General features: G+C 40.9%; 4 protein-coding genes across 8 annotated transcripts; 3 read left to right on the top strand and 1 right to left on the bottom strand.

The window, feature by feature from the left end:
• Window positions 1-2,380: 2,380 nt before the first annotated feature.
• On the top strand, window positions 2,381-13,207 carry ttll9 (tubulin tyrosine ligase-like family, member 9). Its single transcript, XM_035740688.2, has 14 exons — window positions 2,381-2,629; window positions 2,988-3,034; window positions 3,531-3,623; window positions 3,840-3,951; window positions 4,678-4,863; window positions 5,242-5,310; window positions 5,508-5,598; window positions 5,723-5,763; window positions 5,959-6,046; window positions 6,611-6,669; window positions 6,808-7,004; window positions 10,552-10,665; window positions 12,080-12,204; window positions 12,398-13,207. The coding sequence occupies exons 1-14, from the start codon at window positions 2,615-2,617 to the stop codon at window positions 12,466-12,468; spliced, it is 1,308 nt and encodes a 435-aa protein (XP_035596581.1). The 5' UTR covers window positions 2,381-2,614; the 3' UTR covers window positions 12,469-13,207.
• fam217ba (family with sequence similarity 217 member Ba) lies at window positions 12,614-21,121 on the bottom strand. Its single transcript, XM_035740689.2, has 4 exons — window positions 20,560-21,121; window positions 17,110-17,203; window positions 16,927-16,991; window positions 12,614-16,852 (listed from the first exon to the last, which is right to left on the bottom strand). The coding sequence occupies exons 1-4, from the start codon at window positions 20,664-20,666 to the stop codon at window positions 15,460-15,462; spliced, it is 1,659 nt and encodes a 552-aa protein (XP_035596582.1). The 5' UTR covers window positions 20,667-21,121; the 3' UTR covers window positions 12,614-15,459.
• A 557-nt stretch (window positions 21,122-21,678) lies between these two features.
• Window positions 21,679-44,648, top strand: LOC118361008 (calcium/calmodulin-dependent protein kinase type 1B-like). 5 transcript variants are annotated; one of them, XM_052482730.1, is made up of 15 exons: window positions 21,702-21,800; window positions 23,242-23,415; window positions 35,291-35,425; window positions 35,742-35,889; window positions 36,561-36,647; window positions 36,964-37,095; window positions 37,180-37,254; window positions 37,366-37,504; window positions 37,768-37,891; window positions 37,994-38,069; window positions 38,166-38,278; window positions 38,496-38,574; window positions 39,276-39,363; window positions 40,859-40,961; window positions 44,271-44,648. In XM_052482730.1, exons 5-14 carry the CDS (start codon window positions 36,571-36,573, stop codon window positions 40,958-40,960), a joined length of 1,005 nt encoding a protein of 334 aa, XP_052338690.1. In that variant the 5' UTR covers window positions 21,702-21,800; window positions 23,242-23,415; window positions 35,291-35,425; window positions 35,742-35,889; window positions 36,561-36,570; the 3' UTR covers window position 40,961; window positions 44,271-44,648. The 5 variants fall into 5 exon arrangements, with proteins under 5 accessions (XP_035596585.1, XP_035596583.1, XP_052338690.1 ...); XM_035740690.2 differs by lacking the exon at window positions 23,242-23,415 and having other exon boundaries at window positions 21,687-21,800; XM_035740692.2 differs by lacking the exons at window positions 23,242-23,415; window positions 35,291-35,425 and having other exon boundaries at window positions 21,679-21,800.
• ppp1r3da (protein phosphatase 1, regulatory subunit 3Da) lies at window positions 21,680-30,211 on the top strand. Its single transcript, XM_035740694.2, has 2 exons — window positions 21,680-21,800; window positions 27,496-30,211. Exon 2 carries the CDS (start codon window positions 27,524-27,526, stop codon window positions 28,430-28,432), a length of 909 nt encoding a protein of 302 aa, XP_035596587.1. The 5' UTR covers window positions 21,680-21,800; window positions 27,496-27,523; the 3' UTR covers window positions 28,433-30,211.
• Window positions 44,649-66,142: the final 21,494 nt, after the last annotated feature.

The raw sequence follows: 66,142 nt of genomic DNA on the forward strand, positions 1-66,142 counted from the left end.
GGATGTGGTGATTGACAGAGTCGAAAGCCTTGGCCAGATCAATGAATACGGCTGCACAGTAATGTTTCTTATCGATGGCGGTTAAGATATTGTTTAGGACCTTGAGCGTGGCTGAGGTGCACCCATGACCAGCTCTGAAACCAGATTGCATAGCGGAGAAGGTATGGTGAAATTCGAAATGGTCGGTAATCTGTTTGTCGACTTGGCTTTCGAAGACCTTAGAAAGGCATGGTAGGATAGATATAGGTCTGTAGCAGTTTGGGTCGAGAGTGTCCCCCCCCCCCTTTGAAGAGGGGGATGACCGCAGCTGCTTTCCAATCTTTGGGAATCTCAGACGACACGAAAGAGAGGTTGAACAGGCTAGTAATAGGGGTGGCAACAATTTCGGCAGATCATTTTAGAAAGAAAGGGTCCAGATTGTCTAGCTCGGCTGATTTGTAGGGGTCCAGATTTTGCAGCTCTTTCAGAACATCAGCTGAAAGGATTTGGGAGAAGGAGAAATGGGGAAGGCTTGCTGTTGGGGGTGCAGTGCTGTTGACCGGGGTAGGAGTAGCCAGGTGGAAAGCATGGCCAGCCGTAGAAAAATGCTTATTGAAATTCTCAATTATGGTGGATTTATCAGTGGTGACAGTGTTTCCTATCTTCAGTGCAGTGGGCAGCTGGGAGGAGGTGTTCTTATTCTCCATGGACTTTACAGTGTCCCAGAACTTTTTTGAGTTAGTGTTGCAGGAAGCAAATTTCTGCTTGAAAAAGCTAGCCTTGGCTTTTCTAACTGCCTGTGTATAATGGTTTCTAGCTTCCCTGAACAGCTGCATATCACGGGGGCTGTTCGATGAACATAGCACACTGCACTTTATTACTGGCGACAGTTTTAGTACTCATCCCTGCATTCTCTACCAGAAAGTTAGTTGGCCCTCTTTGATGTCACATAGGGTGATACAGTGCTATGTTTTCATGTATAAAGCTATTTTACAAATACTCCCACTTTACCTAGCATCATTACTAAACATTAGTCTTATGAGTGACCACACTCGGTCTCGGGGATGGCTATCTCTGAAAATTCCTTTTGTCTTTACCGAGTTAGGTAAATCAGGTTGAACTTTTCTTGCAACTTATTTGTGGAACAATCTTAAAAATGTTCTTAAATGTGATGTTTTGGTTCCTGTAGTTCTATTCAGAAATCGAATTGAGGACATTATACTGATGAATGTATTTCTTTTTTATGACAGAGTTTTTCTACCTGCTTGTATTTTCTGTAATTACACCTTTTTTTTAAACACTTCAATGTCAACCAGTGCAATCTAATATTTTTATTAATAAACCAAGATAGACCAGAACACGTCGTTTCCAATGGAAGCAAATGAATCATAGTGTGCAGAAAACTCGGTGGGCAGAGCCAAGCACGAGCTAGTGAGATCCTATTGGCTCGTTATAGCATTTATTTTAAAATGTTCGTTAGCGAACCCTAGTTCTGTGACGTGCGCACTCCTTCTAAACAACGCAATTTTTAGAAACTCCGTCCACTCTGTTTGTTACAGGTTGTAGTTTTGGAAGCAGAAAACTGTATGGATATCAAATGTTTCATAGATAAGAAAATGAGCAGACTGTCGCCGAAAATCCATCTCTCACATCCGGACCCTGAGCTTTCTCTCATCACCATATATGGTACTGTGTGGAAACGCCAAGCGGATGCTTCACATTTATACATCAGGTGAAATATCTGTCTCGTTGTTCTAGCTGTAGTAAATTGGCTCTTTGGCTAGCTTTTGCTACAGCCCATGTCAATGAGCGTTAGCATTCTAGCTAACAAATGCTGCATCCAAAATAGTTATTTAAGCAAAGATCACAACCAAATATAGTCTTAGAGACTGTTATTAAAGCAATAATCAAAACGTAATTAAATGCGTATGAGAACATTAAAAAGTGTGTTTGTTTATAAGTAATAAAAACGTACATCTAGGCTATGTTGAATAGGCGCAGATGATGATGATGGCTTTCTTATGGTGCGTTCAAGACAACTGAGAACTTGGGGAAAAACTAGGTAAACTGACGTCAGTAATCTTAAAGTCGTAAAATCGGAGTTCTAGAAAGAGGCCCAAGTTCTCTACTTGGATACCCGAGGTAAAGGACCGTTGAAAACGAATTTTCCCTGTCGGAGCTTGTTTTCTCCTAGCTCCCAATTGTCTTGAACGCACTGAATATGGAGGTTTCCGAGCTTCCAGTTGGTTTGAAGGCTGCATTATAGTAGCGCATCCAAAAGACAAGCGCGTCTGTGCGTGACGTCAGTGTGTCTTGTACTGACTTAAAAGGGGGTCTACCAGTGCTGTATGCTTTTTCTCTCTTCCTATGATTTGGGAAATATGTAAATAAATGTTCAAAGATTGTGTGTAATTCATTGGAATTCATGATTATAAATACAGCTTTTTCCTTCATGAGGTTGCCATGACAACATATGTTGTCAAACCAGGTAGATACGAACTAGCTACTCCTTTCTCGTATCTCTGGTCAAACTACTCGACATCTAGCTAACGGTAATGCTGCTAGCTAAACATTTAGCTAATTAACCTTTTAGCTGACCCCGGTAAACAGATGTGGTGAATGCTATCACGAAAACATGTCAAGGAATAAGGTGGGAAAGCCCTTCAAATGAAAATGTATGCATGCTCTGTGTAGCCAACTTTAGCAACGTTAACGTTACTGTTAGCGCATTTTGACCTGTGGTTCTGATACTTGTGAAGCTGAAGGCTCTGGTTCTTCTAGGCAGCCGATAGTGGGCTCTAGAGCAGATCTAGCGCAGATTATCAGCTGCCTAGGCTGATCTGGTCACGACTTCATTGTGTCCGACTCAGAGGCAGATATATTTAGCTTTGTCTCTGTTGTGAACTTTAGCGAAGATGATCAACTAACGTTCAATGTCTAGCTAGCTAACTTATGAGCTTGTTCAGGCAATTGTGAATGGCTAGCTATATCATTCACTGTTTCACCAGACTGCTGGATACAAGGGTCCTTATGGTTATCAAAAAAGAAGAGAGGGGTGAGTTGTTCTGCAAATATGGTTGTTATTAACCCGCTAACGTTAGCTACTTAACGTTACTCACTAGCATGATTGGAAACATCTGACAGTACATAGACAATTTTACATTAATTTTGACACCCAGCTAGTTAATTGATGATAGCCACTGTAGGCTAATGCTATTAGCTGTGTGTGTGTTTTGTATATTTGCATTTTACTAGCTATATTGTGTGTACACACTTTAAGAAGAAAATGTTTTACATGGAACCAAAAGAGGGTTCTTCAAAGTGTTCTCCTATGGGGACAGCCGAAGAACCCATTTAGGTTCTAGATATAACTTTTTGTTCTTAGTGTAGACGGACTTACTTACATGACAAGAAATAAAATGCATATGATTTGTGATATGTGATCACAGTAATGGCAAATGTGATTTTATCTGGTGTGATGTTGGATGGCTGATGTTTGTGACATAGCCTGGCAATGGAAGATACTAACAAACCACTTGTTGACTCCATAGGGATGGAAGAAGTTGTGTACGTTACAAATGTGGCCTAACAAACACCATTCAGGATGTCTTGCGACAAAGACCAGGCTGGATGGAGGTCAAAGAGTGAGTTGTGTAGGCTAGACCTAATGATGTAACCACAATGTGTGTGTGTGCGTGCGTGCATCCACAACATTGAATTGTGATTAGGCTTTGTAGCACATTGTATCCAGAGTGTGTGTGAGCATTTTAAATAGCGTATTATATCCTGAATGACTTAGCCTACATTACAAGACGTCAAATGCCCATGTTTTTTTTTTGTGTATATATCTGTGAGCGCAGTGATGGAGAATGGGATTTTAACTGGTGTGATGTTGGGTGGCTGAGGGAGAATTTCGACCACTCCTACATGGAAGAACACGTGAGGATATGCCATTTCCGCAATCATTATGAGGTCAGTCAGTACCATTTATATATTAGTCAGTAACACTTAATGTGGGGCCCCCTTATCTATGTATTCATAAAGCCTTTACAACACTAGCCTACAAAAGACATTAGGCTATAACAGCCATCATATGTATGCTTGTCAGATGACAGGCAAATCTGTTGTCATGTGCAGAAGTTGTGCCTGACTAGCCTCATTAACTAGCCTCATAGAATATTTTGCCGGTGTCCATAAGGTTCATGTTTATCACTGCCTTTGGGGGGACATTATGTCTAAGCTGTTATGAAGGCTTTTATGATGCACGAGGATCATACAGTAGTATTACCATGTATTGTAAAAATAGCTGTTAGCATATATGGACAGCAGGTGTGATTTGAACATATTTTCCCATGTGGCGCTCTTATTTATAGTCATGTATTATAAGGGCAATCTGCAGTTCAAACAACAGTTCACCCCACACTGTTTTGGTAAACAGCTGAGGAATGGGGCTGGAGAAAGGCAACCACTCTCAAATGCATAGTCAGATAGACTTATGGATGAAGGGACTGACCATCCATCTCTGAGATCAAAAATATTATTAGTTTAAGTAAGATCATAAGGCATTTCTTAAAGAGTCAATGTGTACATAGGCTATCATTAAAGTGATAAAATGGATGTACCTATCGCAGATTGCCCCTCATAACGTATCACTTATGTTTGTACTGTATCATAATCTTAATTTGTTTTATCATGCAGCTGACGCGCAAGAACCTAATGGTGAAAAACCTGAAGAGGTACCGCAAAACCCTTGAGAGGGAAGCTGGCCGCATTGAAGCGTCCAAATGTGACTTTTTCCCCCGGACCTTTGAACTACCCAGTGAATACCACCTCTTTGTGGAAGAGTTCAAACGGAGCCCGGGCAGCACCTGGATCATGAAACCGGTGAGAGGACCTGCAGATTTGTTTTTTTGTTTAATATAGGCCTGTCTAACCTTTATTTAATCCATTCCCATCAGAGATACAAAAACATATATTTTCCAAGGGAGATGTGGCAAACAAGGCAGCTCCAGTTTAAAAAAACACAAAACAATCATACAACCAGAACATACCTGTGCACTAAATCTATAAGTCTACAAATACATTATTTTCAACGGTGAACGTGACAATTCACACAAGCTTAGTGTAGCATTAGGTTGCCATCAGTAATAAGAAGAGTAGACAAAACAAAACTGTTGCTTTTACATTATGCACTAACATAATACATTTGTATCTTTATACTATAGTTATAAAGTTCAACTCCCTCTATCAATCTTTGTTCAGGTTGCAAGATCTCAGGGGAAGGGCATTTTCCTATTTCAAAAACTGAAAGACATCATGGACTGGAAAAAGGTAACACCATGCGGTAATATAATAAATTGAAACATGACATTATATGATTGTTGTGCACTGCAGATGTCTTATAGGTTGTTTCCCTTAACTTTTACATGGTTTATGTTCATGTTTGTAAAAAATAAAAATAAATAAAACATTTTATTTTAAAGACAAACAGACAAACAAACACACACTGACACTATGTGTTTGTACAGGATGGGAGTCGCTCAGAGGAGCAGAGAGATGAGACTCAAGTGGAGAGCTACGTTGCACAGCGCTACATAGAAAATCCCTACCTTATCAGTGGTGCATTAAACTTAAGTTTGATAATAGGTCTAAGTTTGGAATAAATTATTACACAATGGATTATTTTGATATTTCTGCATTGCTCTTCTCTAATGTTCTCTTTTTATGACCTTTCCTTAAACAGGGAGAAAATTTGACTTGAGGGTTTATGTATTGGTTACATCAGTAAGTTTCGGTCTTCTCAATCACTAAATGAATCAAAATCAAAGTAATCAAATCTAAAACCATTTTGGTAGATCATTGGATTAAAGCACTTCACTCATATGGGCTTGACACACGTCAACTGATGAAGTAAGCAACACATGCTGTAAAATATGTCAATTAACACTGTTAACTAGAATTAATTTGTGTGCGTCTTAGTATATCCCACTGAAGGCATGGTTATATCGAGATGGTTTTGCCCGATTCTCCAGCACCCGATTCTCTCTCACCAGCATTGATGACCAGTGTATCCTTCTCCTTACCTCATTACAGCCTTGTATGTGAGCTGAGTTATTGTCTAAGAACAGTTATCTGCACACAGTAGTCGACTGTTCTGCAGCCAAATAATAAAAATGTATTCTCCTTAGAAACAAACTCCCAATGGTCGGCTCTAATCCGGAATCCTAATAATAAATTGTCTGTAACAATTTGAGTCTTTTGAATTGCCTGGAATTTAAATACATTTGACCCAAATTCTGTCCTACTATTTCTCCATCATCTCTTTCTCCAGTGCCAGTCTGTTTGTGCCATCATGCCAACACCTTGTCACTCGTTATCCCGTCATATAGTGCATTCCAAAAGTATTCAGACCCCTTGACCCTTTCCACATTTTGTTACGTAACAGCCTTATTCTAAAATGGATTAAATCATTTTTCCCCTCATCAATCTACACACAATACCCCATAATGACAAAGCAAAAACAGTTTTTTAAGAAATTGTTTGGCTTGGCAATGACAGCAATGGAGTTGGCAGGAGTACAAGCAGATCTGGGACTAGGCAAATAGAACGTCTCCTTAATGCTTCTTCTAAGATGTCCATCTCACCAATGTGGCAGTGCAAAAAACAGCGCCAGATTATGATCCTGAAAAGGTGTGTAGAATTCCTTCAAAAGTCACAATGTTGTGGGGTAATCTAATCCGAATGTTTAGTAAGACCACTGCTAAACACAATTTAAGAATAAATTACTTTGCTATGAATCTCTCTCTCTTCTCCCTTCCATGTGTGTAGGGCTGTAAGTGGCAGATGCAGCAGCTTCGGCGATACCTGACTGCGAGGCATGGCACAGAGACCATAGAGGCTCTGTTTAAGGACGTTGACAACATATTTGTCCGTAGCCTGCAGAGTGTGCAGAAAGTAATCATCAACGACAAACACTGCTTTGAGCTCTATGGCTATGACATCCTACTGGATCAGGACCTCAAACCGTGAGACACACGCACACCTCCGTCCTCATTCACCACCGACTGACTGCATTTCTAATGCAAAACCTTAGCCAGTCTGAGCCCAGTATGTAACCACTGAATTGCTTTATAAATCTGACGTTTATGTCGGAAGGAACCTCATGAAGCTGGTTGAGGGAATGCAAAGAGTGTGCAAAGCTGTCATCAAGGCAAAGGGTGGCTCCATTGAAGAATCTCAAATATAAATATATTTTCTTTTGTTCAACACTTTTTTGGTTACTATATGATTCCATATGTGTTATTTCACAGTTTTGATGTCTTCACTATTATTGTACAATGTAGAAAATAGTAAAAATAAAGAACCCCTTGAATGAAAGGGAGAGGGGGATACCTAGTCAGTTGTACAACTAAATGCCTTCAACTGAAATGTGTCTTCCGCATTTAACCCAACCCCTCTGAATCAGAGAGGTACGGTGGGCTGCCTTAATCAACATCCATGTTTTGAGTAGATGTATCCAAACTTTTGATTGGTACTGTATATATACACCGTATATATACAGTGCATTTGGAAAGTTTTCAGGCCCCTTAACTTTTTCCACATTTTGTTACATTACAGCCTTATTCTAAAATGGATTAAATTGTTTGTTTTTCTAATCAATCTACACACAATACCCCATAATGACAAAACAAAAACATTTTCAGATGTATTAAAAATAAAAACTGATGTAACATTTACATAAGTATTCAGACCCTTTACTCAGTACTTTGGCAGCGATTACAGCCTTGAGTCTTCTTGGGTATGTATGACGCTATAAGCTTGGCACATCTGTATTTCAGTTTTTCCCATTGTTCTTTGGAGATCCTCAAGCTCTGTCAGGTTGGATGGGGAGCGTCGCAGCATAGTTATTTTCAGGTCTCTCCAGAGATGTTCGATTGGGTTCAAGTCCGGGCTCTGGCTGGGCCACTCAAGGACATTGAGACTTGTTCCAAAGCCACTCCTGCGTTGTCTTGGCTGTGTGCTTAGGGTCGATGTCCTGTTGGAAGGTGAACCTTCACCCCAGTCGGAGGTCCTGAGCGCTCTGGAGCAGGTTTTCATCAAGGATCTCTCTGTACTTTGCTCCGTTCATCTTTCCCTCAGTCCTGACTAGTCTCCCAGTCCCTGCCACTGAAAAACATCCTCAGAGCATGATGCTGCTACCACCATGCTTTCCCATAGGTACCAGGTTTCCTCCAAGACGTGACGCTTGACATTCAGGCCAAAGAGTTCAATCTTTGTATCATCAGATCAGAGAATCCTGTAGGTGCCTTTTGACGAACTTCAAGTGGGCTGTCATGTGCCTTTTACTGATGAGTGGCTTTTGTTTGGCCATCCTACCATAAAGGCCTGATTGGTGGAGTGCTGAAGAGATGGTTGTCCTTCTGGAAGATTCTCCCATCTCTACAGAGGAACTCTGGAGCTCTGTCACAGTAACGATTGGGTTCTTGGTCACCTCTCTGACCAAGTCCCTTCTCGCCCGATTGCTCAGTTTGGCCGGGCGGCCAGCTCTCGGTCGAGTCCTGGTGGTTCCAAACTTTTTCAGTTTAATAATGATGGAGGCCACTGTGTTCTTGGGGACCTTCAATGCTGCAAACATTTTTTGGTACCCTTCCCTCTGTACCTCTGTATCTGTACCTCGATACAATCCTGTCTCGGAGCTCTACAGACAATTCCTTCGACCTCGTGGCTTAGTTTTTGTTCTGACTTTCAACTGTGGGGCCTTAAATAGACAGGTGTGTGCCTTTCCAAATCATGTCCAATCAATTGAATTTACCATAGGTGGACTCCAATCCAGTTGTAGAAACATCTCAAGGATGATCAATTGAAATTGTTTGCATATGAGCTCAATTTCGAGTCTCATAGTAAAGGGTCTGACTGCCTATGTAAATAAGGTATATCTGTTTTTTGAATTTAATAAATGTGCAACATTTTCTAGAAATCTGTTTTCCCTTTGTCATTATAGAATGTTGTGTGTAGATTGATGAGAGAAAACAAATATTTAATACATTTTAGAATACAACTGTAATGTGGAAAAAGTCAAGGGGTGAGAATTATTTCTGAAGGCACTGTAGATGAGCAAACAAATAGATGAGTGATGCCCCCTCCACTTATTTGCCCATCCAGAGAATTAACCAAATATACAGATGGAGATTCAGTGAAACGAATCACATTGATTTGTTAAGACTTGTCACAGTCTTTTGGTCGGGAGTAGGCCTAGGCTACTAATTGACATAGAGTGAAGAGCAAAATAGCAAAAAAAAAGCAGTGCATGTGGTGAGCTATGCGAAGAGATGGGTGAGACATGCATCGCAAAGTTTAGAACTGCCGGGATGATAGTAGTAACGGGCGCTGCCTAGCAACCATCAAGAGTTTAAGAGCGTAGGCAGAACTTTACTGCAATCATGACTAGGTCGGTTGGAAGAAATATAAGTATAGGCTTTGTCACCGACAATACCTTTCATATTTAAAGAAAAGTTGTCGGGATGCTAAAGTTGGCAGGAAAATGTCATGGTTTGAAAGGTGTATAGTGTATAAGGTTCAGGGCAGGGTACTGGGCGGAGGCCAGCTAGTGGCGACTGTTTAACAGTCTAATGGCCTGGAGATACAATAGAAGCTGTTTATCAGTCTCTTGGTCCCAGCTTCAATGGTGCATCTGTATAAGTCTGTGAGGGTCTTAGGGGCCAAGCCACATTTCTTCAGCCTCCTGAGGTTGAAGAAGCACTGTTGTGCCTTCTTTACCATGCTGTCTGTGTGAAGGGACCATTTCAGGTTGTCAGTGATGTGCACGCTGAGGAACTTGAAGCTTTTGACCCTCTCCACTGTGGCCCCGTCGATGTGGATAGGGGCGTGCTCTCTCTGCTTTCTCCTGTAGTCCACGATCAGCTCCTTTGTTTTGTTGAGGGAGAGGTTATTTTCTTGGCACCACTCCGCCAGAGCTCCAACGTCCTCCCTGTAGACCGACTCGTCATTGTTGGTAATCAGGTCTACCACTGTTGCCGTTAGCAAACTTGATGATTCAGTTGGAGACATGCATGGCCAAGCAGTCATGGATGAACAGGGAGTACAGGAGGGGGCTGAGCATGCACTTCTGTGGGGAGGTGTTGCCTAACTTACCTACCTTCACCACTTGAGGTCGACCTATCAAGAAGTCCAGGACCCAGTTGCACAGGGAGGGGTTCAGACCCAGGGCCCTGAGCTTAGTGATGCGCTTGGAGGGCGCTATGGTGTTGAAGGCTGAGCTGTAGTCAATGAACAGCATTCTGACATAGGTATTTAGGGGCAGTCTGCAGTACAATGGCGATTGCGTCATCCGTGGATCTGTTGGTGTGTCCACAATGTAAAGTGGTAGCTAGGTATGTCACAATTCTTGGATCATCTTAATGTTAGATCATTGCCGTCATCCTTAATCTCTTTTAGGCCAATTCAGAATTATAAGCGGACGCAACTCTTCACTTAATCTTTCATTGATGTCAATGGGAGACTGGTGCGAACATTCAAGTCGGATTGCAATTCCTAATTTGTGTCTCTCCACAGGTGGCTGATAGAGGTGAACGCCTCTCCCTCTCTCACTGCCAGCAGCCAAGAGGACTACGAGATGAAGTGTTGTCTGCTGGAGGACACCTTACACATTGTGGATATAGAGGGCAGGTAGGGAGTGGGGAAAGGATACTCAACCCAGGGCCAATATGCCTACTGGGTTCCTTCTTTGCTTTTGATTTAGCCACTGATTTAGACCTCGGAAATCAAGATTCTCAGGCCAATTGGTGACATTATTTTGGTTTTAAAGTAACTCTCCAAGGAAAATATAGTTTTTAAAAGCTAATTCTGTGAACTCATAGCCAAATAATGTTTTTGACTCACAAGTCCTTTATTTGTATTTGTGGCCAAAGCATAAATTAGAGAATAACCACTGTAATATCCCTCCTCAAACCTGTATCTGAAACAGACTGTTTCAAAAAGTTGACCTCTCACACTTTGGCCGATATGTCTCATTGGCTGAACTGGCAAATCAACTGTTCAGACAGGGGTTCACAGAAGGGGGGGAGAGAGAGAATCTATTTCACTCATTTTGTATAGGTCATATTTCCTAGAAGATATGGACAGCTAAAATACTGAACAGCTACTGAAAAATCCACAGACAAAATGGCCCCCTAGTGATAGGGCTGAATATCTCTGGATTAGGGTAGACGTCATTTGGGAAACCAGTAGGCATGAATTTGAGTTTTCCCTTTTAAAAGGGAAACCACACTTTAGGTTCAACTCAGAATGTTTACTCTGTATTAACATAAACCACGTTACACCTGACATTGACCTAGCCTCAAAATATACAGTATCAACATTCTGAGTGACCCGCAGTGTGGTTGCCTTTAGTGATGGAATTGGATCCAAATATTGACTTGCTCCTTTCCTATCTTCGTTACTTTCCACTAATGAGAAGACTTGATTGGTAGTCTCCCTGTGCAGATGGATTACCTCCCGCATGAACAATGTTCCAACATACATGTCTGCACCGATACAAACGTCCAGTTGGTATAGTCGGAAATGGACAGGAAAGCAGGAAATCCAGCTTTCTTACTTCACCGCCTTTTCCAATTGTACACTGGTATAAATATCCCCACCGGACAGCTAGCTAGATGGAGCTGGCAGAGAATATTTTCAATGTGTATTTTCCAAGTTAGTGGTTTGCATGAGCCATGACAGCGAACGTTAGTGTTACAAGCTTTCCACCACTGACTGGCTGTGGCTATAATTAGCCTAGCTATCTGCATTCACGTTGGGTCCACCTCTTTCATGTTTCCGGGGTGATAGTATATCAAGGGCACAATTCCCGCCTGCATTTTAAGCTGAGCCTACCCAAATGTATGATTTGTTGGGAGAGTTGTCTGTCTGAAGAGCACCCTCCCTGAAAGATTTTATTTCTCCCCTTTCGAAGTTGCCAAGAAAATCCCCTATTGTTCCCAGACCTAAGGTAACAGCACTTCCCGAGACGACTTAATAGGGGAAAGTGATTTGGTGTTATTTGTCCTATCATCTATATTCTCTCATTGGTTGTTCTCCTTAGATTGACTGGCAGAGAGAAGAGGGTTGGTGGCTATGACCTTATGTGGAACGATGGACCCGTCTACAGAGAAGATGTCAACCTAGAGACACTGGGCAGTGCCTGTTTCACTGCAAACACACACCTCGGTAAGTCTGGCTTAAACTGTTACTCTCAGTCACCACACTTGGGTTCAAGTTCATCTCATGTCAGTCAAACAAAAAAGCCTCATAGAAAATGATTATCTTAAACATGAATTGTTATACTTCAATACATTTGCTTCTCACCTTAGAGAGAGCATAATATCAGGTTGTGTTTTGACAACTGTTTTCTCCACAACAGGCTGTGTAAACGACAGAAAGAAGCAACTCCGTCAGCTTCTAAAACCATTTCCAGGCAAGAAGAGGATATGACACACTACCCCAAAAGATTTTCCAATTGAAATCAACAAGCCTACATATCACCCCAGTTTCCATCAATATTTCATAAATATGTATTTTCTTACAACCTCACTCATAGATGGTGAGGTCACACTCACACAATGACATCACTCGATGATTCAGTGCAAAGCATATTTATTTCTATGCCTTACAAACAACTGCATTCAACATTGAGAAAATATGCACCACTTTCTGTGTGCGTGTGAATGTTTATGACAACTCTACTCCCTGATCTATGGCTTAGATACTTTACATTAATATTGAATAAATAAAGTGCGATTTAACACAGTACGACTATTACATGTATGTAGCGTTTCAATTAATAAATTCCACATAAAGTACAATACATTGATAGACGTTCTAATGTAAACAAATGGAATAACTGTTAAATTATGCAAAACAATATACATTCAGCTTTTTTGCTTAACATTTTTCCTACCTAAAACTGTAAACATAAATGTCAATGACAAATGCGAATCAAAATGTGATTAACACAATATCTATCATAAATAGAACTATGGTGTACAAAATTTGGAAAAATATGCATTTACATTCGTAGCAAACATTAGACTGTCTCTCTGGAACAAAAAAAAGAGCTTATCCCTATGCAAATTATACTTGTATATTCAAACAAGAGAAAGCCCTTACACAAGTATACCTTGAATAGAGTATATCATTCATATTGAACCAATAAACCATCATTCCAACAACATCTCAAAGTGTGTCTCTCCCCTTATTCAACCATAAACTCTTAGACACAGAAACAAATGAGGCACCAAAGAAAGATACACGATGGTCAAGCAACAAAGAAAAAAACATACAGTGAGAGAATAAAGGAACAAATACATTCCAACACCAGAAACAGCTCCACTAGACCGGTGATGATGGCTATTTTGAGTGAACCTCAGACTCTGTGGATCAGCCTATTTGCTGACTAAATAATTAATGGTTGACTAATAATAGGCCTATATGTTGTCTACTTTTCAACATCAATAACCTGTACTGACAAAACTGGCTGTACAGTGCAAAGTGCCTTGAGCCCAAAGTCTTCAGTTTGCCTAAAAGCCTGACTTGATTACAGTCTGAAATAAACATGTCTGGAGAAAAAAGATTTACTCCACACATTAGATCATAATATCAGATATCATGGTCCAAGCTCCATGTAAAGGCTTGCGTGTATTGGCCAAACCAAGATTGTTACAGTACAACATGTTGCCAATGTTTTTATTCTTTGACCTATTAAAGTATCACTTAAAATCAAGTCTACATGAAATAGATGATTATATATTTTTTATTTGACCTTTTGAAAGTTGCAAACAGCTAGCGTAGTGATTTAAACAGCAGTAAAACAGTTACAGAGCCTTCAGAAAGTATTCACACCCCTTGACATTTTCACATTTTGTTGTGATAGAGCCTGAATTTCAAATAGATTAAATTAAAAATTTGTATCACTGGCAGAGCCTGTTTCACTGTGGAATTGTGTTTTTAGAACATTTTTACAAATTAATTACGGTTGAAAAGCTTGAGTTAATAAGTATTCAACCCTTGTGTTATGGCAAGCCTAAATAAGTTCAGGAATCTCAAACAAAGATTCAACCACAGGGATGTTTTCCAATGCCTTGCTAAGGGCACCTATTGGTAGATACAAATCAAATAAAAAACAGACATTGAATATCCTTTTGAGCATGGTGAAGTTATTAATTACAATTTGGATGGTGTATCAATACAGTGTAGTCACAATGTAGTCACTTCAAAGATACAGGGGTCCTTCCTAACTCAGTTGCCAGAGAGAAAGGAAGCCGCTCAGGGATTTTACCATGAGGCCAATGGTGACTTTAAAACAGTTAGAGTTTAATGGCTGTGACAGGAGAAAACTGAGGATGGATCAACGACATTGTAGTTACTTCACAATATTAACCTTAATTAACAGAGTGAAAAGACGGAAACCTGAACAGAATACAAATATTGCAAAACATGCATTCTGTTTGCAACAAGGCACTAAAGTACTATTGCAAAAAAAAATGTGGCAAAGAAATTAACTTTATATCCTTAATACAAAGCGTTATGTTTGGGGCAAATCCAACACATCACTGAATACCACTCTATATTTTCAAGCATGATGGTGGTGGTTTCGTCATGTTATGGGTATGCTTGTCATCAACAAGGACAATGGAGTTCTTTTTAGGATAAAAAGAAACAGAATATAGATAAGCACAGGCAAAAGGAAAACCTGGTTCAGTCTGCTTTCCAACAGACACCGGGAGACAAATTCACCTTTCAGCATGACAATAACCTAAAAGTTGCTTACCAAGACGACATTGAATGTTCCCAAGTGGCCTAGTTACAGTTTTTACTTATTATCGGCTTGAAAATCTAGGGCAAGACTTGAAAATGGCTGTCTAGCACTGATCAACAATGAACTTCACAGAGATAAAACATTTTTTTTTAAAGAATTATAATAATAATGCGCAAATATTGTACAGTCCAGATGTGCAAAGCTCTTAGAGACTTACCCAGAAAGACTCAAAGCTGTAAATTGCTGCCAAAGGTGATTCTAACATGTATTTTTATTTATTTAACTAGGCAAGTCAGTTAAGAACAAATTCTTATTTACAATGATGGGGGACTCCAGTGACGCCCCTTGCACTGAGATGCAGTGCCTTAGACCGCTGCGCCACTTGGGAGCCCCATTGACTCAAGAGTGTGAATACTTACATAAATGAGATGTTTCTGTATTTAACTTTCAATACATTTGCAAACATTTCGAAAAACACGTTTCCACTTTGTCATTATGGGGCATTTTATGTAGATGGGTGAGAGAAAAAATATATTTAATCCATTTTGAATTCAGGCTGTAACACGACAAAAAGTAAAAGGATATGAATACTTTCTGAAGGCACTGTATATTATATAGAACTTTATCAAGCATAACTTTAAGATCCTGTACTGAGCCAGGTAATGTGGTTACTTTGCAATAAAGTGAACATTCTTTGCTTTTCCATTCGCTTTGGCAGACAACGGTGCCTTGAAGAGAGAGAGTGGCTCTTTTACTGTTCTTTTAACCCCACTTTTAGATGCCTGACTTCCTGTTTCTGTCCTCTGACAGTCTTTCTCGACCCTCTTGATCGTGTTAGCCTCTCGTTTACTTCCAGAGTGTGTGTGTTTCTCCACACCCGCCTTAGCCATACTGGACTCCTTCCTCACCTCGGCTTCCGAATTGGCTCTGGCGCGGCCTTTCTTCACACTGGCCTGACCTTTACCGTTAGTGCCTGGCTCCTGGGCGGGTTTACGGATGTTGCCAACCGCCTGCATGTGTCTGACATGGCTTCTTCCTGCCGAGGGGCTACCTGGAGTCTGTCCTCCTCCACTGCAGCCTGTAGCCCTACTCTCAGAGGAAGTGACCCGGCTCTCACTGCTGCTCCTCTTCGGGGGAACCCCGGGCCTGGCTCGGCGCTCCAGCAGGGGACTGAGGCGCGAGTGGCGCTGGTAGGCATAGGAGGAGCAGCTCCCGTTGCACAGAGGGTAGCGGATGTGACAATGGGGGCAGACTGGGAGACAGGAGAGCTGCTGTGCTGCCAGCGAGGGGGGGTTGTGAGGGGCAAGCGGGAAGGTGCGCTGACACTGCCGCAGGCCTTTGGGGGAGCTGAGGCGGCTGGGTGGCGCCGTGTGGGGCCGAGGTGCGTTCGTGGTGGTGGCAGAGGGGAAGCCCAGGGCCCTAGGACGGCCCCCCGCAGGTCGGCAGGCCTCCGCCTGCACAGTCTGGATCTGGAGCCACTCCAACTGCAGCAGCCTCTCCAGATACTTCTCCAGGGGCCCCACAGGTTTGGGGCGAGGTGCGCCTCGGCCCTCCGTGTGGAGGAACACAGCCAGCTGGCGTAGGCTCCAGGTGTTGAAGGGAGGAGGCAGGAAGTCAGGGTAGTTGTAGCTGACGCTGTCGTTGTCGCTCGTGGCCCCGTGTGGTCCTGGGAAGGCTGGGGGGAAGTCGCTGGAGTTGATCACTTCAGCGCGGAGGTTGAGATGGGGTGGGGTGCAGGGGGTACAGGGGGAGGGGAGTACAGGCAGTCTCTCTGAGTCTGACAGGTCACTGGCGCTGTCCGAGTCGACTTCCTTCTGCTCAAACTGCCTGAGGGACTCCAGGGTGGGGACTTGAGTGTGTGTGTGAAGCCGCATTGGCCCCTGGCGCAGCCCAGGTATAGGGGAGAGGGGCAGAGAGAGAGCTTTCCGACTTCGGCCCAGTACCCCATGGTTCTGATCTAACTCACCGCAACATGGGGACGTTCGCTGAACCTCTCGCTTCTCTTGCCTCTGTGTGGAGGAGTGTGTGTGTGGTTTAGACTTCAAGCCTCCTTCTTGAGGGCTGTGGAGAGTTAGTGTTATTAACGATTTGACTGGACTGAGTCATTTTAAGAAAGGGTTCCCCTATAAACTTACCTTGCCAGTTTGCTAGTGTTTCGAGTAGTGCCAGATTTGACTCTGCTTCCCTTTGAATGAATGCCCTGAGGAGAAAATGTACCATATAAGTTATTTGCCAAACACTAGTCTGGTTATTAATGGTAATTGTGCACATGACAAGACCTCATGATCTGCAAGAGGATTTCACCACCAGTCACTCACCCTCTGGATTGTCGACACAGTGTCCTTATCCTGACCTGGAAGGGCATTCTTGAGCTGAGCTCCTGCCTTCTTCACCTTGTTAGCTTTCTTTGAACTGTTGAAACAAGAGAGTGGAGTGAGGAGACAGGAGAGAGCTTGTAATTATCTCTTTGCACTATACACAATTTGGAGTGTTCCTGCATGTGGGCATTCCTGAATTTGCAGAAACCCCTCTTTATACTTCTATTGGTCACTTTTTAAGCTACGACTCCGGTATACAGGCAGGAGGCGGTGGCACGCCAGTACAGTAGGTGGTAGTAATACACCATAACGTTGGATGCCAACCGCCAATAAACCCCACAGAAGAAGAAGTGCCTGTCGGCCATTGCTATCCTGCAGTTATGTTAACAATGGCTAGGGCAGGTGTTCGACAAATGTTAGCGAAGGAAACTGGATGCTAGGTAGCTAACTAGGACACAGGCGGTACATAGGAAGCAGGATGCGGGATATGTAGGTAGCTAGGACACTGTTTTCCACAGTTCTATTAACCACGGTGAGGGCAGGTGTTCAGCAGGCGTTAGAGAAGGAGTTAATCCATTTGAATTCAACCACTTTTTGACCCCCCCCCCACACTTTTGATTTGAACAAAACCTTCCATACATATTTGTCCATTGCAGAAGTGCTCAGAAAGTTACTTTTTTGGCCTGAATGCTAAAACATTCAAGACATAAAAGGTGCTCAAAGATGACCTATTTTGCATACCATACCATCACTGATAAAGATAAACAGTTGAGATTGATATCATTTAAAAACTTGCAAAACAGGGCTGTCAAACTGTTTTATAATTATTTTTGATTAAAAAAGTGTTTTTTTCCTTCATTGTCAATGATCTAAAACTCTGATTTTTTTCATATTCGTATATGTTGAAACGAGACCCTATTTTACTTAATCTGAGGTTTTCGGTTGTGCCTGCCATCGATTAAGGTACAACATGCTCTTGAATAAAGGTTGGGTGTCGTGTTTTGGCTGATAAATGTAGTAAAATAGAATCAAATTGAAATGTTGACTTTCAAATAGTATGACAAAGATAGTTATAAGTCCACACATAGAAGAATGTTGATTTGAATGGGAATATCTTGTTTTAAATTATACTCAAATCTCCATAAGAAACTATTGAAATCATAGAAATATAGATAATAGAAAATACATGACCGCTGGATCCTTGTGGTAGTAGTTAGAAGTTACAATTTCAATTCAATTTAAATGGTGTACCAGCTAAATTGCAGTGGTCTGAAAGGAACAGGTCCATTATATGAATTATAATTCTATGATTTAAATGACACCCACCCTGTATTCAAGAGCATGTTGTGTCTCAACCGATTGGGGACACAACAGAAAAATCTAAGAGGAAGACTACAACATATGCGGTTCTGAAAAACTTGGCATTTACGAGATTTTAGATAATTAAAAGGTTCAGGTCCTTTGATGTGGATTCAGTGTATACAAACAGTGTAATTCCTTGCTCTGCTGAATTGCTGATTACTGCCACGGTGTACTTCCTGTGTTTTTATACAATGTATTTTACGCACCAGTGCATAATCTGTCTTTTTATGCCTCGATCACACCAACAGTGTTTGCATTTTGGTACACCAGAAGTGCATTTATTTCCAATGGAACGATGTGTTTGCCTTGCAGCGTTACGTTGCAGTGCGTTCTGTGTGGTGAATGCGTCAAACAGTGTGCGTAGCTGGCTTGACAGAAATGGTAGCAGAAGGTGAATGTTTAACTTTTGTTGCACACATCCACATTATGCTGCATATTATTTTGCGCAACAACAGTATCTGTGTGATCAAGGCGTTCCGCACTCAACTCTGACGCTTCGATTTCGCAAAATAGTACGCAGCATCATCTGGATATGTATGCAACAAAAGTTCAACATTCACCTTCTGTTACCATTTCTGTCAAGCCGTCTACACATACAGTTTGACGCATACGTTCGATAAATCCAACATATGCACCACACCGAACGCACTGCAACTGCCTCTGCAATGCTGCAAACGCAACGTTTCATTGGAAATGAATGTAATTATGGTGTACCAAAATGCAATGATGTTGTCGGTGTGTTCAACGCGTTAATTCTTTGCAGTTGTGCATCCTGATGTACTATGCTGACTGCTCCCTTATGTACTCTTTTGTACATACATTCTGTTTAAAGTTCAATAAAGTTTATTGCAACGTGCTGGCCACCTACTTCTCTTCTATCTTTCACATTTAAAGGTACATTTTTTAAAAATGTTTATTGAATTTATTTATGAAATTATAACATTTTGATCATCCTGTTTGTAAGCTCTTAATTAAATGATATCAACCATTTACTGTATATTTTCCAGTGATGAAGACATGGATGTCTCTTGGTATGGTGGGGTATGGAAAATGGGTCAACTTCGAGCATCTCCTGAATGATTTGGCACTGAGGTCCAAAAAGTAACTTACTGACCATTTCTTCCATGGGCAAACATGTATACAAAGTTTTGTTTAAATCAAAAGTAAAGCTGTCAAAGTGATTGAATTCATATGGATTTACCCGAAGGACAAGTGGTGATAGCTAGGACACAGGTACACAGCAGGTAGGATAGGTAGCTAGCTAGAACACCAGTAGACAGTGTCCTTTGCCCCGGAAAAACTCAAATAATACTTTTATTTCCCATTTGACCCAGATTTTAATAATGTAGATAATCAGGGGAAATCCAGAATATCAAAAGTGTCACACAAGCATGAAGATATCCTGCTCTTTGGGAGGGGGCATGCCTGCACAAGCAGAAACAATTGCAGGCCGCAATCACACACTATTGGGAAATTGTGGGGAATGCATGAATTATCAACCCAAGAAGTGCTAGCCAGCTCTTTTACTCCTGAGGTGCTGACCTGTTGCACCCTCTATACCCCCTTATTTCTATTTCTATGGGCACAAGCACTGTTCATGACACAAACTGTTCACACCCCTCTTGTTGGCATAGATAACTTTGCAGGTTTAAAGCTTATGTCCTGCAATTCTACACATTTTGTCATGAAGTGCAGATAAATAAAAATAAATAAAACCAATTTTCTTGCAATTCTATACATTATACCACGCCATATGAAATTTGAGTGGCTCGAACATTACTACAGTTTTGGAAACCACTGCTCTATATAACCACTGTGATTATTATTTGACCCTGCTGGTCATCTATGGACGTTTGAATATCTTAAACGATCTGGCCTTAATGGCCATGTACCCTTATAATATTAACCCGTACAGACAGAAGAGGAATTGCCACCTCTCAGAGCCTGGTTCCTCTCTAGGTTTCTTCCTAGCCAGTGCTTCTACATCTGCATTGCTTGCTCTTTGGGGTTGTAGGATGGGTTTCTGTATAAACAGTTTGTGACAACTACTGATGTAAAAAGGGCTTTATAATACATTTGATTGATTACCTCGTAATCGGTTCGTTATTTTCAGAATTCTTCGTACGTATCTTCTCTTTGGAAACAACGCGTTTCAATGCCGTGGAGGCAGTGCGTTCCTGCATAATGGGGCCCATGATCCTGGAGCTCAAGGACAGCTGCTTTCAGTCCAATGCAACGGAATAACGTCCTACTGTAGCTATAGATGCCAACCTAAATCCCATATGAGGTACTCCATGTTGAGGGTAAAATCGTCCATATTATCGAAAGTGATGCAGTGCATAATGCGCATATCAGGAGTCTATTCCCGTGCGAAAACAAATACTGTAATAATATTCCAGTTTTCTCAAGGGTTTACTGCCGTGTCGTGTACGGCAGCTAACGTGAGCCTCCGATCAATAAAACAACTGTATCCTTAATTCGTTTCCGCTATCACTGTGTCGAATAGGCTTGTTTACTTGCTGCGGTCCCTGTCTGGCACAGTTCCGTAGCCCACTTCTGGGATGCGTTCAGTTCGTTAAACGATTTGCTACGTTGCATGACGCACACGTTTCCCTAAAACGGTGCGCACCGTTCTTCAACATTATTTGAAGTGTGTTTGCTCCCGTTTGACAGGTGTGATCAATATGTATCTGCCCATTTCAAATCGCAAAATTCGTGCAGCACACAATCGTCCCCTATGCCACCATAGCCTATTCACAACATTCAACTGGTCGTTCGGAACAGGACCGTTTCTAACACAACGCTTAATTCTGCTGAATGCGGCCCTGTTGTGTTAGCAGAGAAGAGCATTATGGGAATTGATGTCATTTACAACTGACGCTTTATGGACACACATGCTGTATTGTTTTCTCTATTTAATCCTTAACCATACATACGTTTAAATATGTTTCAGGTTCAGTAGGTACATTTATGTTAACTTAAATTCACACTAAAACGGTGACAAATATTACTATCATGTGCTCAACCACTGCATTTCCCATAAGACAACCTGATAAAATCAGGTATGTCGTTGGCATGGCAAAATTGAAGTATGTGGGCGCATCTTCGATGATCTACACATTGTGAGCTCCGCATCCGGGATAGGCCTAACTGTGTGTTGGTATACATGAGTATTTACCCACATGTTGTGCGAATCAGTTCCCGTAATCACACGCACGCGAATGGCCAACGACGAAATATGTAGGCTGCTAGTAAATGGAGGATCAGTCTTCGGGTTCAACCTACAAAATATAGCTTACTTGACAATCATCACATACTTCGTACAAATGGTGAGCTGTTGTGATTTGTTCATTCGTTTTTATTGAATAAGCCAACCATTTCAAGGGATCAACATAATAATATAATATTTATTTCCTGACTCGAGAGGATACGCCATAGACTGTACAAAGATACGCCAAGTCTTCCTTCCTTTCTGTCTGAAAGTGAAGTCGCACTACAAAGATCGAGGTTGTGTTCGAGAGCAACAAAACCGTGATGTATCATGGGTAGAGTGTGACTGACTGACTGATCTACAAATAATAATGAGTCGTTATGGTGTAAGGTGATTTGTAGATTATGTTAATTAAGTCTGATTTAATAAACAAATACGATAGCAAAGATTTTTATAACGAAACCAAGACAGACCACAGCCTCTCGTTTCCAATAGAAACAAATGAGTCATAATGGGCAGAACAAGCAAGGAGGTGTGCAGAGTCAGCGAGATCCTATTTGCCTGTTCTAGCATACGTCTGCAGCAGACGTCTGCATATTTCCGTTAGGGAACGCACAATCTGTAAAGCGCGCGTGTGCAATAACGCAATTCGCCTTTTCACACCCACTAAGCAACGCGATTTAAAACATTTTTTGCAAATGTTAAAATCTAAAATACTTCATCCACTCTGTTTCAAACAGATTCTAGTTTTGGGAACTGAAAGCTGTATTGTTTCATCGATCTTCTCCCACTGCTGGCGACTAGGCTTCCTCTCACTTCCATATTTGGTAGTGAGTGGAAATTCCAAGCGCATCCGGTGAAATATCTTTCTCATTGTTCTATCTATGACAATAGTCAGTTTAAAAGGGGTATTTACATTTCCAAAACATCAGACTCTTACCATTGTTAACCCAGGGATATGCAGTCTGAAAGAAGTCTGCCTAAAAAATATGCAAGACTCTACAAGCCAGAATGATACAGAATGTAGGATAAAATTATATTTACTGTTGTCAGTGCTGTTGGTTCTTTTGACTGTAGGAGAAGGAGAAAGTGTTATTTACCTGACTTTTTGCTGCGGTGGTAGGTTCTGTCACTTGTATTTTCAATCTCCTGATGCAATGCGCGTGATGAACAATATGTAAACAATAGCCTAATGTACCCGAATGTAGTCAACCGAAGCACGTTTCCTTGCAATAAGCTGGAAGTGTTTGTCAATTTTGCCAGCTGATTGCATGGGACAATGTTCAGTCTGTGGTTTAGTTAGGCTCGGCCATATTGTAGTAAGTGTTTGTCTCATGCGAAAAAACGATATACAGGATAGCATACTGAAGGTTTGGTTGATAAGGCTTCCCTGTGGATATTTTGTCTCAGATTAACCAAGCGGGGAGAGGCTGCCCGTTGTCACAGTTCCAAGGTCAGTCAGAAGTGTCCAGTTAACTTTACGCCAATGAATCTTAAAACTGAACTTTGATCCGCATTAAGTAGTATTGATATCCTTTGCCACTGTCGTCTTACAACAGATATTTAGATCCAGTCATGACCAGGGGTGTAGTGCTGCCGGACAACACTGGGCCAATTGTGAGCTACCCCATGGGACTCACGGTCATGGCGGGTTGTGACACAGTCTGGGATCGAACTGGGATCTGTAGTGACGCCTTGCCTAAGACCGCTGCACTACTTGGGAGGCCCCTGTAGTAAGGATTTATGTTTACTACTTGGTCAATTGATTTACTACTTGGTCAATTGATTATGATACCGTGTAGCTACACAAAATGCTTACTCTCAATAAAGCTATCCTCATAAACAGTGCCATGATAGTAAGCTATTTGTATTTACATTAGGCTATAGTCTACAAATAGCTGTACCATGTAGTCGTAGGACTATTAGGCTATAAGCCTACTGCAAATTATTGTTGTTTGTTCCTGAACTGGGCGAATGGCAGAGCTATCCTTCAGCACCACAAGTTGGTTCAACTTCTTTAACGTCATTGTGCGATTCTGGCGCTGTCCTTTCAGGACCACAAAGGATGCTACAATCGCTTAAAATGACATCTCATCAAGATCTGTTGCCTACTCAATAGTCATACTCATCACTTCTTATTATTACAAATAGAAAAGTATCACTTCTCACAATGGTGCTTGTTTTGTAAAGTTAGATCAAAGCTGAATCAATCTCTTGCAAGATCACAATGATTAATTTGCATTTTACAGAACCAAATATAATAGCATAATAGCACAGTGACACCCCAAAAATTATTTCTAATTATATTTTAGGATGGTTAGCTGAAGTTGACCATACAGTGCATTTGGAAAGTATTTAAACCCCTTGACTTTTTCCACATTTTGTTACATTACAGCCTAAAATTGATTTTAAAATGGATTACTTTTATCTTTTATCCTCATCAATCTGCACACAATAATACCCCATAAGGACGAAGCAAAAACAGGATAATTATTTTGTGTGCCAAATGTATTCAAAATAAATACGTTGTTTACATAAGTATTCAGACCCTTTGCTACGAGACTCGAAATTGAGCTCAGGTGCATCCTCTATTCATTGATCCTCCTTGAGATGTTTCAACAACTTGATTGGAGTCCACCTGTTGTAAATTCAATTGATTGGACATGATTTGGAAAGGCACACACCTGTCTATATAAGGTCCCACAGTTGAAAATGCATGTCAGAGCAAAAACCAAGCCATGAGGTCGAAGGAATTGTCCGTAGAGTGCTGAGACAGGATTGTGTCGGGGGCGTTGGTCAGGGAGATGACCAAGAACTCGATGGTCACTCTGACAGAGCTCCAGAGTTCCTCTATGGAGATGGGAGAACCTTCCAGAAGGACAACCATCTCTGCAGCACTCCGCCAATCAGGCCTTTATGGTAGAGGGGCCAGACGGAATCCCCTCTTCAGTAAATGTCACATGACAGCCCACTTGGAGTTTGCCAAAAATAAGATTCTTTGGTCTAATGAAACCAAGATTGAACTCTTTGGTCTGAATGCCAAGCATCACGTCTGGAGGAAACCTGGCACCATCACTACGGTGAAGCGTGATGGCAGCATCAGGACCTCAGACTGGGGCGAAGGTTCACCTTCCAACAGGAAAACGACCCTAACCACACAGCCAAAACAACGCAGGAGTGGCTTTGGGACAAGTCTCTGAATGTCCTTGAGTGGCCCAGCCAGAGCCCGGACTTAAACCCAGTCGAGCATTTTTTTAGAGACCTGGAAATAGCTGCACTATTAGGCAGTATATATGCTTTGATTGAAACAAAGTACAAGAAAGGCTAATAGTTTGTTAACACCATCTGCTCTAATTCGCTCACGAAACAGTAATTGAAGAGGATCTAAATGCATATTCCCATTTAAACTGATTGAGATCAATCAAATTAATGGCATGGAGATGCAGTTAGGACATTCCACCTTTAAAACGTGAAGAATTAGAATTCATGAGTAAGAGTGATGAAATTTGGTAGCCTATGCCTAACTTGGTGTTTGAGGGTATTCAAAATAGAAACATTTATTGAGACAATATGTGTGGGCATAGGCAGATGTTGCATTTGGAGGATGCATTTTATGCATATTCTTAAATGGTGGACTATTCAATTGACGACATCTGCTGTACAAACTTTGAGGAAATTATGACATCATTGCACACAAGACCATTGGCAATGACTATTCAACTAAACAATAGATAATCCATCCACCTGACAGGTGTGGTGTATCAAGAAGCTGATTAAACAGTATAATCATTACACAGGTGTACCTTGTGCCGGGGACAATATGCCACATTTCTCAAATTTTGAGGAAGCTTGCAATTGGCATGCTGACTGCAGGAATGTCCACGAGAGCTGTTGCTAGATAACTGAATCATACTTTCTCTATGATAAGCCGGCTCCAACATTGTTTTAGAGAATTTGGCAGTACGTCCAAACGGCCTCACGACCGTAGACTACGTGTAACCTCACCAGCCCAGGACCTCCACATCCGGCTTCTTCACCTGTGGGATTGCCTGAGCAGGGTGGAGGGGAGGGGAGGGGTGCTGAGGAGTATTTCTGTCTGATATAAAGCCCTTTTTTGTGTGGAAAAACTCATTCTGATTGTTGCTTTTATATTTTTGTTCAGTGTAGTTTAGCTGGGGAAAACGGTCAAAACTACTCGGGCCTAGTGCGCATGTGTGCCCAGTAGGCTAATTCAGGGGACAGATTGTAGTTTTTATGCTCTGATATCAGGAGCTGGCAGTGAAAAGTTTGATTAAACAATTCAGAGACTGAAGCTACTAAATCAGATGACTTACATTTTAAGGAGAGTGAATCGATATACAATCACCTAAACAGCTGTAACTGTCAATAGTAAAACAAAGCTTAAAACTTTGAGTGAACCCAGAATATAGAAAATGAATAGGGAAGTTGCTTTCCTCCTCCTCCACACTCTATGGCTGCCAGTCCACCCATTATGACATCATTGACTTGACTGGGGAAGTCCATTCTGTTCATTCTATTTCAGTGCTGAATCACCCTCCCCCACACAGGAATTTTGGGGACTGTATGTATGCTATATAAAGTCACATGTTTTGTAGCCCAGACTAGTCACACCATGAATTGTTTGTTTTACACTGGCTCTTTTTTTGTGCATGTTATACAATATGTATTTGGACAGTGAAGCTAATATTTTGTCTGGATGGGTCGATGCTACCATTTTGGATTTGAGATCAAATGATGAAAATGAGGCGGCAGTGCATAATGTCACCTTCTCTTTCAGCGTATTTTCAAGCATCTGTTTTGCCATTTAGAAATAAAAGCACTTTAGGTAGGCCCATCTAGTCCACCCATTTTAATAGTTAAAGGGATAGTGTGAAATGTTGGCAATTAGGCCCTTTTTTCTACTTACCTATAGTCAGATGAACTCATTGATAGGTCTACCATTTTAATGTCTGCATGCAGTTTGAGGGAAGTTGAAGGTAGTTTTGCGAGCCATTGCTAACTAGCGTTAGCGCAATGACTGGAAGTCTCTGGAAGCATATAGCCAAAGATGTTTACAGCTAACCTTTCTAGAATATAATTGCGGATTTCTGTTAGGGAACACCTATTCTGTGAAGTGCCTGTGTGCAATAACTCAATTCGCCCTTGCACTCCTAAACAACATTTTTCCAAACGTTGGCAAAGGGTAAAGTCTACAAAACATAGTCCACTCTGGTTATTACAGGTTTTAGTTTTGGAAACAGAACTGTGTTGAGATGAAATGTTTAATCTAGGAGAAAATGTGCAAATGATAGACAAATGATAAATCAATATCATGTTTGCAATTTCTTTAGTTAAATGGGTATATAATTGCTTTATAATTTTCATGATTGAGAATGCATAATGTCTGCCAATTTGAAAAATAAAAAGCTAGCAAAGTGTGTGATATTTGTGCCGCGTTCACGTGCTCGTCGGAATAAGAAACTCAGACATTTCCAACTTGATAAATGGTTATACACGTGTCGCATTCAACCAGTTAGCAAGTTGGATATTTCCGAGTTTCCTATTTCTGACTAGCACGTTGACGCGACACCAGATTCCCATGGTACTATCCAGTACAATACTGACATATAGAGCCAAAATGTTTCACTGTTCAAAAGCATATGGTGAAGAATGTAGATAAAACAGGATACATTTTTATTTATTAAATTATTTATTAAAAAAATATTTATGAAATGAAATGTGTTTTTACATTACAAAAATCACCAGATTTGAGATTATGCACCCATAACTTTTTCCTTCACTTTTTTTATAAGGTGTGAAGGACCTCTTTAATTTAACATCATGGATTGGACTATTGGGAAGGAGAGAATTCCCTCATGTAATAGTGAACTGCCTAAGGCCTCAAAGAATGCCTCCGGAACCAACCTCACTATCAATCTGAATGAAATGCTCAGATCAAAAGCTGCCGTGGAAAGGAAGCATGTTCCAATCCGCCCACCCAACCCAAGAGCCCCTGCACCCAGGGAACTGGAGTTTAGTCGAGGACTTTCCTGTGAGCCCATGCCCAAACCCATTATCCGAAGACGTGCACGATCTCTGTCCTCCTCCACAGAGTGGAAGAGGCACACTCGTAATGTTGGGGTGCGTTTTGTAGACTGTCTGGGCCTGGACCTAGAGGACGTTAAGGTTTTCAAAACCGGAGAGGATCCCTTTGTGCCACAACATGTCTCCTTCAGGCTTTTGATGGGTGCAGAGCTGGCTGGGGGGAAGAACTTGGAAATCTCGCTGCCGTATCTGAAGCCGGTGTTCCCTCAGCAACCCGGTGATCGACCTGAATTCTTCAGCCGCCTGCGCCAGCAGAGGGTCTGTCTGGAGAGGGTTTTGTGCTTTGACCTGGGCATCATCGGGATCACTCAGGTCCTCAACCTCCATTTTGAGAAAGAGGTGAGCGTGCGCTATTCATTCACAGGATGGAGGTGCAGCTCAGAAACCAAGGCCTCCTGGGTATCCACCACCTGCAAGTCCTGGGATGGAACGCAGGAGCAGCTCAATTGTGACACCTTTCGTTTCCACCTGCCTGTTCCTCCCTTCCTGCTACCTGGAGCTGCTTTGGAATTTGCTGTCCGATACAAAGTGTCCGGGAAAGAGCACTGGGACAACAACGAGGGGCAAAACTACAAGTTGGTCTGCCATAGCTACAAGCTGACTGTGCCCAAGGAGTGTGAGCATAGCATGGTGCACTTTATTTGAGCTCATTCAACAAGGAGCATTTACTGGTTGCTCTCATAAGTTCCAATGAATAATTTGGCCATAAGGTCAAAACCATCAGACCTGAGAGACAGCAGTAGTGTTCAGAAAAAGGCAGATCTGGTATATATGAATAACATGTTATTGGAGCACTCAGCAAATAGAGAACCACGTCATGGTTGTCTGTGACTGGTGGAAGCCATGTTTATTATTCATTCATACACATTTATTTTAACAGAGCACACCTATTAGTATTGGAGTGCATGTTTTCAAATGCAAATGCACTTTATTATATACAGTGCCTTTCGGAAAGTATTCAGACACCGTGACTTTTTCCACATTTTGTTACATTACAGCCTTATTCTAAAATGGACATAAATCTGCACTCAATGCCCCATAATGACAAAGCAAAAACAGGTTTTTATCAATTTGAGCTGGCCTCCCGGCCAAACTGAGAAAACGTGGGAGAAGGGCCTTGGTCAGGGAGGTGTCCAAGAACCCAATGGTCACTCTGATAGAGCTCCGGAGTTCCTCTCTGTGGCACTCTACCAAGCAGGCCTTTATGGTAGAGTGGTCAGACGGAAGCTACTCCTTAGTAAAGACGCGTGACAGCCCACTTGGAGTTTGCCAAAAGGCACCTAAAGACTCTCAGACCACTAGAAGCAAGATTCTCTGGTCTGATGAAACCAAGATTTAACTCTTTGGCCTGAATGCCAAGCGTCACGTTTGGAGGAAACCTGGCACCATCCCTACTGTTAAGCGTGGTGGTGGCGGCATCATGCTGTGGCAAAGTTTTTCAGACGCAGGGACTGGGAGACTAGTCAGGATTTAGGCAAAGATGAACGAAGCAAAGTACAGAGAGATCCTTGATGAAAACCTGCTCCAGAGCACACAGAACCTCAGACTGGGGCGAAGGTTCACCTTCCAACAGGACAATGACCCTAAGCACACAGCCAAGACAACGCAGGAGTGGCTTTGGAACAAGTCTCAATGTCCTTGAGTGGCCCAGCCAGAGCCCGGACTTGAACCAGATCTAACATCTCTGGAGAGACCTCAAAATAGCTGTGCAGGGACACTCCCCATCCAACCTGACAGAGCTTGAGAGGATCTGCAGAGAAGAATAGGAGAAACTCCCCAAATACAGGTGTGCCAATCACTGCCAAACATGCTTCAAAAAAGGACTGAGTAAATAGTCTGAATACTTATGTAAATGTGATATTTCAGTTCTTCAAACCAGTTTTTGCCGGGTCATTATGGGGTATTGTGTGTAGATTGATGAGGGGGAAAAAACAATTGAATATATTTTAGAATAAGGCTGTAACAAAATGTGGAAAAGTCAAGGGGTCTGAATACTTTCCGAAGGCACTGTATACAGCACTTGTTCAGATTAGACTGACACAGAGTACACATTTCACTGTGGCAATGTGCCTCTGGATAATGCACTTACTTTATGGTTTCTACTTGTCGGATGTTCTAAAATCATTTGGACTTTGACTCTGGTCCTCGGAACTAGCCATGCTTGCCAGGTAACTGGTAGAGATTAATTCATAAAACGAAATAAAGAGTTTTCATCTTCAAGAGAAGATCAGCCAAGCATTTAAACTATGCAACCAAGCAGCTTTTAGTTCAAATATTACTCATGATATAAATTGAAAATATTTAGCTACTAACAAAATAAATACACTGTTTAACTGGTAGTACTTAGAAAAATGAATACTATTGTTTCTTGTTCTTTTTACATTAAAGCACAGTTGATGATACAAACCTCTGTTGTGAATTATTTGCCTTTGTTGCTTACAATACAACACTAAAGCTGTCTTTACACTGCAGCCAAAATGGACCCAATTCAACAACAAAGTAATTCTCCTGTGACACAGTTCAATCTTCTTCAGAATGGTGTAAACAGCTAAAAACCACATGGAATCACATCTTTTCCGTTCTGATTTGGACCACATTCATATGTGCTACTATATCCAATACCTAGCCACGTGACCTATATCTGGACACTCCAATCAGATTCTTTCAGTGCCCAAGTGATTTTTACTACACTCTCCATGCAACAGGTAAATTTTGTCACATCTGCATTGGTGGTAACCGTTGGTTGAAATGGACAGTGACAGCACGTACCAGCATAGCCTCTTCGCTCGGACGACCAATACATATTGGTCTCCCATCACTGAACACTATATCCTGGTACCCCGCAAAATATTTACCAGCTCTATGATTTACATGTTTCCAGGAAGAAAATAAAATCCCATCACTGAATGCATATCTAGCATTAATCCGGAATGCCTTACCAGTCAGCATGGGTTATCCTTTTTACTTTACACCAGGGGTAAGCAACTAGATTCCACTGACAATCCATTTTTGTCGGAATGGATGGTCAGGGGGCCGAAACGTGATTTATAATCATTTGTCGAATTCAAATTGACAACAAGTAAGCCCATTTGTATTTGAAAATAACAATCATTTTATACCTTCATTACATTGAGACACGATTACATATGTCTCTTTATTTGTGGGGATACTTGGGAACATATTTCTTAGTTTAAATACATTTTCCCGCTGAATTCCTGGTAGGTTAGTCTCATTGAGATTACAAACCTATTTTGCAAGAGAGACCTGGACAAAAAAATCAGCAAGCAAAGTTTCAAACATTTACAACATAAAACACAAGCACTACAGTTTAAAAACATCAGTTTACACATTGAACAGGCACATTAGTTTTGGCAGAAGTGGTTTATCTAGTTGTAAAACATTGACAGGCCCCTAAACCATTTTCCGCTATAGATTTGACCCTAATATCAGTTAAGGAGCTCCTGTCATTTCAAGTCCTTTTGTTGCTCGTTCAAAGTAGAGGGCAGGGTACTGTAACGCTTTGTTTTTTTTTTTACCTTGGTCTGTCCCGGCCTTAGGCACCGTCAAAGAGATGTAGTCCTGTGAGCATACAGTGCTTTCATAAAGTATTCACCCCTTGACTTTTTTCTAATTTTGTTGTGTTACAGCCTGAATTTAGAATGGATTGAATAGAGATTTGTTTTGTCACTGGCCTACATACAGTACAATACCTCATAATGTCAAAGTGGAATTATGTTTTTCTGAATTTTTACTCATTCATAAAAAATGAAAAGATAATGTCTTGAGTCAATAAGCATTCAATCCCTTTGTTATGGCAAGCCTAAATAAGTTCAGGAGTAAACATTTGCTTAACGAGTCACATAATAAGTTGCATGGACTCACTCTATGTGCAATAATAGTGTTTAACATGATTTTTGAATGACTGCCTCATCTCTGTGCCCCACACATACAATTATCTGTAAGATCGGTCAGTCGAGCAGTGAATATCAAAAGTCGATTCAACCATGGCGAAGTTCTAAATTACACTTTGGATGGTGTATCAATACAAGTCACTACATAAATACAGTTGCCAGAGAGGAAGGAAACCGCTCAGGGATTTCACAATGAGGCCAACGGTGATTTTAAAACAATAATGGCTGTGATAGAGAAATGAGGCTGAATCAACATTGTAGTTACTCCACAATACTAACTTAATTGACAGAATGAAAAGGAAGCCTGTACAGAGTAAACATATTCCTAAACATGCATCCTGTTTGCAACAGGGCACTAAAGTAATACTGCAAAACAATTGGCAAAGCAATTCATTTTTGGTCCTGAATACAAAGTGTTATGTTTGGGGCAAATCCAATACAACACATTACTGAGTACCGCTGTCCATATTTTCAAGCATATAGTGGTAGCTGCATCGTGTTATGGTTATACTTGTAATCGTTAAAGGACTGTGGAGTTTTTCAGGATAAAAAAAGAAATGTAATGGAGCTAACCACAGGCAAAATCCTAGAGGATCCTAAAACACAAGGCCAAATCTACACTGTAGTTGCTTTCCAAGAAGTCAGTGAATGTTACTGAGTGGCTGAGCTACAGTTTTGACTAAAATCTATGTGAAAATCTATGGTAAGATTTGAAAATGGCTGTCTAACAATGATCACCAACCAATTTGACAGAGCTGGAAGACTTTTTCAAAGAATAATGTACAATCCAGGTGTGCAAAGCTCTTAGATATTTACCCAGAAAAGCTGACAGCTGTAATTGCTGCCAAATGTGATTCTAACATGTATTGACTCAGGGTTGTGAATACTACTTCAATTAAATTTGCTAAACATTCCAAAAACATGTTTTCACTGTCCTTATGGGGTATTGTGCGTAAATGGGTGACAAGATAATATATTGAATCAATTTTGAATTCAGGCTTTAACATAACAAAATGTGGAGGAAGAAGACACTTTAGTTGATCATTGGCGTTAGTCTGCTGAACAATATAAGTACGCAAATGAGATCTGTCTCAGTATGGCCTTATAAATAAAAATGTACCAATGACTTAGTCTCCGAAGAGCTATGGAAGGCCAGTTAACTAGTGTGATTACAAGTCCACTTGCTGAAGGGTATTCCACATGTGTAATTACTCAGGATCTACTTCATGTTTTTGCAAACTTATGTTTTGTAATTACACATTTCAAAGTCACCTGTGAATTACCATGTTAATAACTCCAAACAAAGTGTGACATTGTTACATGTAACTACAAGGGAAAGTATAACAAAAAACTCAGCTAGCTATGTTGTTGATATGTGTATCCTAATAGACTAGGGTAACAACCCTTAAACAAGGCACACCTTGCCATGTTATAACCTGTCCCAAAGGATACATTGAATCAAATGTTATGTTACTACGATGCTGTTGCAAAGGATACACTTGTAATTATAATGTCAAATCAAATTGTATTTGTCACATACACATGGTTAGCAGATGTTAATGCGAGTGTAGCGAAATGCTTGTGCTTGTAGTTCCGACAATGCAGTAATAACCAACGAGTAATCTAACCTAACAATTCCACAACAACTACAAGTGTAAAGGGATGAAGAATATGTACATAAAAATATATGATGCGTGATGGTACAGAACGCCTTAGGCAAGATGCAGTAGATGGTATAGAGTACAGTATATACATATGAGATGAGTAATGTAGGGTATGTAAACATATAAAAGTGGCATTATTTAAAGTGGCTAGTGAAACATGTATTTTTAATTGCTATGTATTTACAATGTAACAGCATTTGCAGACTGTAGGCTAACCAAGATAAATAAGGACACAGGAGAACGTTAGTAACTAACCATGTGTATGTGACAAATAACATTTGATTTGATTTGTATAACCATGGAAAGAAGGTGGACCCAAACGTACAATTCCCCATTTCAGACTCATATCCCGGGTTGGGTAGTAACGGATTGCATGTAACAGGGATACCTATGGACAGGGTGGTGGGTGATGCCCAGGGAGAGGCGTGATGGCGTGGCACGGTGTGGAGGTCTGGACTTGGGCTGTGGAGGAAAAGTGGAGGTCAGGTGGAAGTAACCTGGACTCCCAGGCCAAGGGAGAGGGCATGTTCCCTGAGCAGGGAGTATCGGCCAGGAGGTCTGGACTTAGGCTGTGGAGCAACAGTGGGACAGTGGACTCTCTTAAGGGTCGGCACGCCATTAAATCTAAAGAGGAAATCGATACCTTTGCATCCTGAATGAAGGATCTATGAAGTGGTGTGGGGGGACACAAATGTATTAAGGGTGGCGTCAATTCGGAATTTCTGAAATTAATCCATGAATTGAATTTGAATTGGCCACACCCCAAAGGAAACATAATTTTAATGTAAGGAAGTAGAATTGAATTAAAAGCAATTCAAACCAATTCAACTGAGACATTAAAGTCTCATTAATATTGACATTGCATTGGATTGTTCCATTTCATACTGCAGCGTTTGAGCTAATGCATTCTGAGAAATGTATTTATGTTTCTGATATTTAAACATTAAAGGAAGGATCAATTATTATAGACAACACACATGTAATTATTTAAAATTGTTTTAGGAGAATGAGTTTTAAAAATGACATGTTTCAACCATATGCTACATGGCATTGGTAGCCATACATGATGTCAAAATAAACATTTGTATAGTGATGTGTAGAATAAATAAACCATTTGAATTTCATTAAATTATACTTCCTTTAATTCAAATTCAATTCAAATTCTGCTTTCTGTTGGGTGTGGCCAATTCAAATTCAATTCAAATTCAATAATTGAATTGCATTTAAAGAGCAATTCAGAACTGACCCCAACCATGGAGTGTATCAGCAGCTGGGCAGATTATGTTTGGACGTCAGAGGACAAACGTCATCAGGAACAATAGCGCCCTCTGGCGGAATTTGGCCTGAGTCCAATGTGTAATGAGAGGGTTTTCTGCTTTGCAATAAATTAAGGCCTATTTTTATATATATATATACTAGGGAATTTGGGGAATCTTGGGGGAACCTGTCTGTAAATCAAGGTGTCTTTTAGTACCAGTTTAACTGATTGTGCTACAGTGAAGAGTTTACAGATACTTTCTCAAAAGTCCAACTGGAAACATTAAGACATCATGTGTATTCAGACAATGTTTCCCTCTAATTGCTAAAATGTCCAAACATCACAGAAAGATGATTTTGTAATAGTATTCACATTTACATCGGCAGTATTGGATGGCACAATAACAACAATATCAACATGCCTAAAATGTGGACAGTTATCACTCAGGACAGTTTGAATTCTACACTGCAGTTAAAAGTTTGAAATTACTGTGTTTAACAGCAGATTATAGATCACAATAGAGAGTGTAATAATATTCATATTAGTAATGAGTATATATTTTGATTTCAGATGGAATAGGCACAGTAATTAAGCCCAATTATTTGTTTTTAATTTTGTTCCGAAGCATGATTTTGTCCTCAGAGTAAATGCATCTTCCTCTGTTTTGCAGCTCTGCTATGAAAGGCATGCAGAATGTGGGATAGACTGTTCTCCTGGCCGAGAGGATTGTTTGAGTTCTTTTGCCAGATGGATTGGATAGATGAGATTCACTGGATAACCCTGTGCCCATAGAAGGATAGTGCAGGTTGGTGTTGCAGAGACAAAAGCCAGGTTACATAATGTAAATATGGGGCCTGTGGTGTTCCTTTCACAGGCTTAGACAACCTGCAAGTCAACCGGTGCACATGGCTTTCTCCTTGATCAAATTGTAAACAGTGCTACCAAACGCAATGTACCAGATGCAGAGAAATGTACTATTCACTGTATGTTCTACTGAGTAGTTCCTCTTGACAGTAAGCTGTTACACATGGCTTGTTTTCTTGAAGCTGATGTGTTGAGTAACTGTGAGAGGCAGTTTTCATCTTTGCTTTCTCCATCTGCTTTTCTCTTTGTACTGTTAGTGTGTGGGTGGAGTGGACAAGGTTGCTTCGGGAAAAAAGTGTGATTTTCAATGAATGCTCATAGAGGACAGTGGTGACGAAGGTACAGAGAGAAGAACTGTGAAGAACGCTAACAGTCAGGATTATTCTCTGCCACTGCAATCAACAGGTAAACTGGCATCCTATTATTTTTCGCCACATATAACCAAACAGCACACTTGTTTTATGTTATATATACTTTACAGGTGGATTAAAGTTGATTTGAATAGTCATGTCCTATTTAGGCTAGGAGGTTAGATTTGACCAAGTCATTCTGCCGTGCTATTTGGAGTTAATACAATAGGTTATAAACACATGTATGTTATAGGCTTGAAAGCTATCAAAATATATATTTAAAATGAGCCTGAGGCTGTAAAGTTGAATTCTGCATTTAACATTTTGGTCACACTGTTGGAAAAATATAATAGTTAAGTCCTTGTACAGACATATTTGGCATGGAACATGACCATTCGATGGAAAGTGACGGAAACTTCAGAAACCTTCAAAGCAGTATAAAGATTATTCAGATGACTTCCAGACCAATCTTATGGTGGCTATTTAATTTGAACACTGTTTAAAAGTCAAATTTGGCAAGTTACACACATTAGAATAGAAATAAAGGCTACTCTTAACCTAATACTAAAGATGTGCAGACCCTAGACTTATTCTTTTGCCAAATAACTAACCAGTGTAATTGGATTGGGTGAATAACCTTATTGCTTTTCCTTTGAATGGTGAATTAGTTATTTCTGCTCAAATAAAGGATACATTACGTTTTTCTATTTTCCCCATTGCATAAAGCCTATTGAAGATGCCCCTGGGGAAGGAATTCAGGAAGAAAGCAGAGGACATCACAGCAGTATATGATCTGAGAGAGAAGCTAGGAGAGTGAGTGTCTGTTATATTTTTGCCACATAGGATTAGATCTACATGCCGTTTCCACACAGATATAAGGCTCTTTACTTGGTGTGTGAGCCATACAATTCTGTGAGAGCCATTACCTTGATTCCTTGATGCTTACTGAAATCCTGGCACATTCTTCCCATTATGAAGTATTGCAATTCTCTAGCAGAGGCCCCCGGAGTTGTCAGAGGGGGAAGCCATCCCAATTCATCGGGTGACTGAATAATTATCATCCCAAAATAAAGCAATGAGAACGAAAGCCTATATGAATGGTTACTAATATGATGTGGGTGTGTTTCAGGGGATCATTCTCTGAGGTGCGCGTGGCTCAGCACCGCCGCACCCTGAAACTTGTAGCAGTCAAGTGTATCCGCAAGAGGGCGCTAAAGGGCAAAGAAGCCATGTTGGAGAATGAGATAGCCGTGCTACGCAGGTTAGTGTCACATCTGCACTTTTAGCTAACACAAAATAGACAAGAAATCAATGGTTCAGAGTGTATCCATTGTTTCCCCTTCAGAATCAACCATCCCAACATTGTGGCATTGGAGGAGACCTTCGAGACATCTACAAAGCTTTATCTGGTTATGACTCTGTGGGTGGTGGGATTTTAATTTAGATACCCTGAAATGATCTAATCCAAGATGAATTGTTGATTATTTCGTTGCTTATATTTTACAATGCAATTGATGGCTTGTTACCACAGTGTTACAGGAGGCGAGTTGCTGGACCGTATTCTGGAGAAGGGGAGTTACACTGAGAGGGATGCCAGCCGTGTCATACAACAGCTTCTGGAGGCAGTCCAATACCTTCACCAGCTGGGCATCGTGCACAGGGACCTGAAGGTACAACTGTCCACTAGCTGTTAGAAAAACACTTAACCTCACTATAAACAGCATCGTAGGATTACAGTTTTATGTCCCCCAGGTATATCAAAATAAAAGAGAATAGAATGTATCTGAGAGTTCACAGGTTAAGGTAGATGGTCAATGTGCTGAATGATCAACACTCTCATGTGATTTTCTTATTGTTTGAGTGATTGTTCAAGTGATTGATAGATGCAGCTTAATTGTCAATTATTTTAGGCCTTCTATTATTATCATTCCAGCCTGAGAACCTACTGTACCAGACTCCTTCGGAAGATTCCAAGATTGTCATCAGTGACTTTGGCCTGTCCAAGATGGAGGAGCAGGGGATGCTCACCACAGCATGTGGAACCCCTGCGTATGTGGGTGAGGATCCCCAAATACATACATCACTTCTGAACCCTCATCATGTAGAATTAAAGCAGTTCGAGCCTCATGCATGAACCTTCTCTTTCATTTTGTGTGCAGCACCAGAGCTTCTGCAGCAGAAATCATATGGCAAAGAAGTGGACCTATGGGCTCTGGGGGTGATCACCTATATACTGTGAGTGTATGGTAATGGTTCATTCCTCACAGTTGACTTAATACAGGCAAGTGAAAAGTTATGTTGTGCTAAAAGGATTTATTTTTGACGTTCCAGACTCTGTGGCTACCCTCCGTTTTATGACGAGAGCGAGTCACATATGTACAGGCAGATCATGAAGGCTGAATATGAGTTTGACTCCCCGTATTGGGATGAAGTCTCTAATTCAGGTAAAGTATGACCTTGGTCTATGAGAGATCCTTTTAGCTAGCCTGTATTAGTTCATCACATCACATCTCACACCTATTTGTCACGCAACGTTATCACTGTCTCGGCAATAAAGACTTGTTGTTCTTTCTTTCAACGTGCTTTTAATTGAACTTTCTTTTGTCTTGAAATTGTATGTCCTCCTGAATGCTGCTTCTCTCTCCACATTTTTCCGTTCAGCAAAAGATTTCATTCCGCACATGTTGCAGAAAGAACCAGAGGAGAGGTACAATTGTGAGCAGGCCTTGAAGCATCTTTGGTGAGTTTAAAAAAAGATTAGTAGCTTTGTGTGTATTCTTTTCTATAACATGTTTAGTAAACATTCTCAGTACTATCAGTGTGCATGTATTTGGTCAGTTGAAGTAAAGAATGAGATGTTCTATACAACACAATGAATGGGTACTTTGATATTTAGGGATATTTTCAAGTTTTTCTATACTTCTATAGCCTATCGTAATGTCCATGGCAGTTGAGTTTTAAACATAGATCACTTTAATCCATACATACAATAGATTCTTTCTGCTCAAAATATAATAATTTTCTTGATCTATATTGATTGCATATCACTTTATGTTCCCTCTAGAATTTCGATGAAAAGCCTCCGTAGGTCTGTCACTATATCACATGTAGTATACGGTACACATAGCATCCCACTGGGTACAGATGTCAGTTCAATGTCTAGTTTTGATTTACATTTGGTTGAGGTGTGGTTGTCAGCTAACGTGAAATCAACAAAACATCACCATGTCATTGGATTTAGGTTAAAAGTTGGTTACTTTTTTCAAATCCAATCAGTTTTCCATGCTGATTCAATGTCATAACACAGCATTTTGGTTGTTGAAATGATGTGGAAACAACTTTGATTCAACCAGTTTTTGCATAGCGGGCTAATGACTCCAAAGTTATATGATGATGGTATTGATGGCTTGTTGATTGGTGCTGTGTGTGTTGTTGAATCAGGATATCAGGAGGAGCCGCTCTGGAGAAGAACATTCATGGATCAGTCAGTAAGCAGATCCAGAAGAACTTTGCTAAGAGCCAGTGGAAGGTAAGATGAGTCCTGCCTGGGCACTGTTTAAAATGTCCAAATCATCTTCCACAATACAATATCTCCCATAAAACTAGAATCTAAATATATGCCCAGTTACATTGACTATGTAAATCAATTATTCTGTGTGCAGGAATGCACTACACTCTTAGAAACAAGGGTGCGGTTAGGGTACAATATTGTTCCTTAGGGAACAAAAATATCAAAATACACAATGTGCCTTCAGAGGTACACATAATGATCTCACATGGTACCTCTTAGTACATTTTAGGGTACATATGTGGATAAAGAGCCTGGTGGTACATTTTTGTACCCAATATTCTGAATATAAATCTACACTAATTATACTCTCGTTCTCCAAAAAAGGGGTATGATGTGAAGATACATTTCTGTTTCCCAGGATACCAACAGCTTTGTCACTGGGTTGGAACCCTAAAAGGCCACATTTGTACCATAATCATTATCATATTTGCCAGCATAGTCTACTGCAGGTAGATTCTTTTTGAATAGTTTGTAATATCTTTGTTTTTGCGTATACATTCATTGATTGATTAATCTTATGCTACATAAAGATAAATAACATACATTTTTCAAAACGTATCCAATCAGTTAGTTTGATTTTTTTGCACCTGTTATTGAAATGTTTGTTCCAGTTTAAATGCCGTCATGTTTTTGATTTGATTTCACCTTCATTTAACAAGTTCTCATTTACAACTGCGACCTGGCCAAGATAAAGCAAAGCAGTGTGACAAAATCAACAACACAGGGTTACACATGGGATAAACAAACAGCCAATAATACAAGAGAAAAATGTTCCTAACTCTGGCAGTCATAAAGAAACATTCCAGCTGTTGGATATCCAAAATCTGTCTGGATTCTAATCGGAATTCTATATCACTTTGCAAGCCAGCATAATGTGACTTGTAGGTACGATTGCAAAATTCTGATAACGTTCCCAAATTTCGCAGGTTTTCCAGAAATCACAGTTGGAAAATTCTTGGCAAACAGAGGGAATAAGCAAGAATTATTCAACCAGGATTTCTAGTTAGCGGAATATTGCAACCCTACTTGCAGGCTTGGTGTGGCCTGTAAACCATGAGTTTTCTAATTAGATATGTAACGTATTGTCATAAAGAGATTAATTTTAATGGCAACATACACCTAGGAACTCACTTGGTGAAAGCCATGGGACTGAAAATGAACAAATTCAACAACCATTTCACTAACAAATACAGTCATGGGTGGTAACGCTACAATTTCCTCAACAAAGCAAGCCACACTGGGAAATTATATTGGATACGTGGCTCTGCCTGTTCTTTCAGTTAGTTCTTTTTGAGTGGAAGTGTTGTACCATTTTAAGTAGTCTATGGTAGAGGTATGTTTTTGTCAATCACTAGGAACATATGACTATGTCACTGTGGTACACAGTGGTATAATGGAAAAATGTACCTTTTCTAAAAGCACACTTTTGTACCTGTGGACTATATGTTTTCAGAGGGCGTTCAATGCCACAATGGTGGTGCGGCACCTCAGTAAGAAGAATCTAGTAGTAGAGGAGGAGTCTAAGGATAAGGCAGAGACCAAGGCTACACTGTAAGGTGAGGGATGAAATAATAATGGCACCGGAGAAGAAGGCCAACGTTTTACATGTCCCCAACCGATTGTGTTTTTTGGTTGGTTTATTTGCGTTTTTTGTAATTTATGTTTTTACTTATTTTGTACATAATGTTGCCGCTACCGCCTCTTATGACCGAAACTAACTTCTGGACATCAGGACTGCGATTACTCACCACGGACTGGCAGAATCCTTTTTTTCCTTTAAAGAGTCTGATGTGCCTGATGAGAACGATATACTGCTTTCTCGGGAACAGGCCCAGATACCTGTGATTTGTGTGAAGAGGAGGTGGAGAAAAAGGGGCCAGAGGTCGAGATGCCTTCTGATAATTTGTAGCGTGCAATTCAAAACGTGCAATCTTTGGAGAATAAAACAGATGACCTACGCGCAAGATTAAACTACCAACGGGACATTAAAAACTGTAATATCTTATGCTTCACGGAGTCGTGGCTGAACAACGACACTATCAACACGCAGCTGGCTGGTTATACAATGTACCGGCAGGACAGAACAGCAGTGTCTGGTAAGATAAGGAGCGGTGGACTATGTATTTTTGTATAACAGTTGGTTCACGATATCTAAGGAAGTCTCGAACTATTGCTCGCTTGAGGTAGAGTATCTCATGATAAGCTGTAGACCACACTATCTACCTAGACAGTTTTCATCAGTATTTTCCGTAGCTGTTTACATACCACCACAGTCAGTCTGGCACTAAGACAACATTGAATGAGCTGTTTTCCGCCATAAGCAAACAAGAAAACGCTCACCCAGAGGCAGCGCTCCTAGTAGCCGGAGACTTTAATGCAGGGAAACTTAAATCCGCTTTACCAAATTTCTATCAGCATGTTAAATGTGCAACCAGAGGAGAAAAAAACTCTGGACCACCTTTACTCCACACACAGAGACACATACAAAGCTCTTCATTTGGCAAATCTGACCATAATTCTATCCTCCTGATTCCTGCTTACAAGCAAACATTAAAGCAGGAAGCACCAGTAACTAGATCAATAATGCTTTAGATGCTGCTACAGGACTGTTTTGCTAGCACAGACTGGAATATGTTCAGGGATTCCTCCGATGGCATTGAGGAGTACACCACATCAGTAATTGGCTTAATCAATAAGCGCATTGATGACGTCGTCCCCACAGTGACTGTACGTACATACCCCAACCAGAAGCCATGGATTACAGGCAACATCCGCACTGAGCTAAAGGCTAGAGCTGCCGCTTTCAAGGAGCGGGACTTTAACCCGGAAGCTTATAAGAACTCCCGCTATGCCCTCCGACGAACCATCAAACAGGTAAAGCGTCAATACAGGACTAAGATTGAGTCGTACTACACTGGCTCTGATGCTCGTTGGATGTGGCAGGGCTTGCAAACCATTACAGACTACAAAGGGAAGCACAGCCGAGAACTGCCCAGTGACACGAGCCTACCAGACAAGCTAAACTACTTCTATGCTCGCTTCGAGGCAAATGGCACTAAAACATGCATGAGAGCACCAGCTGTTCCCGGAAGACTGTGTGATCACGCTTTCCGGAGTTTAAACAGGTCAACATTCACAGGGCCAGATGGATTACCAGGACGTGTACTGCGAGCATGCGCTGACCAACTGGCAAGTGTCTTCACTGATATTTTTAACCTCTCCCTGTCCGAGTCTGTAATGCCAACATGTTTTAAGCAGACCACCATAGTGTCTGGTCCAAGAACACTAAGGACATCTGCCTAAATGACTAACCCACAGCACACTAGTTTGTAGCCATGAAGTGCTTTGAAAGGCTGGTCATGGCTCACATCAACACCATTCCAGAAACCCTAGACCCACTCCAATTTGCATACAGCCCCAACAGATCCACAGATGATGCAATCTCTATTGCACTCCACACTGCCCTTTCCCAACTGAACAAAAGGAACACCTATGTGAGAATGCTATTCATTGACTACAGCTCAGCGTTCAACACCAAAGTGCCCTCAAAGCTCATCAATAAGCTAAGGACCCTGGAACTAAACACCTCCCTCTGCAACTGGATGCTGGACTTCCTGATGGGCCGCCACCAGGTGGTAAGGGTAGGTAACAACACATCTGCCACGCTGATACTCAACACAGGGGCCCCTCAGGGGTGTATGCTCGGTCCCCTCCTGTACTCCCTGTTCACTCATGACTGCACAGCCAGGCATGACTCCAACACCATCATTAAATTTGCCGATGACACAACAGTGGTACAGTAGGCCTGATCACCAAAAATGATGAGAAAGTCTATAGGGAGGAGGTCAGAGACCTGGCCGTGTGGTGCCAGGACAACAACCTCTCCCTCAACGTGATCAAGACAAAGGAGATTATTGTGGAGTACAGGAAAAAGTGGACTGAGCCGCCTCCATTCTCATCGACGAGGCTGCAGTGGAGCAGGTTGAGAGTTTCAAGTTCCTTGGTGTCCACATCACCAACAAACTAACAAGGTCCAAGCACACCAAGACAGTCGTGAAGAGGGCACGACAAAACCTATCCCCCTCAGGAGACTGAACAGATTTGGCATGGGTCTTCAGATCCTCAAAAGGTTCTACAGCTGCACCATCTGTTGACTGGTTGCATCGCTGCCTGGTATGACAACTGCTCGGCCTCCGACCGCAAGGCCCTACAGAGGGTAGTGCGAACGGCCAAGTACATCACTGGGGCCAAGCTCCCTGTCATCCAGGACCTCTATACAAGGCGGTGTCAGAGGAAGACCCTAAAAATTGACAAAGACTCCAGCCACCCTAGTCATAGAATGTTCTCTCTGCTACTGCACGGCAAGCGGTACCGGAGCGCCAAGACTAGGTCCAGGAGGCTTCTAAACAGCTTCTACCCCCAAGCCATAAGACTCCTGAACACCTAATCAAATGGCTACCCAGACTATTTGCATTGCCCCCCTCCCCCTCTTTTACACTGTTGTTACTTTCTGTTGTTATCATCTATGCATAGTCACTTTAATAACTCTAGCCACATGTGCATATTACCTCAATTAACAATTGCCCTCGCATATTGACTCTGTACCTGTACCCCCCTGTATATACTGTAGTCTCACTATTGTTATTTTACTGCTGCTCTTTAATTACTTGTTTAATTACTTATTTCAACTGCATTGTTGGTTAAGGGCTTATAAGTAAGCATTTCACTGTAAGGTTTGCACCTGTTGTATTCGGCACATGTGACTAATTTGATTGGCATAAATAGCTCAGTATCACAATCCCGCAGCTAACAGACATTGGTCACAGTAGCTACAGTAACCTGTGTTTCTTTTCTCTTGGTTTTAGGTTGTGACCTTTAATCCATGGGTAGAAGAGAATTTGCCCAGAAGAATCCTGTGACAGACCAGTCAGAGTGGTCGTTTTGGCTCTCAGGCGTCTCTATATGTGATAAAAAGCAAATACAGTGTGAAACTTTCTTTCTGCCAGCAGAGAGCACTCTTAATCAAGCTTAAGTTCTATTTTTTGTTGTCTGTCATCTAAACATTGCTCAGACTCTGGTTGGGCCCCATACACTTCAGCAATAAGACTCATCAAGTGTAATTTTGTTGATAAATCCATATAGGCTTAGTATCTGTTGACCATGCATGGATGTAAACATGTTTTCTTGAACGTTATTAAGTCTCTATAGACCCTTGTATTCTTCAACAATAAAAATGTTAGAAAACAATATTTTTTACTCCTAGTTTGATCTATGATCATCCTCTTGTTGAGTTTGACACAGTCATTAGCATTCTTGATTGTCTTGGGAAGAATAAGACCAAATGAAATTGACTAAATCTGCAGCATTGAAAATGACGGACTCCAAATTAAAGGTTCAATGCAGCTGTTTTTTTTTTTTATCTCAATAGCAAATAATTTGGGAGTGGTCTAAGTGGGGAGGGGAAAACTGAAAACTAGCTATTATTGGTCTATTAACAAATTTACCACCTGGTGATGTCACCAGGCAGGCCAAAACTGAAATTTCAGGCGGTCTTTTCAAACAGCTCTTACACTAAAAGGGAATTATCATACTTTTCACAATTTCACAGTATTATTCCAACCTCATAGTGTGGAAATGTATATAAAATATGTTTTTTTGACTGCACTGGGCCTTTAAAGCAACAATGTGGGATAGGGGCAGAATACATATTGCCTTTGACAGGAGAAACAAACCATGCTTACCCTAAACTAATGAGACAGCTCCTAGAAAGCACTCCGCTGTATGTGTGTGAGAGAGGCAGCCATATTTGTCCTAGTGACCTAAGAACCCATGATATCTTACATTTGGGTCAGAATGCATCAGAGTGCTCTTGAACATGGGGCAGTTCTCTTTTCATTAGAACAATGCCTGGAAAGAGTTTTAAAGGGGAATTTCACCCTGGCTCTGCCACAGAATATAGTCATTACTATACTAACAACATTACGTTTTTATCATAAACGTCACAATTATCCAAACCACAAGCTAAAACTAGCACATTTTCATTTCACTGCTAGAATGGTGAAGTTGCAAATACCTGTGTCTTCGTCTGCTCATAGCGAACCACAAAGTCCGGCATTCAAAGCCAATACTGAAACCGCTCACTAGGTACAGGGGCCATGCCCACAAACTTGAATAATGACGTTGTTTACTTCGAACAACCAGCACACAGAAATCCCAGAACTTTTCTAGGCAAGATTGTTTTGAAAACATTTGTTTTTCAGTGTTTGTCATCATGCTCATGTTGTGTTCTGTGCCTGGCTGTGCTAATTACAAACAAGTGTGAAAATCTTTCACCATTTTACCTACCAGAGATTCCCCCCGAATCTGTCAGTGGCTTGCGACTATCAAGAATGATGCGGTGACCAAAGATAATCTGAGGGAATTTCAGGCTGAACTAATTGGGAATACATTTCGATGACAGCTGAGAAGTGATGTGATACCATCTATTTTTTTACCCTTCACAACAAAACAGAAGCTTCTCAATTAGAGGTAACCTAACGTTAGCTAGCCTCTTAGACTGATCCAATGAACCATTGCATATATGTTCAAAATGTTGTGTCAAGACTGCCCAAAAGTGCATAATTGGTTTATTAATACATGATTGTGTATTCTCCTCCAACAATAGCAGGGTATTCTTTCACTGTAATAGCTACTGTTAATTGGACAGTACAGTTAGATTAACAATAATTTAAGCTTTCTGCCCATATCAGATATGTCTATGTCCTGGGACATGTTCATGTTACTTACAACCTCTTGCTAATGACATTAGTCTACGGGGGGGGACACCGATCCCGATTCTGTAGAGGTTAACTTGCTAGCCTAGTTGGGTAAGTTACAGTAGGTAGCTAACATTACAGCCCTGTACAGCTAAATCATGTATCTATCGTTTGGGATACACACTGTCAATCAGTTTCGCCTATGACATGGCAGTCACTGCTAGACTGGTAGCTACCTTCAGCAGAGTAAACAAGTTTGTTAGCTAACATCAGTCAAAGATAGAACATGTTACCAAATAAAGAGTATCTCAATTTGGTGGCCATCTACTCCACCCTTGTCTAGAAAACACTCCCTTAGTAAAAATTGAATTGTCGATATAGCTAACTAACCCTCTGTTTGTGAATGTGTATACGTCGTCTATGGTTGGTTAGTTGGTTCTCAGCCAGATAGCAATCTTGCTGCCAATTTCGTGATGCTAGTTAGCTTACAGCAAGCTGACAATGTTGAAATGTCCATGTAAGGTATGCTTAGCTAGCCAGTCTACTAGAGATCAATACAATTAGAGGGGTGGTTAAATTGTGTATTTCTTTATACAGAATCTGATTCCACCAACATGCGCTTGCCACCCCTAGCTCTGCACAAGGTGAAGGTAAGTTGGACAAAATATTACAAGCTAAGATAGCTCAATTGAAAGGAAGCATGGTATAAACATGAATTGGGTAGTGTTTGTTTGGTTTGTGTTTGCGTTATAGGGTTACAGGTGGTTAGAGGTAGCCTGAGGACCACAGAGTACCTTCCAGACCATGTAATCAATTTAGACTATCCCTCTTTCCTTTTTAGCTTTTATTTTTGTAAAACTCAGGTTATCTGGAGTCATTCCACAGTGCCCTGCTGAAAAATACCCCAAAGTGGGGTTATTTTGGATACACAAGCATGCGGGAACGGACACACCTTTCAGTTATGGAGTGCAACAAGATTGTGGGACAGAAACCAGCAAGAGACACTGAATGGTCTAAAATCAAGACTACAACAGTAATGACACAACCACCTCGTTATTCTCTCTGCAGATTCTCAATACCCAATACAAAGACGTTAACTTTAGTCATATCCCAGATTACCTATTTGCTTATGGTCTTGCCTACACCAAGAGACCGGTTTTAAAACATTATATGAGCAAAACATATTCCATTTTATTCAGGCATGCCAGACAAAATTAATGAATTTGAATTCGGAGGGCAGAAATTATGAACAATTAAAGCATTAGACCTCTCACTAAAGGAATCAGTCATACAAAAGTTATACTTAAATCCAAACGGGTTCTGTAGCAGATTAGTAAGAATTTCTCAAACCATGTTCAAGAATGGACTTTTTCCCTTTGTCCAGATTACCTCTCACTTTCGGTTCTTTGAAAATGAAATAATCTCCAAAATATTGCTATTTTTAAAACAAACCATAGGAAGTTGGTTGCAACTTCAGTTAATTCCACCAGAAAAGACAGAACAAATATTTCAGCAACAAAAATTGTGGTTAAACTCAAATATACTAATTGATTAAAAAAAAAAAAAAAACATTATATAAATACAAAAAAAGGTATAATCTTTGTAAATTATATCATGAATAGGAATGGTGGAATTGCCACACATGCAGCTAACAAAAATATATGGAAATGTTTGCTCTACCCAAAATTACAACCAACTAATTGCAGCAATATCGCAAAAATGGAAGAGGCAAGAGGAAGGAGGAGAAAGTAAGCATCTTGTCTGTCGGCCCCACATTAAATATCAAAATTGGGACCAAAAATCTCAAATTTGGACTCCATACCAAAGGACAGATTTCCACCGGTCTAATGGCCATTTCTCGTGTTTCTTGGCCCAAGAAAGTCTCTTCTTATTATTGGTGTCCTTTAGTAGTGGTTTCTTTTCAGCAATTCCGACCATGAAGTCCTGATTCACACAGTCTCCTCTGAACAGTTGATGTTGAGTTGTGTCTGTGACTTGAACTCTGTGAAGCATTTATTTGGGCTGCAATTTCCGAGGCTGTTAACCCTAATGAACTTATCCTCTGCAGCAGAGGTAACTCTGGGGCTTCCATTCCTGTGGCGGCCCTCATGAGAGCCACTTTCCTCATGGCGCTTGATGGTTTTTGCAAGTGCACTTGAAGAAACTTCCAAAGTTCTTGAAATGTTCCGTATTGACTAACCTTCCCCAGCTAGCACAGTGGATCTAGGCCTATTCTGGCTCGAGAGTCGGGGCACTCGGCTGAGAGTTAGACTCGGCCGACATCATGTGGCCCGAGTCTGGGCCACCTTTGGCAGTATTACTTATTGCTAGGATGCGGGGATTGAGCTCGGGCCGATTCCGGCGAGAGTTATCTTGCCCAAATGTATATATTAGTTTGGGCTCGGGACGATTCTGGTGAGAGTTATCTGGCCCAAATGTATTACTTTGGGTTCGGGGCTACTCTCTGGCAGATGATTACACGCTTTATATAATTAACATTTCATGATTTATTTTTCCATATTTTCTCATTGTTTCTGTGATCAAAAAATATAATGAACATTTATATGAAATTATTTAGGAGTCCTGTGTAGTATTTTAGTATTTTGATACTTTGTGCAAGCCAATTGATATGCATTAAAAACTTTGCGGCTGGAACCTCCCGAGTGGCACAGGTGGTCTAAGACACTGAGTCGCAGTGTAAACTGCGTTTCTACAGATGCTGGTTCGAGACCCATGCCGGCCGTGAACGGGAGACCCATGAGGCAACGCACAATTGGCCCAGCGTCGTCAGAGTTAGGGGAGGGTTTGGCTGGTCGAGATGTGCAGTACCAGTACATTTTCTGCAAGAGGACAGAACAGTTGGTGGTTAAGAAGCCTTACGCACTTTCGGGCAGTCTTATCCAGCTGGCCCTTCACTGCAGACAGGACAAGCGCATCGCCATAAGCACAAAGAGTCTCAGCTTCCCCAGCCCACCATTGCCAGCATACCGAAGCTGGTTAATGGCTGCGTTTACACAGGCAGCGCAATTCTGATATGTTTTTCATATCATAAGAAAATATCATATCATATCATATTTTCATTCATATGTTGGTCTTTTGGCCAATCAGATCAGTTCTGAAAAAGATCTGATGTGTTTAAGACCAATTCATGGAAAAAACATATCAGAATTGGGCTGTAAACACAGCCAGTGTGGCTCAGCATAAGACCATGTAGAACAGGGCTCTCCAAACATAGTTCCTGGAGTTCTACCCTCCTGTAAGTTTTCACTTCAGCCCCAGTTGTAACTAACCTGGTTCTGTTTATCAACCAGCTAATTATTAAAATCAGGTGTGCTAGATTAGGGTTGGAGTGAAAACCTACAGGAAGGTAGTTCTCCAGGAACAGGGTTGGAGAGCCCTGATGTAGAACCATCATAAAAGAAATATGGATATTTTCTATCAATCTTTGAAATTTGTCTGATCTTATGGATTCACAGAAGATATTTATATAAGCTGTACAGGGCTCTGTAGCATCAAAAAGACGCTAGACATTCAGATATCCAAAGAAGGTTTGTTTATTTATCAAAATCTGAATGAGTGTACACTGTTTAATGCTAACTCAAGAGAACTGGGTATTCAACAATGCTATATGGTAAAAGTAACATACCAAAAACAGTGTAGTACAGTTCAGTATGTCCAAGTGTGTCTCAGGTGTAGAGACAAACAAGTGCAGAGAACTGTAGTTGCAGATTGTTACACCAGATAATGTGATTTGTCCAAAGATTTTTGCCGTCATGTTGTCTATTTCAAATCTTCTCTCACTGATTGAGACAAGTGGGTGTCCACCCCAAAGTGCTGCATGTCATGGTGACAGCGACCAGGCTCGATCAATGAGTGAGAAGACTTGAAACGATGGCGGTGCACATATTGTTGGATTACTTTATGGAGCAAAAAAAGTATTTATTTTAATAACGGAGCATTTTCTAAATTCAAACTGACCCCCTGCAACTGGTAACAGACATTTTATGAGACTCCTGTTTCCCCAAATCAAGGACGAAGACAGCACCGCTGACATCATGTTGTTGGTCCAATATTCTTTGTGCTTCACCAAACAGTACCTATCTTGTAATGCCCCGTAATGTATATCAAAAATCTTTGGTTAAATCACATTATCTGGTGTAACAATCTGTGGCTAAGAGACCTGGTGATCAGCAGGTGATGGGAGAGATCTTCATGATGAAATTGCTATTCACAAAGAAACATACAGTATGTTCAGGGAATACTTGTAAAGCTGCGAGAGGAGTGTTGTCATGACCAAACTGCCATTCAGCTTCTCATGAGTCATTTGCTTGAGATCCAGCATAATGTCTAATCCCTCGAGAGGAATACAGTTCTGTTACATTGACCCCCCCCCCCATTTGTTTTGTATACTGCCGCTACTCGCTGTTTATTATCTATGCATAGTCACTTCACCCCGACCTATATGTACAAATTACCTCAACTAACCTGTACCCCTGCACACTGACTCGGTACCGGCACCCCCTGTATATTGTTATTTTATTGTGTTACTTAAAAATTTTTTTTTTAACTTTCGTTTATTTGGTAAATCTTTTCTTAACTCTTCTTGAACTGCACTGTTGGCTAAGAGCTTGTAAGTACGCATTTCACGGTAAGGTCTACACTTGTTGTATTCGGCGCATGTGACAAATAAAGTTTGATTTGATTTGACACGCGCAGGCAAAGGAATTCTGTTCCTGTGTCTAAAATCCACTCCAGGAAGACGACCAGGCGCCACATGATATTGTATGTAAGACTAAAAACAAATAAAATAATACTCTGTTGTACAGTTTGTACAACAGTTGAACCGTGCCAGCATGACATCAACGTTAGGGTAGACTAGTTGAACATGCATACATGTGCACAGGCACAGAGATTGGATTTACAACCATATCTAGCCTAATAGAAAGAAATATTGTATAACCCTCAACCTTTGCACAGTCACCAAACCGTACAAATGAGCCTAGGTAGGTAGGCAGACAGTATCTACCTACAGCCATGTCTATCAGACATGCTTGAGCACATATTTTTTACAATAAAACCAGCTTCAGTTTTAGAGATTTACAACAGTAAATATGATTGTTTCTTCTCACTTTCTGCTCGTAAATGTAGCTAATTAGCATGCTGAATATGTAATACTTGTAATCTGTTGGGAATCCTATCTTGCATCATGCCTATAATTTTGTGAGAACGAAATGAATCCAATGTCATAATCATAACCAATGTCAACCCTCGCCAATTATGTTACATAGCTAGCTTATTATTTACAGTTGCTGATGTTTGTTAACAGCTTACAAATGCGAGGCGTGGCACATAACAAGTTATTAGGCGCCAGGCGAACTAGCTAGCCAACTCCAGGCTAGTCAGCTCCAGTCATGTGCTATTGTTTGCTGGTAATCCTAGGTGGCTGGTCGTAGCGTTGTAGCTCGCTGTTAAGTAGCCATATCGACATATTTTACAATCGAGATACAAAAGATCTCAGATTGTAAAACCTCTTCTATTTTTTTTTGTCATAGATATGGCTACCGGTTGTTGTTTAACTAACTATCTACCTAGCTAGCTACATTGCTAGCTAAATTAGCAAACATTATTTTTTTTTATTTCCGTCCCACTGTAACACAGTATTACACTATATACAAAAGTATGTGGACACCCCTTCAAATATTTCTGCCACACCTGTTGTTGACAGGTGTATAAAATTGAGCACACAGCCATGCAATCTCCATAGACAAACATCAACAGTAGAATGGCCTTACTAAAGAGCTCAGAGACTTTCACGTGGCACCGTCATAGGATGCCACCTTTCCAAAAAGTCAGTTCATCACATTTCTGCCCTGTTGGAGCTGCCCCGGTCAACTGTAAGTGCTGTTATTGTGAAGTGGAAACATCTATGAGGAAGAACGGCTTAGCCACAACGTGGTAGGACACAGAAGCTCACAGAACAGGAGCGCCAAGTGGTGAAGCGTGTATCGTGCAAAAATCGGTTGCAAAACAAACTGCCTCTAGAAGCAGCATCAGCAAAATAACTGTTTGTTGGGAGCTTCATCAATGGGTTTCCATGGCCGAGCAGCCACAAACAAGCCTAAGATCAACATGCTCAATGCCAAGAGTTGGCTGAAGTGGTGTAAAGCTCGCCGCCATTGGACTCTGGAGCAGTGGAAACGCGTTCTCTGGAGTGATGAATCATGCTTCACCATCTGGCAGTCCAACGGATTAACCCGGGTTTGGCGGATGCCAGGAGAATGCTACCTGCGCAAATGCATAGTGCCAATTGTAAAGTTTGGTGGAGGAGGAATACTGGTCTGGGGCTGTTTTTCATGGTTCAGGCTCGGCCCCTTAGTTCCAGTGAAGGGAAATCTTAACGCTACAGTATGCAATGACCTTCTAGATGATTCTGTGCTTCCAACTTTGTCGCAACAGTTTGGGGAAGGCCTTTCTTGTTACAACATGACAATGCCCCAGTGCACAAAGCGAGGTCTATACAAAAGTGGTTTGTCGAGATCTGTGTATAAGAACTTGACTGGCCTGCACAGAGCCCTGACCTCAACCCCATCGAGCACATTTGAGATTAATTGGAACACCAACTGCGAGCCAGGCCTAATCACCCAACATCAGTGCCGACCTCACTAATGCTCTTGTGGCTGAATGGAAGCAAGTCCCCGCAGCAATGTTCCAACATCTAGTGTAAAGCCTTCCCAGAAGAGTGGAGGCTGTTATAGCAGCGAAGGAGGACCAAATCCATATTAATGCCCATGATTTTGGAATGAGATGTGATGAGCAGGTGTCTAAATACTTATGGTCATATAGTGTATGTTAGCCAGCAATACACAATATGGGTTTCAGTAGGTCATTTAAGTTAAGGCTAACTAGCCTGGTAGCATCCAGGAAAAATAAGTCAGCTAGGCACCGTATTTGTCATCTGCCCTCTTGATGCTGGCATCGGCTGTAGCTGAGCTTCTAATGTTAGCTGAATCCAACTCTTTGTTTGAATTCTCTTCTCTCTATTCTTGTTGAAATATGGATGGTTGAATGTCTCCATGTAGCTAATAGATGCTTCATCGTCGAATTCGTGCTGATGAGAGAAATCACTTGAAGCCATTGTATCTGATCAGTTCTTTCAGTTTTGCCCAAAGGATTGTTAGTGTCTGCCTCCTTTTCAAAAGAACGTCTAATGGCTCTATCAACAAGGACAACCATATCTACACCCACAAAAGCATATAGAGTGATCAGTATAACATTGAGCCTTCGCAAAATGCCACAAAGCAGGGCTATATCAATAACCCCACCCCCCACCCCCCACCCCCACCCCCATCAATACACCGGAAGACGTCATAGGGTGTATCATTCAGCACGCGAAGCCCTGACCTGCCTTCCTCCTGGGCAATTATGTGTGAAACACAGCTCACTGTCCTAGAAATGCATCAGATATGATGACAACAAGCCCAGATTCCCCCAGGGTGAAATTCCACTTTAAAGGGACAAATATAAGGCTGTGTAAAGCTCACTCTTCTCTGGTCTGTCTGGTGTTGCCCATATAAAACATCAATGGGCATAAAGCAATAAAGCAGCTCTTGCCTTTCCATCACCCTATGAAATCCTGGTTAGGAGCACTCATGTGGAAGCTATTTAGTGTGCACCAAAGCAATTATATATTAAACAATTTTAAATGGGCTGTAAAGGGCACTTTACTGTGTTGTCAAGATGTTCCAAGGCAGAGAAATTGAGGTAGAACCCTGATTGGGTACCGCTGCTGTCTCGCTGACCAATAACAGAGTAACTGTTGGAAAGATTATTTTAAATGTGCACACACTTCTGTATGAGAGCCATGGCTAATGCAGTGAATAAATAACTCATGGAGGAGGTTTTTAATCAACTGACATGGGAGTGATGGAGATCTGGGATGGCAGGTCCTTGGGAACACAGGGTGACCTGGATTATAGTGCTGCTAACAAGGGAGAAGCCAGACGGGTAGCACCTCAACACATTATCCAGCCTGCATGGAATAGGTGTGAGGTCATGCCTGTGTGCGTGTGCGTGCGTGCGTGTAGGCTGCACTATTTGAGACACAACACAAGTCTATGTTCCTACTAACATACTAACACCCATTTGTGTTTTTTAATAGAGAGCATAGTGTTCAAAAGCCTACTGTGTAATCATTTTAAAATATGCAAATGACCCTAATGGTGTCACAGATACCTCGGGATGGAGATGTCCTCTCTGGCACACACACATGGATACATGTTAGCTATTGTAAGTTCCACACTGTTACCAGAACTGTGTTTACAGCTAATGTGGCTCATTTCCATAATGCAATCTGCCTCCCATCTGGTATAACTCATTTTAATTAAGACGGGTAATTCCCTCCCCCAAAATGCAGAGGCCTAATCATTAAAATATCCACGTTTTTGTTTGTTCTTGACGTTTGATGACAATGCCCAATGCGGCTTGGGTCAGGTAAGAGCCCAAACACCTGTCAGACGTCCGTCTCCCGGGCTGGTTCCACCTCCCAGCCTCCTCTCCTCTCCACACTGCTGCAGCCGACAGGCAGGCAGCCTTTTCAGACATGCAGCCCCTCCTCTTTCTCTCCAGCGCTTCACTGCCCACTTCTGTGGCCAGATGTTTGGGACGTTACAGAGACAGCAGAAGCATCCATTATTGCTTTTTACCATGTGAAAACAGTACTCTGTATGTGTGTAATTGTCCCACCAAAAATCTAGACTGACACCATGTTGTTTTTCTACAGATCTCTCGTCCAGGTGGTCTCCTATGAGTTCTGGTACAGTAACAGTGAGTCGACAGGATCTGTTTCTTTCTCAGCCTACTGGAAGGACAAATTGGTTATTTACAGTAGCTCAGTGTTTTAGAACATGTGTTTGATTTCACATCCAATATGTCTGCTTGCACTCACACATGTATCTCATTAGGTCGTCTAAACTTGTCTGTGTGTGTTTATTGCACACACAACCTATTGGATCCTGTTGGAATGCTAGATCCAATTACTGAATTTCATAGGCAGATTTTTCCATGAGGAAATATCCAAACTCTCAAAATAATTTATCAAAACAGTCTGATCCTTCAGAAGAACTATTGATTGCCAATAGAAAACGCAAGTTGGTTGTCTTGCTTGGCATTTCACCACTCTTCCCTACCCTTCAGTCAGAGTCCTGCCAAACCTTTCCTTCCTTATCAGTGGCAAACAGAACCCTCTGTTTGGCAAATCCGTGGCAGTTCAAATTGGGGCTAATGTCTTCCTCTTTGTGTGAGAGGCCGATCACATCACATGGATAAAGCGATTATGGAAATCCTGCCGTGGTGTAAAAATCAGCTTTAAGGGACCAGGGAAGGCAGTTGACATTGAGTCAAGAGAGAAGGAAGGGGCTGGGGAGTGTGGAGTATTTTATTGGAAATGCTGGGCTGTTCCATAATGATACAAGTTTTTTTGTAGACAGACAGTCTTCCAGTATTGATATTGATCTGTCACCTTGTCTGGATTTCACGTTCATCAGCAAAAAGATTGTTCTTGATGAACCAGGGTACATAACATTTTGGCCAGGTTCCCTCAAGTCCCCGGACATTAGACAGAATAAGCCTCTGATAAAGACAGGTGGTTCATCATTGTCTCAGGAACGACAACCATTATTGATAAAGTGTATTAGAATTAAGTTTGATTTAGCTAAACCGGTATTCATGAGCAATCTACATCATTATCTAATATTTCAGACTCAGATTTCAGACAGGCAAGGGTGATGATGAATTCAATTTTATCCCAATTAGTCAGGGTTTTGGGCCATGGCATGGCAGTGGGAGAGATTAGGAATGTAATTTCAGAGAGCAAGCCAGTGTGTCTGGGCATGACACTGGTGTAGTGAGGAGATAAATAGGACTCTGGTGGGTGGTGTGCTGTATGAATGCCCTCTGGACTTATTATAGAGACATTACTCTAAGGTACTGTTCGGGGCGTTTATTTCACTCTCATAAGTGTAATAAGGATTTAAGAGTGGGGTTATAAGCACTTATAAGCAGTTTTAAAAACTGATGCCCTTATTATGTCAAAGCTATGCCAGTAATGCCACTTATATTTCATAATTGTAGTTATGCCATATGTTTAATGCTTCCATCATGGGCTATGTGAAATGCCATACATCTCATAAACTGTTTTACAGATTTAAACATGGCTATTTCTGATCGGTTTATACGTTTGTAGATTTAAATTTGGTGGATAGTTTTCTCTGTTAAGGCATGGTTGCATTGGGTCATGTTTCAGGTTATTCATAGGGACATATTATGTGATGTGCTATTTTGGGTTTTTATTTGGATTTAAAATGTAGTTCTATGACCATATTAGACATCTTTGAGCTATAATGCATAAATTGACCAAGGTGTAACAGTTTGCCTAACTTTGCACTTTGAATTATGTTTTGTTCCCCACACTACAGATGGTACTGTCTGTATGCTCTTTGTGTGTTCCCCAAGGTCACCATTACAAGAGTTCATAGAACAGTAGCTATTTGTGATCACATACACTATCGTTCAAAAGTTTGGGGTCACTTAAAAATGTCCTTCTTTTTGAAAGAAAAACTATTTTTTGGCCATTAAAATAATATAAAATTGTTTAGAAATATAGTGTAGACATTGTTAATGTTGAAAATTACTATTGTAGCTGGAAATTGCTAATTTTTTTAATGGAATATCTACATAGGCGTACAGAGGCCCATTATCAGCAACTATCACTCCTGTGTTCCAATGGAATGTTGTGTTAGCTAATCCAAGTTTATCATTTTATCATCCTTTAGCAAAGCTGAAAACTGTTGTTCTGATTAAAGAAGCAATAAAACTGTCCTTATTTAGACTAGTTGAGTATCTGGAGCATCAGCATTTGAGGGTTCAATTACAGGCTCAAAATGGCCAGAAACAAAGAACTTTCTTCTGAAACTCATGCGTCTATTCTTGTTTTAAGAAATGAAGGCTATTCCATGCGAGAAAATGCCAGGAAACTGAAGATCTCAGACAACGCTGTGTACTACTCCCTTCACAGAACAGCACAAACTGGCCCTAACCAGAATAGAAAGAGGAGTAGGAGGCCCCAGTGCACAACTGAGCAAGAGGACAAGTACATTAGAGTGTCTAGTTTGAGAAACAGACACCTCACAAGTCCTCAACTGGCAGCTTCATTAAATAGTACCCGCAAACACCAGTTTCATCATCAATAGTGAAGAGGCAACTCTGGGATGCTGGCCTTCTAGGCAGAGCTCCTCTGTCCAGTGTCTGTATTCTTTTGCCCATCTTAATCTTTTCTTTTTATTGGCCAGTCTGAGAGATGTATTTTTCTTTGCAATTCTGCCTGGAAAGCCAGCATCAGTTTTATTGCTTCTTTAATCAGAACAACAGTTTTCAGCTGTGCTAACATAATTGCAAAAGGGTTTTGTAATGATCAATTAGCCTTTTAAAATTATAAACTTGGATTAGCTAACACAACGTGCCATTTGAACACAGGAGTGATGGTTGCTGATAATGGGCCTCTGTACGCCTATGTAGATATTCCATTAAAAAAACTGCCATTTCCAGCTAAAATAGTGATTTACAACATTAACAATGTCTACACTGTATTTCTGATCAATTTGATGTTATTTTAATGGCCCCAAAAATGTGCTTTTCTTTCAATAACAAGGACATTTCTAAGTGACCCCAAACTTTTGAACGGTAGTGTACATTTGGATGTTCTTCCACAAAATCCCTTAGAAAACTCAGAACCAGTGTATCCTGCCTGAGCAACAACACACATCAAGAATCTATAGTCATGCATACTGTACTTACATTTTCCCTATTCAGGCAAATTAAGTGAGTATTAGGGCTTTCAAGAGAACCAGAATGAATTGCATTTTCAAATCAGTGTGTAGATGACAAAAATGAACCACATAAAATATGAGAAGAGAGAAAGAGGGCGCTACTAACTGCAACGTGCAGCCTGCTTGGAAGAAATGTGAAACCATGACCTATTCAAATGGATAATTTGCAAAGATCTGTCATGTCTTGATGGAAATGCTAAGCACATTCATTTAAGACCCCTTCATTTTTTTCTGTGCGGTTTAAAAAAGAGGCAGAGGAGTGAACAGGGGATTTGCCATAGCCAGGGATTAGATGAGGGGAATTCTTTGACGGATTCAATTATTACTGAAAGTTTGTGAAGGAAAAGGGGAGGGACATCAAAGAGTGCAGGCGATTAACTCACTGCTAACTCTGAGGCGGGCGCAGGCTAATCTTAAAGGTGACACCATACATCTTGTTGGCTCTTGAATCCCAATCTGGGCATGTGAGGGCTGAGCCTGTTGGTTAATTAGCCTGGATAACTTTAGTCCTGTCCTCTAGGAAGGGAAATCACAGAGGCCAAGCATCAAACACCGACTCACCTCTCCCCTCACTTCCCCCAAGTCAGGAGGTCTGGCTCAGCTGCAGCTTCCATCTGGAGGACGGTTGGCCGGGATTTTACTCAACAACGCAATGCAGTTGGCACAAGCCGCAGTGGGGGAATCTAGGAGAGAGAGAGGCTGTTGATGTGTCACAATCCCCATGTTCTCTGATTAGTTCATCATTCGGGAGGATTTGGTTAAGTTGTTGAGGAATATCAACAGCATTTTTCTATTGCTCCTGTTGATAAAAGGCTTTAGAACTAGCTGTAGGTCACCTGCATTGAGCTGCTAATCATGTCAATATAGCGGAGAATGTGAGATAATGGGTCTTGTGGGTATGTATATGAAGAGGGGAGGGGATTAATGATTTATTCTGCTCTGCTCTATGAAAAGAGCCTAATTGATGAATGAGTGTTATCTCAGTACCAATTCTGTGGCTCTGAGGCAGACGTTAACAGAGCATTAAAAGGCTCTGTTATTTATCATTCAGCATTAAAATGCCAAAGAGTTTATCATTGAGCCCCATATTTCCTTGTATTTTGAACAATGCTTCTTGGAGTTTACAGTTTGACAAGTATTGGAGGATCAAGGGCATAAGTGTACTTTGACCGAGGATGTGCTCGGTTTGTTGTTTATTCTGGCATAGAATCTATCAGGGTGGGATCTGGTGAAGGGTGAAAGTAAGGACATAAGGAAAGTGGACATTTCCTTGAGTAATGTGCTGTAATGGTTGGTCCAGTCAGACAAGGAGGTAGAGGACAAAAGGCAGCTAGTCTGGCATATTGACGAGGAAACTAAATGGCTGCCTTCAATTCATTATTCGTATCTCATTTCACATCTTTACAAATATGATGTCATATATTTATGAATTAAATATGGGCAGAATTGGTGACTTCTAGTCATTTCAATAAATGATTCAAAGACTTTCTTCACTGGTGCCATGCAGTTTCTATGGTAGAATATGTAGGCTACATCATTGGCCAGAAATATAGCTTTGAGTGCCTTTTGAAAATGATATGAGTGATGGCATATGAGTCATGAATGGTTGCCAGTCCATTTTTTAACAAGATAACAATATGGTAATCTCAGTAATCAATGCTCATCAAATGTATATAATTTACTCATAATTATTTTATCATCACTTCCACAATGAGTAAAACCAGCTATGATCACATAGCTGCCTGGTAGTCATTGTTGAATTATTCTGTAATACATGATTGCAGTGTTTTTGTTCACTCTTGTGTGAAATATCACCTCATTGTTGTAGCTATCAGAGGAGTGAAATAACCTTGGCAGTGCACACACAGGTCCACAGTGGCATTGTGTAAATATGAGCACATGCAACTGCTCTAAAACCCTCTTCAGCAAAGCCTTGAAGGACGTTTCACCAGCTTCTGTATCTATAAGAGATGATATCACTTATTGTGTCCTCTCACCTCCCATGTGTTGACACAATGTAGTGATCTGGAGCTGATGATCACTACACAATCAGGATCTGGAGCTGATGATTGGTCATGACCTCCTCTTTATCCCACCTCATACAGACACAACAATGGGGCCTGTGTACCATACTCCTTGTATACCTTCTCTGAGTCTAGACATAACATGGGCTTTCAGGCTGGGTCAAGTCAATGCTTTGTGTGAACAAAATATGGGCATATAATCCCTCTGCAACCCATCCTTCCTGCTCATCCCTGGATGTCGCACCAGATCACGTCACACGGTGAACACACACACATTAGAGCGTTGGACTAGTAACCGAAAGGTTGCAAGTTCAAATCCCCGAGCTGACAAGATACAAATCTGTCGTTCTGCCCCTGAACAGGCAGTTAACCCACTGTTCCTAGGCTGTCATTGAAAATAAGAATTTGTTCTTAACTGACTTTTTTATTTTTTTATATATATTTTTTATCTCCAAACACACATATCTCCTAACTTCTGTCAGTCCTTAGAGAACGAAAGCAATTATAGTGTAGGTCTATGGGCCCAAGTCTGGATTGGTCCAGATTTCCTAAACTCTCTGGTTAGTGAAATCATTAAGTTATTGGCTGAGAGCCAGCTATAGGGATTCTCCTGGACCTTGAGTTGAGCAGCACCTGTATTTGCATTGATACTCAGTTCAAAACCCCTTCGGTGATGAATTTGCCAATTTGCTCCTTCAAGCTCTTGTTCATTGATTCCACCAACCAGAACTTTGAGAATGATAAGGATTCCCAAAAGAAGCAGAATTCCTTAAAGCACATGCCTGAAAAAAGTGTTCCTTCATCTCAGTCCAACCATAGAAAGCTCTCCCTATGGAGACTCTCTCTGCCAATGTTTTGAGGTTGGGCCATTCTGTCTATCTTACAGGTGTAGGATCTTCATGTGAGCCAGTTTGATACAGCAGGAAAATACAGGAAATGTCAATTATTATATGGATTATAATTATTGGCAATTGTTGAAGGGGTTGATACATGTTTCGTAACGGAAAATCAAGTCTGAAATTTCAAAGTGGAAATTACAAACTTCATAAGCCAATAAACCTCAAATACACTACAAGTTGAACATTTCCTGCATTGTAGGATAGCTCTCCTGCAACAGGCTGATCAAATTAAGATCCTACACCTGTACTCTTGAGTTCATATTCTGGCAGGGCCTTGCTTTTGCTGTGTTTATACCCCTATATCAGTAAATTATGCAAGAGGTAGTCAACTGGCATGATATTGCACTTCTACACCCAACACCATTTTGTGATATATGGTAGAGTGGTGTATCATAAAGTAAAATGGAAGACCTGCTTAGAATAAATTGTAAAAGTATTCGATTAAATTCTCATCCTTTATCCAAATTGATTGAAGATACTAATGTGTGTTTTAAAAGGCCATGACCTAATTGGATGCAACCTTGTTCATAACAGCAACATGATTCGGCAAAGCTGTTTACACGTCTCTTCTCTACTTGAAGTAAATAAGACACCCAGTCTCATTGCCGTTTTAAGTCTTTTCCCTTGTTTTGTATGTCACTCATACGACTCCATGCTCATTAATCAGACAATCAATAGAGGGGATTGCAGAGGGAAAAAGTGAAACATATTCTGAGTGTATGTGGGTATGTTGCGGGCTGACTGTCAAACAATGTAATTGGAGGCAGAAGGCAACTTTTTAATTTTCCAGAGTGGTTCTAAAGCAGTCTCACGCCTGTGGATTGGGATTAAATTAGGCCCGCAATGACAGAAAGATGCACCCAGAATCCCTGGCTCCATCCATCCTGACAGCTAACTGGGGCTTCAGACTCGCTCCTGGATAAATGGAACGGACACAAGAGCATAGGGCCATTTAGAAAAATGTGCTCCCAGAAAACTAACCCCTGAGAACCCCATGGGTTGCATGGACAAAGTAGCTCTTCTCCACAGAGAATGAATTGAGTTGGATGGATAGATAGAAAATATTCTTATCTATCCAGAGATTATACTGGAGATATAAATGATTTGGCCTCTGTAATTGTGCAGAGCCATTCCTCTGAATTATTCATAAAACACCCAGGTTTATGATTTTTGAATGTGACTGCTGTCTGACAGTAAGAGGCTGAAAGTGAGGTCTGAATTCTGCATACAAGACTACTTCAAGACCTCTTTTTTCATTCTATTTCATTTTCAGCAGTTATTTCCTGCCTTTCATGTTCTTCCACAATTACTTTATTCACAGATTTTTTAAAACTTTTATAAACTGCACCTCTGTTATTTTCTCCCACTGTCTTTATAAATCAGTGTTTTGGAAAACAGCTTTTGGCTGGGCTTGGCTAAACTGTCATGCCTGCTCTTCCTGGTCAGGACTGTATCTGCAGGGTTTGGGCCTGTCCTGGGGGAATCTTATCGCTATAGTAAGAGTAATTACCTTTAATAGTACCTATGAGGGGCTGTGTGTTTTGGACTTTGTAATCCCTGGATATCCAAGGCATATTTCTGTCCATACACTGCCGACTGGGAGAGTGGTACCTTGTCTTTTCCCATTCTAATGTGGACCCCCGGAGATAGCTCTCTCCCCATTTAACAATAGTCTCACAATGACTTCAATATACCTATGAAAAGTCATTTTTGTGGATACAACATCTGGATCATATTGTGATATCTAAAGGTCAAGAATGTGGCGATGTTCCCCCTCGGTTGATTTCAAGATGAAAACACAATTGACATTTATAAAGTGTGTACACAGACCTGCTAAAACACATCACCATTATAAAAACATCCTCCTTCTGTGAGGCGGCACTTGTGGCCCGTGGCATAAGACAGCAATATCCTCCTCACTCTGCTGGGGTCTCCTTTTCACTGAAGAAGTTACACAGTGGCTTGAAAGACTATAGAAGAGGTGAAGAGTGTGCTGGAGTCACCCAGCTAGGAGTGTGATTGTGATGGGGTAGCAGCAGCGCTTTAGGTGTATGTTGTGGAGACGGGGGTAGAAGCTGTGCTTGTGTGTGCAGTTATTTTGTGTTTTTTTGCAGCCACACATTTCTGTTCCCCTTAGTATTGAGAGTGCTCTGCTAATGAGCACCCCCCAGCATGCATTACTTATTTATAAACCCCACACCCCCAGAGGCAGCCTGCCTTTTGCCGTCTGTTTTCCTCTTTCTCTGTAATCCTTCCCTTTTGTCTGGAGGAGCAGCTCTTCCGCTCTCACTCGATTTATCCCTCCTCAGAAGTTGCACCTTCACACACATAAATATTCATGACCGTGTTACTTCCTTTCTCAAAAATATCAGCCAGTGAAAGGGCGAGTCACCATTGATTTGTAGAGGAATGTGCATATATATATAACTGACTGTGCATGCCACGATTTGGAGAAAAAAATACATGAAACTGCCGTATAAACTGTAGATTGTTCTAGGAAATATGCTATGATTGGTCCGTCAATCCGAGAGAGTCAATGCCATCAAACATCGTTCGTATACAAATCCCTAATAAAGACTGTTAAAGGTTGTGATAACAAAAATAGAAAACGTGTATCAATTCACAACCACTAATATGAATAGCATCCCACCTTGACTGTTTTGATTCATCTTCTAGGGGGAATATGGTTGTAATGATCTGTTTTTCAGCTTTGTTTACAATCCTGCTTGATGTTCTACATCTTTGATCTGCTGTCCTAATTAATGAAGTTGAGGATTCTGGTACAATTTTTTTCTTAATATTCCACACCTAGATACTGTTTCCCATGCATACCTGTACCACAAGTGCCCATCTTCATGTGTCAGGCCCAGATTAATTCATCTGTTTTTGATAAAATGTGAATATGGAAATCTCTGTACATAAAATGGTCTGCAATCCCATTTTTCTCTCTGATCTGTATACCAAATCCTCTGCCCTGCTTTTAATCCAGGAAGGCAGAGAAGAAAGCACAATCTACCCCTTTCATGATAAAGAGATGATATCTGAAAGGTGGGATAGATTTGCAATCTTTTAAAAAGATGTGATACATATTCTGTTTTTATTATGAACATGCTCACAGCACCACTGGTCATTTCAAGTGTATACTTCTTAGACTGTGAATTGATCTCCTATGTTAGTTTTGTAACAGTATTTTGTGTACTGAAGGAGCAAAGTAAGGACACTGAATTTCATATACGTGGTCCACTTTGGATAATCTTTGTGGAATTTTTACTAAAACACTTGCCTTTATTTGAATTCAAACATTGTTCAGAGAAAATAATCATTGAGGATCATACACGAATAAAACATTCAAGAACATACAGCATCATCCACATATTTTAATTAGCAAAACAAAACACCATGCTTGTCATTTCAACATTAAGTTAGAATCCAATCTTTTAAAAACCTCTGACTGAGTAAAAAAAAGTGCAAATATATACAAAACACTTCATTGCAGCCAGCGTTTAAAGGACTCATTACTACAACTCCTTCAAACTAACAAAATAAAATATAAAAAGAAATAACAATAATTTAAAAGGAAACATTTTAAACAAATAATTATACAAAATATATTTATATATTTATATAGAATTAAGGACTAGGCAGAGCAATCATCCATTCGTCAGTCAGTCACAAAGCTACCTTCTCTCCAGACAAAGTTAATAAATTCCATATATCTTTGAAGCAGTAAAGAAATTTGTTACGTTAAATCGATTAAAACATTTGGGATAAACAGACAAAATCAACAAATAAATTATAATTAATTTATCTGAGACAAAAGTTTAACTTTTTTACTAGAACACTGACTGAAATGTAATCATGGATCTAAAACTGACATAGCTTCTACAGTATCTACTTAGAAACATCACAAGTTTGCACTCCCTCTTTTCTTCCTTACATGTTACAGGTGCTTTTTTTATGTTGCTGTTTATACAACATCACAAAACCAGACGTACGGCCGCGGCTCTGAGTTCTACAGCCCAATCACCTGGCCCATCACTAGTTTACATATGATGTATGTGTAACAGTGTTGATTCAGTCCCTCTCTTTGCCTCAATCTGGGCTCGAACCAGAGACCCTCTGAACACATTGGAAACTGCCTCCCAAGAAATACTGTTACCTATCGCTCCACAAGAGCCACGTCAAGGTCTCAAAGCGAGTGACGTCACCGATTGAAACGCTACGAGCGCACGCCGCTAACTAGCTAGCCATTTCACACCGGTTACATATGGCAGGCAGCCAAACTACTTTGGATATGATTACAGATTTCACCCCCCAAAAATGGATACCTTATTGCAGTTACTATTTGAATTGTTTACTTATGTGGGTAGATTGCAACCAGATTCAAACCCTATGAGATGGCGTTAACCAGAGGTACTAAGTCAAAATTCAAGACGTTCTCTTCCAGATTTATGATAAACTTTAATTTTGTAAAGTGGCTCAAGCAGAGCTTTGATATCTGTAATATACCTGCAATGCTGACAGGGCAACTCTGGCAACCAGGCTGTCATTTCTGACTGAGTCATTTTCACATATGGTGGAAGGTGATATCCCCGCCAGAGCTAGATCCAGATACACTGACCCAATTTCTCTGCCCCAAAATAACACCAGGATGTTGAAACCAATTCTCCCTAATTATCCTCCTGCAGCTCTTAAAATGCTAATGAGCTCCACTTTTATTTGAAAATGTATTTCTCTCAGAGTTCCAAGACCAAATTCTAAATTGATTTGGTGGTTATCTACAATGTGCATCTTCCATGTAGAAAAATGGGTCTCTCTCTCTCTCTCTCTCTCTCTCTCACTTGGTGTGGATTTAATGAAATGTGTGCAGGGTTATGAAAATATATAATAATGGCTCTTTTGTTCCTGGGCTGATAAGCAAGCCTAATTAGTCTACAGTAATGAGTTTGTTTCAGATCCATTTCGGTCAGATCTAAACAGAGCATAACCGTGTTAAAGGTCCCCATGAAAAACAACACACAGCCAGCGTCTAGAGGACTAACACCTGTACACTGATAGACCAAAGTATTGGTTTCATTTATTAACAATAAATTGTATTTCATCTTCGAGGAATTAATGGATAAAATAACTGTTAGTTATACTGAAATATTTATATTCAGGAACCAGGATTACCACAA

The sequence above is a fragment of the Oncorhynchus keta genome, chromosome 28, assembly GCF_023373465.1.
Source record: "Oncorhynchus keta strain PuntledgeMale-10-30-2019 chromosome 28, Oket_V2, whole genome shotgun sequence".
In the NCBI taxonomy this organism is placed as follows: Eukaryota; Metazoa; Chordata; class Actinopteri; order Salmoniformes; family Salmonidae; genus Oncorhynchus; species Oncorhynchus keta.

Bases quoted from the DNA above. Each gene is read 5' to 3' on its own strand.
- ttll9 (XM_035740688.2), top strand. The intron at 3,035-3,530 runs GTGAGTTGTTCT...TTGACTCCATAG, and splicing joins TATCAAAAAAGAAGAGAGGG to GGATGGAAGAAGTTGTGTAC. The intron at 3,624-3,839 runs GTGAGTTGTGTA...CTGTGAGCGCAG, and splicing joins GGCTGGATGGAGGTCAAAGA to TGATGGAGAATGGGATTTTA.
- LOC118361008 (XM_035740692.2), top strand. From the start codon at position 36,571: ATGCCCCTGGGGAAGGAATTCAGGAAGAAAGCAGAGGACATCACAGCA. The intron at 37,096-37,179 runs GTTAGTGTCACA...TTTCCCCTTCAG, and splicing joins GAGATAGCCGTGCTACGCAG to AATCAACCATCCCAACATTG. The intron at 37,892-37,993 runs GTGAGGATCCCC...TTTTGTGTGCAG, and splicing joins TGGAACCCCTGCGTATGTGG to CACCAGAGCTTCTGCAGCAG.
- fam217ba (XM_035740689.2), bottom strand. From the start codon at position 20,666: ATGGGCCCCATTATGCAGGAACGCACTGCCTCCACGGCATTGAAACGC. The intron at 17,204-20,559 runs GTAATCAATCAA...TTGTTTCAACAG, and splicing joins AATAACGAACCGATTACGAG to TTCAAAGAAAGCTAACAAGG. The intron at 16,853-16,926 runs GTAAGTTTATAG...AACTCTCCACAG, and splicing joins AACACTAGCAAACTGGCAAG to CCCTCAAGAAGGAGGCTTGA.
- ppp1r3da (XM_035740694.2), top strand. From the start codon at position 27,524: ATGGATTGGACTATTGGGAAGGAGAGAATTCCCTCATGTAATAGTGAA.